We start from the raw sequence: 68,515 nt of genomic DNA on the forward strand, positions 1-68,515 counted from the left end.
AGTGAGACACCATATATACAACATAAAGCATTTAAACATCAAAATGTTTGCAGCATATGGTGGTTCAATAAGTATTTGTAATCAGAGCCAGGAATGGGCATTCCATTAACCCTCGAAGGTGGGACTATAACTGTGCATAGTGGAGCTGGCCAAAAATGTGCCAGAAAAGCAAATGTCTGTCAAATGCCCACATCATCCTACCCAGTCAGCCAATTCCTCCTGCTCCTCCTTCTGCTCCTGTTCCTCCTGCCCCTCCTCCTCCTTCACAGAGGACTAGAAGTTTATCTTCTGATACAGAAAGGACTCTGGGTTTCCGATTTTAGCAGATATGTCCTGCTGAACACAAAGAACCCAAGGAAAGCCATGCACTGACTGCTGAATCCTCAGTCATCTCCCCCAGTGATGATGGCCAAGCTTCTGGGGCCCAAACAGGCATCTAGAAAGTACATCTTTGGAGAAATCAAGTGAAAAGACGGCCTACTGATCCGCCACAAGTGATCTCATGCCAAATGATGGGATCCCTGCCCAGAAGCCCCACCTTACACAGGTAGCTTGCTCAGCGTTTCATTCCTAAGTGCAGAGAGAAAGCTAAGGACCACCAGACAGTAAAGGGGTCCAGAAAGGGACTCTGAGGAAGCAGGAGTCAACTTTAACCATAACTACTGTGTTAAGAACTACTAGGGAAGACTTAGCATATTCCTGACAGGATAGTGGGGTTTAAAACAACTCAACATAAGACAGATGGGATTCCATAATAGAAACAATAAAACCAACAGATAGATAAGCAAAGGCAGGTGACAATTAGAAGAAACAAAGGCATTACAAAGGAACTGTGTCACATTCATTTGTAACATCTTTGTTTCTTTGTTCCAACTTAGAACAACTTGTCTAAATTGCCATATTTTAAGGTTCCCTTGTCAAAAGCCTTACTACACTCCCACCTACAAAACTACCTTCCAAATTCTGAGGGAATTTTACTTTTTCATCCACAGTTCTCTTACAAAATTTCCAATAAAACAAGAGTTGAGTGAAGGCATTTTCAAATAGGAACGATCTCAAAATGTCTTCCTTAAATGTTCCTCTCAAAGACGTTACTGAATTAAGTATGGACACCAAGCACCAGGTGCAACGGGCATCTGAAGACTGCAGATATAAATAGTACTTCACTTCTCAAGACATATTGTTCTACATATTCATTAATAAGTCATCATACTTTGTATAGGCCAATAAATATTGTCATAAAAATTTAAGCATGTCATTTATATATAGGCTGGAAAGATGTTTCAGAAGTTAAGAACTTTGCTTCTCTTGCAGAGCACCCATGTTTAATACCTAGTACACAGTGGCTCACAAACATACCGTTACACTCTATAACTGCAGTTCCAGGGGATCTGATGTCTTCTGGCCTCTATGGACAGCAGATACACACATAGTACACACACACACACACACACACACACACACACACACACCACTTATACATCTAAAATAAAATAAAGTTTTAAATAAATCATTTATACAGATAAGGGGCCTACAAAAATATATTTGTTTGAGATCCAACATACCCTAAGAATAATCTTAGGCATAGTGACTTTTAACAAGGTTACCCAAAAATTAAAAATTAGTAAGGTTCCTATTACTTTGTATGTTGACCTAAAATTTTTTTTTAATTTAAAGATGAGTAACTTAGAAGTAAGCTTGGGAATAGATTTATTATAGTGACAAGACAAAGCAACACTGAAGAATCACAGACAGAATGAATGGTAAGAATCAAGCTCATGACACTGTCTAAGCTGTTCAACCTTTGTGTTGTAAGATTTTGACCGAATCCTTTCAGCCAATACCAGCCTCAGCTTGAAAAGAAATTCTGAGAGAAGGGATGTCTGGGATCAGTGAACCAAACAACTTGAAGTCAAACTGTGGGTTCAAGCTGATGGTTTATGCTCTACTTATGCCAGCTTTCCAGATTACATTCTTACATTCTCTCTCTCTCTCTCTCTCTCTCTCTCTCTCTCTCTCTCTCTCTCTCTGTGTGTGTGTGTGTGTGTGTGTGTGCATGAGAGAGAGAGAGAGCTCTCTGCTGGAGACAGTTTTTTCTTGTTATTCTCAAAACTCTCTGTATAGCTCACCTCTTGCAGATCAAAAGCCCAGTCTTTTATTTACATATTTACATATCAATTCAGTCATTACCCCAGGTTTCCTTTGATTATATCAAGAATCAGCATCCATGATCTCTTGATTCTTGGAAAGAGACAGCAAGCACAAGCGCAGACAATGAGATAGCTGGGTGGGACCCCTGGGACACCCTCCCCCCTTGAAATTACCATTCCTACCACATCTAGGCCTGGACCTAAACTCCCTCTGTCCCAGGCTGGCCTTGAACTCATGAATCTGCCTGCCTTTGTAAGCATAAACAAAATTAGCTGGGTTAGATCTTGCCAGTGATCACCACTCCCAAAATCTCTTTATTTCCTTCCTTGGTATCTTTCTAATAAGCTGGCTCATAGTGCAGCTGCCACTGTTCCTTTAGATCTGTGAAGTTTCTTATACAACTCATTTGCATCCTTATATTTTGCATAATTGAGAAATTATATATTTTTGAACTCATGTTTTCAGCGTTCTTTCCCACAGCCTTAAGGGCTGTCCTGTAGGTCACAGTATTCTAGGATTTTGCTGAGACACATCCTCGCCTCCCAGATTCATGCTGTCTCTGATTATCATGGATTCATTAACTTTGGCAGAGAGAACATTCTTCTTAAGGAGGAACATAAAGATATATAGATATATATATATATATATATATATATATATATATATGCATACACTTGCACACACACACAAGCCTTATGCCCACAGCAACTACTGACATTCATGAAGGCCTGCTGGCTCTGTTCCAGGGGCAGAAACCATGTCACACTGTCCCTGCCATGGATGATCAAACCTTGGCACCCCTCTTTGAGCTTCAGTGTCTAAGTATAAAGCTAGGATGATAATTATTTATCAGAAAATTGTAGGAGTAAATTAGACACATTAAATTTCTTAGCTCAAACACATTCTCAGTGTCCCTTGGAGAAGGCAGTATGTGGTTTTGTTTGCTTGTGTTTAAGACAGGTCTTGAGCCCAGGCTGGCCTTGAACTCCTAATCCTCCTTGTCTCTGCCTCTTGAATCCTGGGATTACAGATTTTCAGCACCATACCCTGCCTTGTTTAGTGTATAGACACTGGGAGAAAACAGTTATCATCAGGGAACTTCATTTTGGAAAATCATTGAGTTAGCTGTTAATGAGCTAAGTAGATGGCCATATGTAACTTACCTTGAAGACCACCTTGATTTTGGAAACACGGGGAGCAGGGCAGACCTTTACAAACAAATAAGACTTTAAAAGATAAGTTTTTTTAAACATAGTAAAATAATATTAGGGATTGGGTATAGTTCAGAGGTAGGATACATGCTTAGCATTCATGAGATTCTGGATTAGGTCCCCAGCACCCCCCACCCCCAAAGACTGTTAACTGCCTTCAGTATGCCATTACTGAGGAGAAGGTCTGAAAACAAACAAGAGAAGTAAAGTATTTTCAGGACAAGGCATCTATGGTGTGGGGGATGTGGGTGCAGCAGACCAAGCCAAACAAAGGGACATTTCTGATTATAGAAAGGGTTCAAACCATTCTAAGTATACAGAGGGTAGCCAGGCGTGGTGTCACTACCTTCCTGTCAATCTCACACAAAAAAAAAAAAAAAAAAAAACAAAACAAAACAAAAAAAAAAAACACACAAGCCACCAGATAGATTACAAGTGCCCATACCTAATTTCCTACCTACTGTGGCTCTTGGGTGTCCTTTTTTTCTCCAATCATGAGGGAGGAGGTGTCCCTGATACTTAGGGTTATATCTCTCCACCTTTCCTTTATTATTGCCCTGCTCTGGATGTCTGTAAGACATTATTTTCTAATTGCTACATGAGCTGCCTCATAAAAGTTTAATACTTTCATATACTTTTACATACTGTGCTCCTTGGGGGTGCCACAGCCTTTGGAATAGGTACGATGTTTGTGTCCTGTCCTCTTTGATGAGAATGCAGCATTGAGGACTGGTTCTTCCACATATTCTCACAATTTTCTCTTCTACACTAGGGGTTCTCAAGCTGTGGGTTGAGACCACTTTGGGGGGTCGAATGACCCATTCACAGGGGTCACCTAAGGCCATCGGAAAACACAGGTATTTACACTATGATTCAAAACGATAGCAAAATTACAATTATGAAATAGAAACAAAAATAATGTTATGGTTGTGGGTCACCACAGAATGAGGAACTGTATTAAAGGGTCGCAGCATTAGGAGGGCTGAGACCCGCTGCTCTACAGGGTCTTCCCTTCTCCAGCAGCCCAGGCTCTCTCTCTTGCTGGCCCTCCTGATTGCCCTCATCAGCTCCAGTCCTCCTTCTATCCATTATGTCCTTAATACCTGAAAGGACTCTGCTGAGCTGTGCTCCTCCATGCATGGAAGAGCTCAGTGCTCCCCTTCACCTGCACAGACGCGTTCACCTGTGCTCCCGGGTGAAAGAATGTTAGCTATGTTACCCAGGAGAAAGAAAATCGGGTGCTGGATGAAACTTTGCCCCTGCTCTGTGGAGGCGCGATGGAAAATTTAAAAGTGTAGGTTTTATAGCACATGTGATGGTTATGCATACATTGTGAAATTATCACTGTAATTAAACAATTAACATGTCAGGCTGGAGAGATGGCTCAGCAGTTAAGAGCACTGACTGCTGTTTCCAGAGGTCCTGAGTTCAATTCCCAGCAACCACAAGGTGGCTCATAACCATCTGTAATGGGCATCCGATGTCCTCTTCTGGTGTGTCTGAAGACAGCAACAGTGTACCCACATACATGAAATAACTACATCTTTAAAACAAACAAACAATTAACATGTCTACATCTCATCTAGTTATCATTTTATTCTATGTATACCTATTATTTATATTTATTATGATTATTGTATAATGGAAACTTCTTGGGGGGCGGTGTTCAAAACACAGCTTCTTTGTGTAGCCCTGCTGAAACTTGCTCTGCTGACCAGGCTGGCCTCGAACTCACAGAGATACAGCTCCCTCTGCCTCCCAAGTACTGGGATTAAAGGCATGAGCCACCATCACCTGGCATTATAATGAACATTTATTCGATATGAGAACACTTGAATTATCTTAGTAAATTTAGTATATACATTATTATGAACTGTGCTGTGTCCTTGATTCTCATCAGTGAGGTCTTGTATACTGTGACCAATACTTACCCTTTTCCTCCAGCTCCTCTAAATGATGGTTAGTCTTTGTCAGCATGCTAACAAGTAGAGTCATCTGGGAAGGGGAACTGCAGCTGAGTAATGACTTCCATCTGATTGCCCTGAGGGCACTTCTCTGAGGCTCTCTTCTCTTCTCTTTTGAGAAGGGTTTTCTCTGTATAACCCTGGCTATCCTGGAATTCACTCTATAGACCAAGCTGCCTTGAATTCATAGAGCTTCGCCTGCCTCTGAAGCACTTTCTTCATTGATGATTTGATGTGGGAATGTTCTTTCCTGCCTCTTCTCCTGTGTGAGTTCCTGACCTGACTCCCTTAAACATGTGAACCAACCATGCTCTCTAGGAAAACTTCAGGAAAACACACACATACACACACACACACACACACACACACACACACACACACACACATCCCACACAAAGTATAGAACAGGTTTGTTTCTTTAAAATAATTAAAATCAACCATTCTGAACAAACCTTCCTGGTTTCTTTTCTGAGACTTAAGTGCCCCCACCTTGCATACCCTTCAAAGGTAGAGGAAAAGGAGAGAATGGAGCCAATGGCGTTATTTTACATTGGTCAGTGTTAAATTCTCTCTGAAAGTCTGAGAAGGTCCCAGGAGAGGTCTGCATTAGGGAAAGAACATCCACGATCTCAAAGGAGAACCCTCCATGACCAGAACCCAATCCCAAGCCTAAGGGTACATGAGACTAAGGATGGCAGAGCCTTAGCACAGCCCCTTAGCACCACAGTCATGCTTGGAGACCTTATCCAAAATTGTGTGAACCCAGAGTTTGGGAGCACTAGTTTGTGTTGTTGCTGTGGCCTATACAAGGCATCTGGGAAGCATTAAAAAATGACTTACTAGATTTCACAGGACAGAGTTCCTCCTGTCACATCAGAAAACACCAGATAGCAATGACCACACTCAGAGAGGAAAGTCCTAGCCTTCCTGCAAGTAGAGACAAGTGGGTATCCAACTTACTAATTAGAAAAGTAAATGTTACATTATCTACCTTAAAATCATGTCCTATGATCACACACTTAAAATTACATGGCTGATAATGTAACGATAATTTCTTATGAGTAAATGCCTCAAGAAACTTATATGAGTCTCTATAGCCCTGTGCCATACACAAGCTCCAAAGCAGCACAGCAAAGACATTAGAGACATCATCCAAAAAGAAAAGAAAAAAGACAAAGAAGTGACTGCAAAGTGAGGTGTTTTAGCATGGGAGAAAGAAAAAGGATGGAATTGTTACATTGTTACATTTAGAAAACGTCTTAAGAAGCATCTTGGCTACAGTATAATGCAAGGGTCCCCGTGCTCTGTCCACATCCCCCGGGCATAACCCAGCAAGAAAAGCTTTGATCCAGAAGTTACAAGTTGAAGAGACAAGTTACAGAAGAGTGGGAGTTGGCTTCTGGCACAGATAGCAGGCACTGGACCTCTGGACCAACAGAGGTAGCTTTGAAGGTCCTAGACAAAGAGAAGGCACTGTTCCTTCTTGTATCATATGTAGGTAGATGATAGCATCAGAAGACAGATTTAAACTATAATGTTGAATTCTCTCTATTAAAGAGTCAGGAGAGGAGCTGGGCATGGTGGCGTGTGCCTTTAGTCCCAGCACTCCAGAAGCAGAGGCAGAGTCTGTGAATTCTAAGTCAGCCTGGCCTACATAGTAAAAACTCTCTCAGATAGATAGATAGATAGATAGATAGATAGATAGATAGATAGATAGATAGATAGAAGAGAGAGGGAGAGAAACATCTGAGAGAATGTGTGAGGAAACCTGTAAGTCCATATTTGTTTATTCGTAATGAAGCTGGCCCAAGGCTTGTATAGGTTTGTAGATAAACAAGTTCCTCAGAGACAGAAATGTGTTAGGCCTGAGTTCGATACTCAGCACTACAGAAAACAATTAAAAATTAAATGTATCTTCTCAATATACTACATTGCTTAAAAACTGAAAAATGAGGGGGGAGCAGGTCTGGGAAGTGAACATCCTGGTAGAAACTGAGGAAGCTGTGGATGATAGGGAACAGGAGAGGGATTCATGACATTCCATCATAAATAATAATACGTTAGTGCACAGAGGGCCATGTGCCAACCATTGTGCTAAGTGTTTGAACACATCACGTCATTGAGCATACATAGCAGTTCAGATTGCTTTTCTTAGTGCTCTCTCGCTCTCTCTTTCTCTCCTTCTCTCACATGTAACCTCACAGCACACCAAAGTGGCAAAAAAAAAAAAAAAAAAAGCTTGTCATAATGCATCAAAGAAGAAGTTTTGAATTAAGGAATCATTTAGTCGATACGTACCAAACTGTGGGAAGGCAAAACATGACCTATGGAATTGCATGTCATGCAGCCTGCTGTCAGGAACCAAGGGGAATGTATAGAAACGGGTGATCCAAGACACTGAAAGGAAGGGGGCTGTCACTTGACAGACTCCCAATCCAGAACACGGAACTTCTAGGCAGAAATGGGTCTGGAAAATTTGCAAGGTAATCCACTAAAGACCTGATGTGCCTCAGGGTTTTGGAGGCCTGAAGGTGTGACCTAGAAAGTCTTAAACTTTCCCTTCCCCGAAGCAGCAGCATCCTAGGTCCAGAAAACAGATCCTCCTGGCCCTGGCCTAGCTACCAAACTATAACATATTAGTTCTCAAAAACCTAGTTAGGGATTTGTACATGTGACAAAGTCTGAGTCCTGAACAAGTTTCCCACTATTCACAAAGTCCCTACCAAGCACAGTTCTTACTGCTGTTCATGACTTCCCTTTTCTGAGACCCAAGACCAGGAGATAACTTGGGAAGAAAATCAAACCTGGGATCCCCTAAAGAAAGGCTCACTCTCCTTACCTGGAAGAAATAAACTCATTCCTTTCCTGTTGGAACATAACTGATTCTATACTGCACCTTCAATACTCAGACTGGTACTCTGCACCCACCGTCTGGAGGAGGTTGGGCAAAAAGAGGCATTCACTGTCCTTGGCCTCCCTCAAGATGTGTGGCCTGTGACACTTTGTGTATTTGAAATCTTAAAGTCTGATGTTCAGGTGAGTGGGAGAGATGATGGGGGTGGGGCGAGAAGGAAGGGGGCAAGGCAGCCTGGGAATCCCTGGGGTTTATTGAAGGGGTGATTTCAAAAGCAGTACAGAGCAGGGACTTAGTTTTTGGGGACCACAGATGGTCTAGTAGCTAGGCATCTCCTAGGCCCTCCCAGGCTCACCTGCTACAAGCATTTCTCTCAGCCCAGAAGACACTTTTCCCTCCAACATTTGAAAAATGGTTTCAACCCCTTTGCAAGTTCTCCTAAAAGCCCAGAGATCTTGGGAAGGGCCCTAAGCCTAGCTCCGCCTAGCTCCTGCACGCGTCCCCTGCCATATCTAAGCTCTAAGCCTCCCCCTCCAATCCTCAACCCTCCAGCCAGGGTCCCTTTGGTTTCTCTCATATTGTAGCTGATCCAAAAGCACAACCCTTTCCCAAAGCCTGCTCTTGGGCTGGGCTAGCAGGTTCAGGCTAGTCTGGGGCGGGGACTTGGGAGTGCCTAGGAGTTGTGTGGGCGGGGACACAAATCCATCTTTTTAAAGCCTTGGACCTGGCCCTGAGGCGACGGTGGCCCTGGGCGGTCTTCGAATTAAACTTGATTTGGATCGCCTCCTGAGAGGCCAGAGGGCGCCATGGGCCGCTACCGCGTCCGCGTGGTCACCGGGGCCTGGCTCTTCTCGGGATCCCTCAACCTAGTGCGTCTGTGGCTGGTTGGGGCGCACCGGGAGGCGAAACTGGAGCTGCAGTTGCGGCCAGCGCGGGGCAAGGTCAGTGGGCAAGAGCTGGGGCCCTCCAGTGTCCGAGTTGGGAGTGGGAGGTTGTCAAGAGACGGGAGGCTAGGCACTGTGACAGCACGACCGCGATGGAGTTTTGTGGAGGTAGGACGCCAGGAGTGATCCTTTCCCAGACCCCGGCCCAGGCAGCCTCCGGGTCCTGCATTCATAGTCCCAGAGCTGATATAAATACAGGACTTGTGGTCAGTCGAAGCTCCTCCAAGTTCCAGTGTGGTGAGAGCTAAGTGGACAGGATAAGACAGGTGATGATCTTCATCATCTGCTCAAATCTCTTGTCAGCGCGGTAAACTCTGGTCTTCCCTCAGAAGTGGGACACCTTAGACCCACCAGACAGGTTAGGGGTGGAAGAGGGAAGGAGAGCAGGGGTGAGGTGTTCTTTGACGGCTGCGGTAAACTGAGGCTCCACAAGGGGAGACTTCTCCCAATCCCTTCTACTAAGTGTGGTCCCCGCAGGAGGAGGAGTTTGACTTCGACGTTCCCGAGGACTTGGGGCCACTGCAGTTTGTGAAACTGCACAAACAGCACACCGTTGTGGACGACGCCTGGTTTTGCAACCTCATCACGGTTCAGGGGCCTGGGACGAGTGCAGAGGCAGTGTTCCCTTGCTATCGCTGGGTGCAGGGAGAGGGAATCCTGAGCCTGCCCGAGGGGACAGGTGAGCAGGCAGAGTCCTACCCTGGGGAAGTGGACGGAGGTGGAAAGAGGAGTGCTGGCGGCGATGGAGTGAGGGAATAGGGCTAAAGAAGAGGGGAGGAAAAGAACATGGAGAAAGGATGGGCAGGCACCGGACAGAGTTTCCAGGGCACAAGTGAGGAAATGAGAAGTTAATTCCCCAAGTGTTTCCCGGAAATAAGTGATGTTGCAAATGAATTAAAGAGGGAGTAAGAGATCCGGAGACTCTGTTTTCCTAGATAAGAAGTAGGTCATGGAGCCGTGGACACAAACGGAGAATTCTGTGATTCAGAGTTAGGACAGGACAGGTGGAGGGATCACAGAACAAGAGCTATCCAATGAGCAACGGGCAGCGAGGACGGGCTGATGGGCAGCTAATTTGATTCGATAGTGGGGACCACCTGGGAGGAGAAGGCATGCAAAAGAGCTGTAAGACATCGCATTTTTACCATAGGAAACAAGAGAAAGAAATGCGCAGAGGCAAGTGAAAGCCAGGGTGGTAAGGGCGGGAACACTTGGAAACAGGTGGATCTCACTGAGGTGGCACTGGAGACAAGTCAGTAGCTGTAGAGTGGTGATCAGCTCCGGAGTCGAAACCAGGCAATGAAAGTACAGCATTTGGGGTGTGAGATTAGCCAAAGCAACAAGTAGCTATAGGTGTGGTGTCGGTGACGAAGATTTTATCACCTTAATTATCGTGACTCCCCCCGCCCCACACACACACCTATTTTAGATATTGATGAAATAGAGTCAGGTAGGAGATTTTATGAGCTGAAGGAACAGGGAAACATGGCAGATATGGGATTCTGGTCTGAAAGAGAAAGCTGTGGTTGAAGTAAGTGAAATTGTGAGCTCAAACTGACAGGAACCGGATGAATGTGTCCGGGGATCAGTCAATGGAGGAAAAGCCAGAGATAAAGACAACAGAGCCCAGCAGAAAACATGAACTCTGGCTACAGAGAGAGTAGGGGAAAGCGCAAGAGGGCTTAAAGCAGACAGATGTGTAGCTAATTGTAACTTTCCCAGCCCGCCTGGCAGCAGACAACGCCTTGGATGTCTTCCAGAAGCATCGAGAAAACGAACTGAAGGAAAGACAACAGACCTACTGGTAACCATTTACACACAGGCCTCCCAACTGTTCCCCGCCCCCCAGTCCCCACCCTGCACCCATCACTGATCTCAACACTTTCTCTGAAGTGTTGTCCCCAACTTGTAGCTGGGCCACCTGGAAGGAAGGCTTACCTCAGACAATAGCAGCGGACTGTAAGGATGACCTACCTCCAAATATGAGATTTCATGAGGAGAAGAGACTGGACTTTGAATGGACACTGAAGGCAGGGTAAGGAGGGCTGACGCTCATGGGATAGGGACTGGAAGATCCAAGCATGGAGGTACATAGTGAGGGGCTGAGGGTCAGGTGATGGGTTCATGTCTTAACACCCATCCTAGGGTTCTGGAAATGGGCCTCAAACGTGTTTATACCCTCCTGAGAAGCTGGAACCGTCTGGAAGACTTTGATCAGATCTTCTGGGGCCAGAAGAGTGCCTTGGCTGGTCAGTGGCTTCCCCAGATCGCCATTACCTCCTAGTGGCCCCTTTCCATCAGAATCCATGGTCCCCATAGATCCTTGCCAAATTATGATATATTATGCCTGATATTCTCACAGAGGCCTCAAAAATGACAAAAATAAAAATGGGCTGAGCATAGGCTAGTCTAAGTCCCCAAGGTTCAATGAGAAGAACAGAAACATCTAAGCTGTGGTAAATCTCCTCCTTTCTGTGCCCTCCACCCCCATCCCAGAGAAGGTTCACCAGTGTTGGCAGGATGATGAACTCTTTGGCTACCAGTTCCTCAATGGTGCCAACCCCATGCTGTTGAGACGCTCCACCTCTCTGCCCTCCAGACTGGTTCTGCCCTCTGGGACAGAGGAGCTTCAAGCTCAGTTGGAGAAAGAACTCAAGGTACCTTCCTCCCACCTGCCCAGCATTGTTCTCTTATTACTAGTGTGTAAGACCTCGTGAGGTTGAGACAATGGAGAAGGAGGCTTCCCTGGGTGAGTGCTGTAGTAAGAAAAAGCCCTGAACTGTGTGTGAAAGCTACAAGGAACTCCTGTATGAGTGGGGAAGGGTTGGGATTCCTCGGGCACAGGCTGGGTCCAGAGACTTTAGCTGGAACAATGACATTCTTGCAGAGGCTTTTTTTCTGGACTCCAGTGACCTTGGCAGATTAAAAGGAAAAGCCCGTGTCATGGCGCTGGGAGATACAGGAGGTTTTCTGGGAAATGTTTAGCGATGCGAGTTTGGGAAGTGGCCACCAGGAGGGTAACCCTGTGCACACTGTAGTCAGTGGTAGTGGCGGCTCGAGAGGTTCCATGGAGTATTCCTCAGGGTCGGTGAGATTCTTATAGAGCTCATGAGAGATGCTGAGGTGATGGAAGCTGAGAGCAGAGAGAGCACTTAGGAAGGATAAGATGGGGGACTGACCATCTGGACAGAGTCAGGTTGATAGTGCTTGTGGTGCAAACTGGATTGAGCAGGCCTATTCTGTACCCAGCTCTACAATGTATCCCCACACAAGGTAGCTACAAGATATCTCATTCTTTGACTTAAGATTGGAAGAACTGGACCAACAAGGTACAGTAGCTCTGCCGGGAGGAAGGACAGTAAAAGAAGCTGGAATCGATGTCTGTGAACACCTTAACCTTTGTCTTGGCCCCTCTGTGTGTGAACTTTGCACTCTAAGAATGGATGCATTCCTCTCTCCAGAATGGATCCCTGTTTGAAGCTGACTTTATCCTGCTGGACGGAATTCCAGCTAATGTGATCCAAGGAGAACAACAGTACCTGGCTGCCCCTCTTGTCATGCTGAGGATGGACCCCAGTGGGAAGCTGCTACCCATGGCTATCCAGGTAAGGCTTCCCAGGTATTTCATTCCTGATGCTGTTTTCTGTTACATAAACCTCTGCATCTAGAAACTCAATTTCTGGGTGCTTGGCTCCCAGGCCCTCTCTCTACTGAGTCCTAACCTCATTTCACAGTCCAGTCCCACTGACTCACCCAAATGAAAGTGCTTATTTGTGAGTCACAGAAGCAGCTGGGTGTGATGGTGCATACCCATAGTACCAATACTGTGGAGGCAAGAGGATCATGAGTTCAAGACTACCCAAGGATACATGACAAGTTCCAGGCCAGCCTGAGTGACATAGTAGGATCTTAAAACAAACAAAAAGCAAACGGCCTCTTGAGTCTTCATCCCATTATCTGCAGCTCTCAAATGTCACTGTGCTTCTGAATCACCTCACGTGCTTGTTAAAAACACAGGTTTCTGTGTTGGGGTGTAGCTTGGTGCACAGGGCCCTGAGTGGGGCAGAAGGGGGGAGGAAGTCCTACCCTAAGAATTTCTTGTTCAGTGTATCTGAAGTGGGATCTAAGAAAGTGCTTTCTTTATGTGTTCCAAATTAATGTGGAGACTTAGTAGCTGAGGGCCACAGAGGGAACCACATTTAATTCCTTGGTGTCCTCTGCTTCTAAACATCCACTGTCACCCACTGCTTTCATCAACCATTGACGAGTACCTCAATAGTCTTACACATCCATCATTGTTCTGTTTTTGTTGTTCTTCGAGGTAGGGTCTCACTGTGTGGCCTTGGCTGGCCTGGAATTCACCATGTAAACCAGGCTGGCCTTGAACCCACAGAGACCCACCTGCCTTGGCTTCCTGGGTGTTAGAGTTAAATCGTTGCACACCACACGGGCTCACATCCATCCAGCCTTTGCTTTCTCTTTCATCGCTTGATCTCGGAGCCCCACTACGTTTTCCCCACACCTCTCCTAGTACCTCCTTTCTGGACCCCTGCTTCCCATCTCCAGAACCCAGCCTGCCCACCATGGCATTATAGCTAGGGAAGTAGAGTCCCTTCTACTTGAGTGTAAGCCACTGGAAGGAAACAGTTTTGCTTAGTCATCAATTTCCCCAGGAATTGTGACTACGTGGACATACATACATGTGACATACACGGAGTGGGAGTTCAGTAACTACCCAATTTCTATGTCTCCCAGATTCAGCCTCCCAGTCCCAGCTCTCCAGCTCCAACATTGTTCCTGCCCTCAGATCCTCCACTTGCCTGGCTCTTGGCTAAGATCTGGGTCCGAAATTCAGACTTCCAGCTGCAGGAGCTCCAATTCCATTTGCTGAACACTCATCTGGTGGCTGAGGTCATTGCTGTTGCCACCATGAGGTGCCTCCCGGGACTGCACCCTATCTTCAAGGTACAGGCTTGACCCTCTCTGTCCTGTCTCCCTTAGTCCCAAATGAGCTATTTGGAGACAGTATCTAACTGGACCTGGAGCTCACCATTTTGTCTAGACTGGCTGGCCAGCAAGTCCCTGGAATCCACCTCTCTCCACCCCCCCACAACACAAAGGAGGGAGATACAGCATCAAAAATCCTCATAGCAATCTGTGAGTGAGAAGCTGGGGACAGAACTGTATCAACACCTTGGAATTTATTTTAATCAAGCTGAGTCCTTTAACGTTTCTTTGGGACTATTATAAGTGAGATCTCTGAAATTCTCAAATATCTGGCAGTCTCACAGCAGGCTTACAACATAGCCGAAATATTGTCAGATGGAAGTGGAGGGGGTTTTATCCCTACCTTAGAAGATTTAGTATTTACCCAGGAAGACAAGTGGCTAAGAACCACCCGAGGATGGAGGAGGTGGCTGGCGGATAAAATGCTTGCTGCACACATACAAGGACCTGAGTTAGGATCCCCAGCACCTGTGCAGAATCCAAATGTAGTGACACATCTCTAGCCCCTGCAGTGTGACGGAGGGAGGAGAGAGAGGAGAAAACCAGCATGGGCACCATGACACACACACGTCCACTCACACATACTCGCAAGCAAATAAAACAGTAATACAAATGAAAAGATCTGGAAAATCTTGATGACATTTCACACGACGTGAATATGCCAGAGAACACAAAATTGGTGTAAGCTTCTCAAAGAACATGGTTGTCAGAACTAGTTCAAGGGCCAAAGGAGGGGTCTGGTTTTAGTCACGTGGTGGGTAAAGTGTTGATGGGGTATCTAAGTGAGGTGTGTGGCAAGAACGATTAAATCACTCCAGCTGGATGCTTCTATCTGACCGCCCAGGCCTGGCCAGCTGTGACTCCTTTGGAATTATCCCTTTGGGTAACACAGTCTGAGTAGTAGTATCTTGGATTTTATTTACTGCATGAGGCCACCTGCATCTGTGTCTTCTAGTCGATGTGTATAGTTAAGGCCGCTATTCATACAGAAAATTTTCCTCTCTGGATCAGCCTTTGCTTGTCCCTACCCATCCTAACAACTACATCCCATGCCTCACACCACAGGTCACAGAGGAGGGCTAAATATTCGAGTGTCCCCAGGGCCTCATTAGTGTTCACTTTATGGACTCTATGATTGTTGAGTCTAAATTTCAAATCTTACCCTGATATTTTCCAAATGTCCACTTTTTTTTTTGGTTTTGTTTTGATTTTAGGACAGCGGGCTCATACAGCCCAGGCTGGCCTCAAACCAAAGATTTCCTTAAACTTCTCTGGTCTTCCTGTGTCCATCTTCCACATGCTTGGATTGGAGGTGTGCACCACCACACCCAGCTTATGGGGTGCTGGGAATGGAACCTGGAGGCTGTACATATGCTACCCAAGCATTTGCCAACTGGGCTCCATCTCCAGCCTAGATGTGCACATTTGTAAATGATGTCAGGTCTCTGGTAGGTTTGTTGAAGAATGAATGGCTTAAAGTACAATGTGACGAATACTATCCGAAAAGCTCCATCAATTGTTGTTAGGGGTTGGTTCCAGGCATCTTTTCTCCTCATGTGAACTTGGGGCAATCTATGTCATTCCAAGTCTTGTGTAAGTTTTTCAAGTTATCTCAGATCAATGTGAACTGCTTTGATATCTCAAAATCGGAGAGCGCACTGAGTCACTCCTATGGTTGGCATAAACAATTCAGATAAACACCAAGAGTAGATGAAGCATGAATATTCACTGTGTAAAAAAAGAAGACAGAGGAAGTATATGAGAATGAGGTGGTGTTTTTTAACTGCCAAGGAGAAGGAGAGGGGAGGCCAATAGTACCAACAAGGCTGGGGACAGGATGGGTGGCGACACCTCTGCTGTGTAAGCAGACAGCTTCATATACCCTCCCCTCCAGGCACTCCTGAAGAAACCCAAGAGTCAAATAACCAAAGACTGGCGGTACAGTTTTGGTAAGGAATATATAGGCTAATTTAAACTATGTGGATATAAATGATAGAATACAGGAAATATAAGGGAGGCCGAGAGTCCTTAAAAGACACCCCCACTCAAGGTGGAAGGGAATGAATAGCATCTATTAATGGGAATCCTTTCTGTGGACAAATACTTCACAGATCATCTACATAGTCACACACAGTGCTATGGCTCCCCTGATTAGAGCCTATTGTTGCCCCCTGTTGGCAGATGAGGATATTGCAGATTAGATGGTAATTATCTTGGCCAAGTGTCTGAGTGGTAAGGTATGGGTTGAAATCCTGGTCACTATTGGCTGCAGAGGACAACCCCTGAGGAGTTTAGAGAATACGAATGAGTGATCCAAGAAGCAAGAGACCAGCCTGTCTGAGTTCAGCCTGAGTGAAAGCACCCAGAGGACAGAAGGACATTACGCTTGGGTGTCACCTTGGTGTCAGGTCCCACAAGAAAGGTATTCAAGTACAGCCCCTTTAATCTCCACCCAGCTCCTAGTTCCCCACATCCGTTACACAATGGAAATTAACACACGAAGCCGGACCCAGCTCATCTCAGATGGAGGAATATTTGACCAGGTAAGGGAGGTATGGAGCTACCTAATCTCCCAGCTCCCATTGATAGTCTGAACATTTGGGGAAGCCAGACTAACGTCTATGAAAATCTCAAGCCTGGCCCTATGAGTCCTGTCCCTCCATGTACATTACTATAAACCTGGGAACTCCGCCTCTGAGCCCCCTGGAACCCTGGCTCTCTACTTCGCCTTCCATCCATCAAGACTTGTCAACTCTCTTGTCCCAGGTAGTGAGCACAGGTGGGGGCGGCCATGTTCAGTTGCTCACTCGGGCAATGGCTCAGCTGACTTATCGCTCCCTCTGTCCTCCTGATGACCTGGCTACCCGAGGCCTGCTGAGAATCCCAAGTGCTCTCTACGCTCGGGATGCTCTAGAGCTCTGGGAAGTCACTGCCAGGTGAGTGAGAGGGAAACGGTGACTCCAAGGACATGGGTGAAATCTGGTTGGGAGCAAAAAATATCTCCTCAGAGAGAGAAAGGACCAGGTGGAGTCAGTTGTAAGGTTTAAAAACAAAGAGACGAGAGTAGGGGTGGGACCCATATGAGGAGGGCTGTTGGAGTAGAGGCTGGGGGATCTGGAGGTGTCAGGGTTTGTTAGGAATGACTAGCAGGTGTAGATTCATAGAATTACTAACTTTTTTTTTTTTCGAGGCAGGGTTTCTCTGTATAGCCCTGGCTGTCCTGGAATTCACTCTGTAGACCAGGCTGGCCTTGAAATGAACTCAGAAATACACCTGCCTCTGTCTCCCAAGTGCTGGGATTAAAGGCATGCGCCACCACTGCCCGGCGAATTACTAACTTTTATTTCTTTTCCTACATCAATATACCTGAGCCCTGAGGTGTAAATCACAGGATGCTTGTTTAGTATGAGCAAGGCCTTTATTTTGATCCCAACACTGTAATAAACTAATTGAATCTTTAAATGAAAATTAAAACCTCAAAACACAAATCTGGTAGAATCTGGCCCAGGCACAGTGAGAGCCAGATGAGAGGCCACCATAGAAAAGGGGTGCAGAGGTGAGAGGCAGGAGCCTTCTGCCCTCAGCTCTGCTTCCTTCTCTGGGCAGGTATGTGAAGGGGATGGTCCATCTCTTCTACCAGACTGATGATATTGTGAGGGGCGACCCAGAGCTGCAGGCCTGGTGTCAGGAGATCACTGAGGTGGGGCTGTGCCATGCCCAGGACAGAGGTAAGATCTGTCCCAGAGACCCAGCAAGTGCCCCTCCCCAGATCTCAGGGACGGAACCCCCCAATCACATCCTCCTTCTATCCGTGAAAGCATTCTCCGTGCCTCCGGACAGCCAGGAGCATCCTATATGCCCAGGTTGTCCTCACAGAGAGACCCACCCATCACTCATACTCATGTCCTCAGTCATGTTCATAAATGCCATAGCATGAGGCTCACCCAGTCCAGAGCCACAGCCAGTGAGTTCTCCTCAGTCCCTGCTGAGGGTTATGTCCTGCACTCAGGGATCTCTGCCTGAAGACATAAATGGGAAAAATCTACCTCTAGAGCCCATCTGGTCCCACCATGGCTATCCATCTTCCTCCTGCCTGCTACCGTCCACACAGAGGCTTCTGGCATGCTACACGTCTGCCAGACTGCAAGGTCATTTCCAGGTGCCATCTCAACAATATCTGCATGCTCAAATCTGAATTCAAAGCCCTGATCCTTGGGGCTCAGGTTTCTCTGGCTAAATCTGGCCCTCGATCTCCACCTTCCCTACCAGCAGTGAGGATGCAACCTCTATTTCCAGTCAACTTCTATCTGTTTCCTCCTTTACCTACTGAGAGAACTAGCCCTTCATGGGTCATCTAAACATAGACTCTCCCCTTCTCTGGCTTTGAGGCCCCTTCCATACTCAAGACTACTGACTTAGGGTTTTACTTCTGTGAACAAACACCATGACCAAGGCAACACTTATAAGGACAGCATTTAATTGGAGCTGGCTTACAGGTTCCGAGGTTCAGTCCATTATCATCAAGGCTGGAACATGGCAGCATCCAGGCAGGCATGGTGCAGGAGGAGCTGAGAGTTCTACATCTTCTTCTGAAGGCTGCTAGCAGAATACTCACTTCTGGACAGCTAGGACTAGGGTATTAAAGCCCACACCCGAAGTGATATACCTATTCCAACAAGGCCACACCTCTTAAGAGAACCACTTCCTGGGCCAAGCATATACAAAACATCACAACTACCAGCCTGCATCCCATCCACTGCTTCTTTATGGCATGGAGGGACCATCATAGCCAGGCCCTGCAATGCAGGAACACCTGTACCCTGAAGAGACCATCTCCTTGAGAAAGCAAAGGGTTCACCACTCTGACCCTTCTGGGACTAAGATTTCTCTAGTGTTTCTTGGTCCTGCCCCTTAGACTTCATGTGTCCAAATAGACTCTTCTCCCTGGCTGTCTCCTTAAGCAGTATCTACATCCTGAAATTTACAATAACTATTCAGTGTCTTAGTCTGTTTGGACTGAAATAATGAAGTGAGACAGACAGGGTGGCTTAAGCGTCTGAGGCGTATTTCTCACTGTTCTAGAGACAGGAAGTCTGGGGTTAGGTACCAGCATGTTTGGGCCCTGGAGGACACTCTTCCAGGTTGCACAGGTGACTTTCATGGCACTACATCCTCTCTCATAAGGACACTGTCATTGCTCACGAGAGCTCCACCCTCATGACCTTATAATGTTCCAAGACTCCTCACATCCACACTAGTGGATGATTTCAAAATACTAACTTGGGGGTGGGAACACAAACACTCATTCCACATCATAAGTGTTGACTTCAATCCCCACAAATAATTTCTCGGCCCCTCCTTGCTCTGTTCTCTCTCAACTCTTGGAGCTCATTTTTGCCTAATTTTCCTGATGAAAATTAGAAAATCAGAGGAAATATGCTGAAATTAAAATGGGTAATGGAGTAGCAGCCAGGAACCTGAGTTCAAAGCCAGCCTCTGCTTTCCCTGCTCAGTGTAATCTTGACTAGCAGTTTAATCTCCCCGGTCTTTGGTTTTCTTATCTAGAAAACAGGTGTAATTAAAGCTCCCACGTGCACTGCAAAATAAAGTTCACCTGAGGTGCATTCAGGACTTTTAGACAGGGTCATTTTTAGACAGGGTCATTTAGCTTAGCTGGACCTCAAACTTACTATGTAGCAGAGACTGGCCCAGAACTCATGCTCTTCCTGCCTCAACCTCCCAAATGCTGGGGTCACAGGCATGGAACAGGATGTCTCTTGTTCTTTGTTTTATAACATAGAGACTGTCTAGAAATAGAAAGAATCATGAAATTCTTCACCGAATAGGCATAACTGATCACCCAGCCCCTAATCCTTCCATAATAACAATATCTATATTTCCTGAGCTATTACTATTTAAACTTTTTGATGTCTTTTTATTTTTAAAGACAAGCCCTCACTATGTGGCCCCAGACAATGGTGCAGGTGGGCTGGCCAGGAGCTCACACTCCTCCTGCCTGAGCTGGGGCTACAAGCACGCAGCACTACATCCACTGTGCAGATGGAAACTGGAACGTGGAGAGGTTAGGTAACCGGTCTGAAGTCACCAAGATGTAAGTGATGAGGCCAGTATTGAAATCCATATCTGATACAAATACATCTACATAAACAAACAAATACACATCTGTTCTAAAATACACATCTTTTTTTTCACATCTTTTTTTTTTTTTTTTTTTTTTTTTTTTTTTTTTTTTTTTTTTTTTTTGGCTTTTCGAGACAGGGTTTCTCTGTGTAGCCCTGGCTGTCCTGGAACTCACTCTGTAGACCAGGCTGGCCTTGAACTCAGAAATCCACCTGCCTCTGCCTCCCAAGTGCTGGGATTAAAGGCGTGCGCCACCACCGCCCGGCTCTGTTCTAAAATACAGACCTACCAAACTATCTTTATTTTTTTCCTCTTTAAAACCTGTTCTTTTCCTGCCCAGGATTCCCTGTCTCCTTCCAGTCCCGGGCTCAGCTCTGCCATTTCCTCACCATGTGCATCTTCACCTGCACTTCCCAGCATGCTGCCATCAACCAGGGCCAGGTACAGACAGCTGAAGACCCAGGCCCCAGAAAGCAAGCGTCTGGGCCTTGGGAAACCCAAGGGAGAGGTGGGGATTCAAATCCTAACACCTGGGATCTAAAGCCTCGGCTTCCTTCTGCAGCTGGACTGGTATGGTTGGGTACCCAATGCTCCATGCACAATGAGGATGCCTCCACCTACCAGCAAGGATGATGTGACCATGGAGACCGTGATGGGGTCGCTACCTGATATTCAGAAGTCCTGTCTTCAGATGACCATCACGTGGCATCTGGGTCGCCTCCAGCCAGACATGGTGAGTAATGGCCAAGGAGTGGGAAGTGACAACTGGGGGAAATGTGTCAGCACAGGGGGCTGGGTGTGAGGAGCTCTGTCTTCCAGCTGAAGCCTGAATGGTCCTTTCTGTCCTCAGGTACCTCTAGGACACCACAAAGAAAAATATTTCTCAGACCCAAGGACCAAAGCTGTGCTCAGCCAATTTCAAGCAGATTTGGAAAATTTGGAGAAAGAGATTACGGCCCGGAATGAACAACTTGAGCTGCCCTATGAATACCTCAAGCCCAGCCGCATAGAGAACAGTATCACCATCTGAGGCAGAGCTGCTGGGACCCAAAAGACTTCATCAGCTCTAGGACTGCCACTGCCCACTTGATTCTGTGCCTTCTTATGTCTGCTGCCAAGACTCTAAGTCCTCTCCTGACTAAACACTCCACATCAATATTCTACTACAGGGCACTAAATGTTCTGCTGTTAAGAGGAACAGTTTAATCTTTGGAGGGCCACCCACTTTCTACCACACATACTTAGCTCTCTCACTCTGCCACTAGTGTGTGACTATGTTCCAGTAAAACGTTAGGTGTGGACACTAAGATATGAACTTCACGTGTCTTTGTTTAACCATTTAAAAACAAAAACAAAGCCACGTGTCGTGGTGCATTCCTTTAATCTCAGCACCTTTAATCTCGGGAGGCAGAGGCAGCAGATCTCTGGGTTCAAGGCCTGCCTGGTTTACAGAGTGAGCTCCAGGACAGTCAGGGAGCTGCCCCCAACAAACAAACAAACAAACAAAACCAACAAACAAAAACCAACAAAACCAGATACAAAAACAAAAGTGCTTTGCATGATTTCAGGTTAGATTTGGTCTAACCTCATATAAGCCTCAAGCCCCAAACCCCATTTTCAAAACATCCAAGTGCCAGGGCCGAGGGGAGGAAGGTTGTATTTCTGGATGAAATCAACTACTTCAGCTAATTCTCCTTTGCCAGGAACCAGCCCTCATGCTTGATGGCCAACCACATGTAAATTCCAGACTCTCTTCCCCTCCGCCCCTACTTTTCCATTTTGAACACGCACCCTGAAGAGCTATAAATAAAGGTGTAACTGGCCCCAAATAAAAACCATTTCACCAAATTTCTTCCTTCTCTAGCAGTCACGAACGAGAGAGGCAGGAAACCCTTGTTTTGAGCCTGCGCTTCCAGGCTCACTTATACCCTGTAACAACCATGTGCTTCACAAGTTCTCTTCCCCAACCCCAAGCACTTTAAGAACAATATCTACAAAATAAACAGAATAAATGACATGAGATTCCACTCCATGACCCTGTTCCTGTTTGGTGCCTGGGTCTTGAGATTAATATTGTTAATTGTTCTGTGGCTGCCGTCCTTACTAGGATGGGCACACCAATCTCAGTGCAAAATTCTTTTTCACCACTGGCCCTAAGCTGGAACCCCAGCCCTAGAGGGGAGGGAATGTTCTTTAAACATTTCTAATTGTCCCAAATACTTACTACAAATGTTTCTTATTAGTGGACTTACCACATTTCTCTGTTGGAGAGGAAGGCCTAGTCTTATTTTTACATTTTGTGGGGCTTTGAATGAGAATGGCCCCACAGAATTGTGTAGGTGAATGCTTGGTCAACAGGGGTGGAACCCTTTGAAAGGATTACAAGGGCTAGGAAGTGTGGCCTTGTTGAAGGAAGTGTGTCACTAGGGGTGGGCTTTGAGGTTTCAAAAACCCATGCCAGTCAGTCCTGCCCCCTACCCCCAAATCAGGATTTAGCCCTCAGCTACTGTTCCAGGCCATGCCATGTATGCTGCCACGCTCCCCCCACCATGATAATGGACTACATTTCTGAAACTTTAAGCAAGCCCCCAGTTAAATCCTTTGTTTTGTAAGAGTTGCCATGATCATGGTGTTTCCTTACAGCACTGGAACAGTGGCCAAGTCACAGCTTGTGCCTTGTCTTACTCAAAGTAGAGGCAGCTTCTTTTGTGGAGAAAGAAGCAGAAGGAATATTTCTGTTCATTTTCTCTTTTCTCCTGTACACTTAGCAAGGCTGCTTCCCTTCATGTATCCAATGCATCTGGTCCCTTATTTTTCCTGCTTGTAGCATTTATAACGATACTGCATTGCAACTGAAGCATTTCCAGGATCAAGAAGTCAGTTTTTAAAAAGCGTCCCTCAAAGCAGGATGCTCAGCCTCAGGAGGGAACTCTTCCTTTTTCTTTTCAAAGTGTCAACGCATCTTTCAAAAGGGAGACCTGGATAGAAGCGATAGGCCGGCACATCGAATCTCCGGTACTCGGTAGTTTTTCCCATCACAGAAGACCACCCAAGACTAAGAAGGTATGTGAGGATCCAGACGACCCCAAGCTTCTCGTCCTGACATAACAATCCTAACAGTTTTGTGGACTCTTTCCTGACACCAGGTTACAGCTGGTTCCTGGTCATGTGATCTGCCAAAGTCGGTCACGTGAGAATCCTGCTCCTTCCATTCCAAGCCGGGGTAGGCGACGAGCGGGAACCCTCTGGCCCTAGTTCCTGCACCACTCACGCCTCTGCCACCCGGCTCAAGGAGGACTTGTAGGGTTTCTGCCTCGGTTTCCGACACCGTGTTCCCTATCCCCAGGCTTGGCCTACCACGCGTCACAGCGTTCTCCTCTGAAAGTCACCCCTCAGAGTGGTCCGCGCCCAAGGCCACGCCCCCCGTCGCTCTGCGCCGCGCAAGTCCCCAAATATCCAGTTCCCGTCCCAGCGACTCCAGGGTTCCCTCTCCCTGCTTCTGCGCAGCGCTCCGCTCAGTCTGTAGCGAGCTCTCCCTCCCTCCTCCATGGCGTCGCTCCTGTGCTGTGGGCCTAAGCTGGCCGCCTGTGGCATCGTCCTCAGCGCCTGGGGAGTGATCATGTTGGTGAGGGGACTAACCCGCGAGAATCGGAGCGGGTCAGAGGGGTTCTGGGGTTGAAGGGCTGGGACACAAGGAACCTGCAGGCCTTAGGAAGCAGCAGACTGATTAAGGGGCTAGCTAAATAGCCGCTGGAAAACGAGACGGAACTCAGATCCAAACAACTGGAGCGAAAGGGTGCTGAGGCAGGACCCTGGGAATGGGAGTCAGCTCTGGCAAATTTGTGGACCCCTCAAGGTAAACAAGAGCTAGGTCCCTGAGACCTGCGTGAGTTGAATGGAGGCGAGGGGGAAGTGTGCTTGCCCCGGACAACAGTAGCCGAAGCCATGCTTCCCCAGGTCACTAACGGCCGCCACTTACAGAAATATGAAGTGTTGTGTTTCCCTCATCTCTTCTGTCTGCTCCCATGATAATGACGCGTCTTGGAGAGGTGTTTGCTATATACCTCCTTATACCCAGTTACTCTTCCCAGTATCCTTCCTCACGCCCTGTTCCAGATGGCTGAACCCGAATCCAGATTCAACCACCCTGCTCTTAGCTCTTTCTGGTTAATCTCTGGCGCAAGTGTTGGGCCAACATTAGAAATGGGAGGAGCCTAGGGAGCGACCAAAGAACGAGGGTAAGAATTTGATAACCTATTTCCTTACCCTTCCAGATAATGCTCGGGATATTTTTCAATGTCCATTCTGCCGTGTTAATTGAGGACGTTCCCTTCACAGAGAAAGATTTTGAGTAAGTGGTCGGGTACTTGGACGAGTTGGGCGTAGATGAAGTAACATGGTTTGGGTTTATGTGGAGGACACTTCTGAAGACTGGACATTTATGGTCCTAGGTTGGGGACTTCAAGAAGAGGTCTGCTGTCATGCAGGGTCCTAGTTTCAATCCCCAGCACGAGAGAGTGGGGTGAGGGAGGTGTATACTTGGGAGCAGTCTTGCAAGCCAGGTTTCCGTGGCCACCTCAAGCCCACCGGCTTAGATGTGGCCTCTTCCAACATTTTGCCTTCCTGATCCTTAGTCTACCTCTGTAAAATGGATACCACGATAGAATTCATCTGGTATGATTCTCGGGGAGACTAATGGAAGTTAAAGTGCTTTAGCATGGTGTCTGATACATAGAACTTGCGTATTGGATGCTCTGAAATGGCTGACATATCCCTGCTTACTCGCCACCTTCAGGAACGGCCCTCAGAACATATACAACCTGTACGAGCAAGTCAGCTACAACTGTTTCATCGCCGCGGGCCTCTACCTCCTCCTCGGAGGCTTCTCCTTCTGCCAAGTTCGTCTCAACAAGCGCAAGGAATACATGGTGCGCTAGAGCGCAGTCCGACTCTCCCTCCCCATTCCCCTCCTCTATTTAAAGACTCCTCAGACCGTCTGTCCCGCTCATCTGGAGTCCCTTGGGACTGTTACCCTGGCGAGCTGTCATCCCTGGCCCTGCAAAACTGCTGCCTAACCCCTGGAGGGGACCGGGGGTGACCGCGCCCTGTTCTGAACTACAATAAAAAGAAGAGGTTCTCCTAAGCTTGGTGTCTGTGCTTTCGGGGAGGGGGCGGGCCTGGACTTGAAAGACAGAGACCGGCCTCAACAAGGAGTCCGAACCCTCCGACGGAAGTGGAATGAAGCCAGCCGGAAGTGGAGCGACGTCTTCCATCTCGTCTTCCTCCGCGCAGCTAGGCAACTTGAGTGATTGGGGTGAGGCCGGGTCTCAGCCAATCAGCTGCAAGAAGGGCGGGACTTCCTGCGCGGGAGCCAGAGCGGCCGGCTGCCGGGCTCTCCGTGGTTTCCAGCTCGCGTGGTGGCGGCGGCGGAGCGTCTCCGTGAGGAGGTGCGCGGGGCCATGACGTCAGCGTCCACCAAGGTTCGACCTCCCTCGCGGACTGCGCTCCCTGGCGGCCACGGGAGGGTGGGCCCCCTGCCTGGCTCCCGGCTAGTGCGCGCTGGGCGGGGGGCGGGCGGATCCGAGGCTGGGTGGGACGGCGCGCTGCCGGCCCCCCGTAATGCTGCTCCGCCCCCAGGTTGGAGAGATCTTCTCCGCGGCCGGCGCCGCCTTCACGAAGCTCGGGGAGTTGACGATGCAGCTGCATCCAGTATCGGACTCTTCCCCTGCCGGGTACGTGAGACCAGCCTAGGACCTGGACGCCGAGAGCGGACGCTTGGACTCAGTCACAGACACGACCCTCTCTAGAGCAGGGAGCTATATTAATTCCTCTGTGCCTGGCCCGGCGCAGTGTAGGTGGTGGTGTTGAATTAATGAATGACAGGTAAAGATACTACCGAGTCCACAGCTCTCCGCTGCAAACCGACATACTGTCTGCCACCTGTCATAAGCTTTGTAGACTCCCTCAAACTGCTGCTACACATCTTTCAAGGGTTCTGTTTGTAAGGCCCCTACTTGTTGCATTGGTTTCCGTGGGTTGTTTACGGAAGCAGTTACATGATGAAGAGACATTTTCAAGTGGCCCAGGATGCAGTTTCATGTGGCTAGCGGTTTGTCCCCAGGGCTTTTTTTTTTTAAGGAGGTCCTTTTATGAATCTTTGAAAGGTGCCCCTAGAGACCAGGGGGAAGAGGCTGCTGGCTGTGGACGAAATAGCCTGTGGGCTGGTTCCACACATTTCCTCTTCCATTTTTGCTATCACCCTTCTCCCCTTCCGACAGTGCCAAGTGGACGGAGACGGAGATAGAGATGCTGAGGGCTGCTGTGAAGCGATTTGGGGACGATCTTAATCACATCAGCTGTGTCATCAAGGAACGGACAGTGTGAGGGAGGGTGGCTGGCCGAGAACGGGGAGGGTGGGCAACTTTCTTCCTCCTTACCCATTGTTCTTTCTCAGAACTCCCAGCTCAGCATCTTTCCTACTTCGTTCCTAGTTTTGTTAGCATTTCCTTGAAGACTGAAAGACCATAATTGTGGCAGTTGGTCGTAAGTTCAGGAAATGCAGTGGTCACTAGGACCTGCAGAGAATTTTATTTTCATGGTGCCCAGATGCTCAGTGAGTGTGTTTGATGATAAGAGTTCCCTGGCTGTTTATATAAATCCTTTGAGACTAGCATGCCCAGGGATGCATTTGGAACTAATTAGTTGGTCAGGTTCTATGACAAAATCTCAGTCTACCTTTATGTCACCACAACATACCTGGTGGCCCTACAAATCCATCCATCTCTCCCAGAGGATCATGAAAAGGATCTTTCAGGCCATTTGGTTCAGGGACTCCATTCCTCATAATCCATTAGCACTAAGTGGATGCAAAAGTTCTGAAGGTGTGTGTGGGAGGAGGACCCTCATTACATATGAATTAGGGCCTTGACCTGCATATTTACAAAGGAACTCTTAGAATTTCTTCAGATTGGCCCATTATTCCCTCCCCTGGCTCTTCCCTTAGCTTCTCTGATGACACCCTAATCTGCTCTCTCTCGTCTTCAGGGCTCAGATAAAGACCACTGTGAAGCGAAAAGTGTATGAAGACTCTGGCACTCCCCTCCCAGCTGAGTCACCCAAGAAAGGACCCAAGAAGATGACATCCAGTGTCCTCTCACCTCCAAATGCCCCCCCACCCAGCAGCTCCAGTGTCCCTGAAGCTGGGGGTCCTCCCATAAAGAAACAGAAGGCTGGTGAGGGCTGTGGAGTTGCTGCCTAGGGTAGGGGTTAAAGGTCGTATCTGAGATTCAATAGAGAGTTGGGCCTGGGTCAAAGAAGGAGAGACCTCTCTTCTGTACTCTGGTGATTCCAAAGCGGGTAGAGGGTTGTGTAGAGCATGAAACTTTGGCAAACTGGGAGGAGGGAAAGAACACAGTCAGGGAAACCTAGAACTTAGCCTATGCCCCCTCCCAGATGTGACACTCAGTGCTCTGAACGACTCCGACGCCAACAGTGACCTGGTGGATGTCGAAGGGCTAGGAGAAACTCCTCCAGCCAAGAAACTCAACTTTGACCAGGGTAGGAGTCCTCCTCCTCCCACACTGGCTGGGGTGGGGAAAGTACTCACCTGGATGGTAGGGGAGGGTCCCAGCAGAAGCCCCTTTCTGGTGCAGGAGCCTCAGAAGGAAGATTCAGTGCAGGGGATCGGGTCAGTTAGTAATACGACAATTGAGGAGGTGAGGGTTTTCTTGGAAGACTCCGTGCTTGCTCCATCTCTGTCTGTTTTACTTCCTGTTCCAGACAGCCTGACCCTGGACTCTGGCCTTCTCTCCACCTCTGCTGATGCTCCTCTACTGTCCTGCTGAGCCTTCCACCTCTGACCCTCATTGTTCACCCTGGACCTGTGGATCACCTGGGACTCTAAGCAAGGACTGCATGAGAGAGGGTCAGAGAGCTGCTGGAGCCGTCCACCTTGTTCCTGATAACCATGTGCCCTCACCCTTTGACTTCTGTCTGATGGACATTTTTATACAGAAAATTATAATTAAAAAAAAAAAAATTCTCTCAGCACGGTGCTGCCAGCTGCTGTTCCCTCTCCTCTCCTTCACCCTCGGGGGTGCGGCCTCTTCTCGGTAGCTTGAACCACCCTGCCTGGAGCAGCCCAGCCAATATTGGCAGACTCACTTCCCCATGCCAATATTTCTGTGCTGCTAGAGCCAGGAGAGTTGGGTGTGGGCAACAAAGACTCTACTTTGCTCTGTGGGCCCAGAACTCATTCCCAGTGTTCCTGACAACTAGTATCAGCCTACCTGGGGATTTTAGAGGGGTTCTTTCCAGTGCCTCCTGCCCCACCTTGCAAGAACTTTATCACAATACCCTAGATTGTGTGTGTGTGTGTGTGTGTTTCGCTTCTCCAGGGTGGCCTCCCAAGGCCAGGCCTCAGCGGTGCCTCCCATACCCTCGCTCTAACACCACAGTGTGGTTTGGACGTGGCCACAATGCCGTACAAACCACAGTGTGCTGCTGGGGCGGGAGCAGGACTGGGGTGTGTCGAGAGGAAGACAGCACCATGAAGGCCCCCACCAAGAGTGAGATGGAGGTGTAAAGGCAAACATGGTCCCCCAAAACACTGGGGGGAAAAAATCAGGAACCAGCAAAAGTAGTTTAGCAGGCAACAGGGGGATAGGGCCCTGGAAGATGAGTTCAATGTGATAAGCTTGGAACATTCTTTACTTCCGTAGGAATTCAGCTCTGGGGATCCTTAGGATAGTGGCAGAGGAAATAGGGGATGACTGGGGAAGACCAACAAACTGCCTCCCGACAAAGGCAGGGACCTAAGGCTTCCTGTGTCCATTCCTCCCTCCCTAGGTCAGAACCCAAGAGAAATGCTAGAAGAGACAGGGCCAAGGACAGCAGGGTTGGGAGTTGGCAGTCCAGAGGTGGTGGGGCTGGAACACGGTTGAGAGAGGGGGGCCGGAAGTCGCCCTGGGCCCTGGGCCTGCCACAAGATGGAGGCCAAAGGCAGGAAATGGAGGCCAGGAAGAAAGGAGAGCAGCAGAGCCCAGCAAGAGGCTCATCTCGACCAGAGGGCAAAGTATTCAACCCCAAGAGCTGCTTCCATTCCCCATGGCCCCCCAAGACCCGCGCCCACCCACACAGCAACACTCATTAGCCCATTCACCAGGCCCAGGCAGGCAGGCCCACCCCTGAGAGCCACGTTTAAGCAAAGACAAACATGCCTTTCCCCACCCCCAACCCTAGGCCTTCCCTTAGCCCTTTCCTCCTGTCCAAGACTTGATTTTAAAAAGAACCTCCCAGAAGGCAAAAGTTTCTTCTGGAAATTTCAAAACAAAACAAAACTCTGTAAAACCCAGATATTAACCTCCCGCATATCATCCCACCTTTTAGCACCACCAAGCTTCCGACACACCCCCCAAAACTCTCAGCAATCCAAAGGTCTAAGATGGTGTGTGTAAGCAATCTTTTTAGGCCCCCTAGTATACCAGACCCTGTCCAAGACTACCAAGTCTCCTATATCAAGCCCTGCCAAGGCCTCCTGCTCCTTGCACCCTCCAGGGCCTCCAGAAACAACTGCTGCCCCCAGCTCCCATCCCAGTAAAGCTTTTGTGGGGGTGTAAAAAAAAAAATCAAACACTATCTTAATGTCTGGGGATATTGGGGGGTTCTCGAGTCTCAAGCTTTGGTTTCAATATGAGGTCCTACATCTTAGGGGTACAAGAGAAAGCTTCTCTGGTCATCCCCCCAATTCTAAGAGTTACAAGGCGCAACCCCACCCCACCACGCACCTCCAAACCTCCCCCCAACCGCCACGTCTCTCCTGAAAACAGGGGACACTTTCCTCCCCACTTACCTCAGCTACTCTCCCCTGAGATCCTGGTCCCCTATTTTGAAAGGAGCAAATTTTGGGGTGCATCCCTCACATTTGGGGTGCAGGAGAAAAGAGACGCCCCAGTCGCATCGCTGGCCTCCTTCCTCTCAGCTGGCTCAAGGACTGGGGAGTGCCCTGGGGAGGGGGACCCCCACAAGAGAGCTCTGGAGGGGTTCCTCCACTCCCAGTCAGAACTGGGGACACCCCCCCAAAACCCGTCCCAGCCCATCCGTCTCCAACTCGGCGGGAGAGGCAGCTGCATTGCCCCAGTCAGATTCCCCCAACACTACATTCCTCACCCCATCTAGAGAGGTCCCGGGGCCCCCAAAAAATCCCAAAAAAATCTAGGATGTTGGGAAGACGGTCCTGAACTAGCTACCCAAATTTGGGGTCCTTAGATACCCCCGTTTTTTCAGGAAAATTCTGTCTTTCTCCTGCCTCCCGCCAGCCCTGCTCTGTCCCGATGCCAATTTTGGAAGTCACTCCCTCCTTCCTCCTCCCCGTTTCTCCAGGCCCCCCCCGCTTGGGGGCTAGGGTCCAGGACACCTGGCTTCCAGACCGGGGGACACTCTTTAGAGGGCTAGGGGCCAAGAGGTCAAGCTCATTGCCCCTGTCTCAAGGAAGCAGGAGAGCCCGATCCTCCCCTCCCCTCCCCTCCCCCCTGGCTGGTCTCGGTGGTGGTTTAGGAAAGCCTGGAGGACTGGAATCTGCCATTGCTATTGCACAGGCAGTTTTTTTTTCCTTGAGTTGGGGGGGTGGGCGGTGGGAGGGAGAGAGGGGAGGAGAGCCGAAGAGAACAGGGACCTAGGCGGGAATATCTGGCCTGGCTTACCCTCTAGCCCCTGCTGCCGCTGGGAACCCCTCCCCCTTCAGTTCACCCTCATTCCCAATCCTCTGTCTGCTTTCTCTTTGGGGCTCTTATCCTAAAAAATCAGGGTGCAAGATTCACCCCCTTGTAGACCACCACAGCCCCTCCTTGCCAGTTTCAGCAGCACTGTGTTAGTCAGAAAGCACCCACTTTAACAAGAGACACCCCATCTCCTCCAAACGGATTTTTTCTTCCATAAGAAACTGGGTTCAGAGTATGAAACCACTTTCCCCCCCTCAGCTCAATAGGCCATATACTAATAAATCTATGATGGAACATACTGCTTTTTCCAGGCTTTGTCCTTCAAATTCTGGCTTTATTTGGGGGTTCACTAATTTTTTTTTTTTAACAATCTGGGGCAAGAGGGGACTATCAGCAAAAGATAACCTAAATCAGAAGTGTGCTCTAGAATAGGTGAGCCTCCAAATTGATTTCAATTTATGATCCATCGCTCAGCTTCACCAAATGTGGCCAGAAATTGGACACCCCCAAACTATTCTTCTACCCTGGGGAGGGGGGAGGCTTCTCACAGTTTCTCCTCTGGAGGAGTTTCACACCTAAACATGTACACAGGAATATCCTACCCTCAAAATTAGTTTCCACAAGATTCAAATATAAAACTTTGCCCCCCAACAAGCCCTCAACTACAGAAAGCCTTCAAATTCCCTCCTAGCTTCCCGCTCTGCCTCCAACTCAAGGTAACTGTGCCTTCTAAAAAGCCCCAAAGTGACCTTTATGCCCCCAAACAACCTCATCCAAACCTTGAAACCACACTATATCCCCCAAATTAGTACACATGCTCTCCCAGTAGACCAAAGTAACAGAGATGGACAGACTCAAATGTGAGCTCCAGATCCCCCCGACCCGCCCCCAACCTCAATTAAGACAACTTTAAAACCAGCCCTGTACTTCCAATTTGCTATCAGCTCTCGAGACTAAAACCAGGCCTTATTGACTATAATAACTTCTATGGCAGGTGACACCCCCAGACTCCGAAAAGCTAACTCTGTCCTGACATCAAAGGGAGCCCTTCCTGTTTTCACCTCAAAGTTGGAGATGAAAATTGGAGAGCAAATAATCTTCACAAAGTAAAGCCACCTTGTCATCCAGAGTCCCTAGCTATGCCCAGTCCCCACCTGGTCTGCAGTTTTGTTTGCTGTGTTTCTGCTTTAAAAAAAAAAAAAAAAAAAAAAAAAAAAAACATCAAAACCAGTAAAATAAACAAATGTACCCCACCCCCAAGAACAGAAGGAAGAGGCCTCAGGCCTAGATATGAAGGTCCATTCTTGCTCAACTTCTATGGTCCTAACCCCATACTCAAAGAGAGCCTGCTTCATACCTGGGCTCAGCTCTGCCCCTCTTCTTTAAAGGAACCTTGTCCTCTTATCCCAAGGCTCCCCAAACAAAATCTAAGGGTGTGGTTCCTGCCTAGCTTCTGGATTGAGTTCTTAGTTACCAGGTTCCTCCTGCCCTTTCTCCTCTGTCCTCTCTGTTTACCCCGACCAACGTTCATATTAATGTTCATTGGAAATTCATGTCTACAGACATCTGGGTAGCAGTATCTATCAAATTAGAAAATAAAACAACCCAAAATTCTGTGTTCCCAGGCTTAAGGACCCCACCTCATCCTAATCACTATATTCATTCCAAAGTCTTCCATAAGAGTTCTAGCCTGAGTTTCCTGCGGAGACCCTAACTTTTCTGTCTTCTACCTACTGCCTTACTAAGAGACAGAGGTGCAGAAGAAACTATCAGAAAGAAGGCAGCTAAAGGTTTCCTGTAGCCTGGACTGAATGCATCCTGCTAGCTGGTCTGAGCACATCTCCAGCTGGGAAGAGACCTAGGGTGAAGCGAGGCTGGTGCTCGTCCGCCCTCTCGTGGAAGGATGCAAACATTGCCGAGTTTTGCCTACTTGCCGCGCTGGACCCCGGCGTCCCGCCAGACTCTAAGCGCAGCCGACGGGCGGGTGCTCGAAGCCCTAGTGAGCTAGGACTGATGGAGAGCGTCAGGGCTTTAGGCGGGAGTCTGTCTCTCTGGATCCCTATAAGGGTTGAGAGAGAGTCGAGAGTAAGAGGCCGGACGCCTAGGTCTCCCGAGCGTCTCTCGGTCCCCACCCGGGGTTTTCCCCACCTCCTCGAGGGGAAGCAGCTGCAGGAGCCGTCCGGTCTCAGGACAATGGAAGGAAACGAACTAGAAATCATATCCGCCCTCTCCTTACCCAGCCTGGTCAGAGCCCCACCTCCCCTTTTTCTGGACCCTGCCTTTCAATTACTACTCCTTTTCCCACTATCTGAGACCCCACGGGAGCCCACTAATGCCTCCCCAAACCTGATACCATTTGGATTGTCTATTTTCTTCCTGAATCCAATACATTGGAAAGAGAAGTTTTAGGATATTTCCTTTCTCCCTCAACTAGCTGTTGTCACCCGCCTCCAAAACCTAACACTCCAGTTCTCGATGTCCCAGGTCCTCCGACAACACAAGGCTCCCATGTTACAACCCTCCGTATCACTAACTTCCTCCCCAATTCTAATATTCTCATCCTCGGGTGCTTATTTAATGAACCAAAGCCACCCACGATACGATCACCCCGAGATTCTGAGATACAGTTTGAGACAGAGACCCCGCCCCGGGTTCACCATCTGGAGAGCCACAGAGGAAGGAAGGATACGGACTCACGGGTTCACCCCACCTCTACCCCCGCCCCCGCCATCCCGGCCGAATAAAGGAGCAGAGACCGAAAGAGGAGAGAGACCCCGCCCCCCTCGAGAGGAGAAGCTGCAGCCCCTGCAGGACAGGGGTAAGAACCAGACCTTGAGGGTATCAGACTTCTGAGTGTCCTATGAGGGCTTGGGGTTAGTTGGTGGTAATACGACTTGAATACCAGGAATTGTGCTAAAAAGAGATGGGGAATATTGGGTCTAGCGATAGGAGTCGTGTAGACGGGCGTGGGCTACAGATCACATTTGGTCCCCAGGTAAGATCTGGTACCTGTGACCCAGGCGCCCGGGAAGCAGAGAAAAGGAAGGTAGTGGATGAGTTAACTAGAGTCGAACCAACGGCGCACGGGAGTGCGGGGTTCCTCACGCTCGCCCTCCAGACGGAGGTACGAGAATTTCTAACTTGCTCCAAGATCTCTGAGATCCAGCAAAGGGAAGGAAGCGATCGTTTAGGGCAGGATGAACGAGAGGAATTAAGTGGAGCAGGTGATGCTGGGCCCGCTATCTGATGGCGTTGGCTCTAGGGGTACCCCAGGAAGAAACCATCAGAGAAGAAGGGAATCTGTTTTAGTAATGCCTGGATCCACTAACATTTTCAGTGCCTGGCGCAGGCCTGGGTCGCTATGGGTTCCACAGCGGCCCCAGAGGGAGCTCTGGGCTACGTCCGAGAGTTCACCCGCCACTCCTCCGACGTGCTTAGCAATCTGAATGAGCTGCGCCTGCGCGGGATCCTCACTGACGTCACGCTGCTGGTTGGCGGGCAACCCCTAAGAGCGCACAAGGCAGTTCTTATCGCTTGCAGGTTCGAGGGGGTAGGGCTCCAGGGTTCTAACTGGGTAAAGAACAGTGTAACTTGGCCGTTGAGAGGTAATCCTAAGCATGGGGGAAGCGGGGAATAGTGGTCCACACCTGCAATCCCAGAAATGGAGTGTCCGAAGTGGGGAGGGGAAGGGTGGAAAGAGAAGCTTAGGAGAGCATCCAAAAATTGGAGCAGCAGTGCTAGTGGGGAGGCAAGACCCTCCTTTGGTCTCCCAGCTTCTAACATGACCCATGTGTCCTCTCTCCAGTGGCTTCTTCTATTCAATTTTCCGGGGCCGAGCGGGAGTCGGAGTGGATGTACTCTCTCTGCCTGGGGGGCCAGAAGCCAGAGGCTTTGCTCCTCTTCTGGACTTTATGTATACTTCAAGGCTTCGCCTCTCTCCAGCCACCGCGCCAGCTGTCCTTGCAGCTGCCACCTATTTGCAGATGGAACACGTCGTCCAGGCATGTCATCGTTTCATCCAGGCCAGGTGAAGGAACCATGGTTTTGTGTTCTCCCTAGAAGTAGTTCCCGGGATGAGGGCAAAGGCAACCATTAGGAAAAGGTGTTAATGATCATGGTAATTTTTCTAGCTATGAACCTCTAGGCATCTCCTTACGACCCATGGAGGCAGAACCCCCAAGACCCCCAACAGTCCCTCCACCGGGCAGTCCCAGGCGCTCAGAAGGACACCCAGACCCACCTACTGAGTCTCGAAGCTGCAGTCAAGGTTCCCCAAGTCCAGCCAGTCCGGACCCCAAGGCCTGCAACTGGAAGAAGTATAAATTTATTGTGCTAAATTCTCAGACCTCACAAGCAGGAAGCCTGGTTGGGGAGAGTTCTGGTCAACCTTGCCCCCAAGCCAGGCTTCCTAGTGGAGATGAAGCCTGCAGCAGCAGCAGCAGTGAAGAAGGAGCCACACCTGGTCTCCAGAGCAGGTACAGAATCTATAACTCCCAAGAGTTTTAGAGTCCGGACTACTCTAAGAAGCAGAGCCATTGAGTGGACATTGTGCCACCATCTGGGCCAGGTTTCAGAGATACTAACCCACCTTAGGGAGTTGGCCAAAGGCTGGAGTGGGGTGGGACTTAATGATCAATATTAGCTCACTTCCACAAGATAGGCCTTGAAGTCTGTATTTTCCAGAAAGGGGGTGGGGGAAGCCAATGCCCCACCTCCAATCCCTAACCTTTTCTATGGCTCTTACCATCTGCCTAGACTTTCTCTAGCTAATACCACTGCACGATTCAAATGTGGAACTCCAGCAAATAACTCCTACCTCTTCACACCCCGGGCTCAAGAGTCTTCTCTGCCAACTTCTAAGCAGGCTCATCCACCACCAGGTAAGAGGCTTCTCTTCTGCCTTCTCTCCTGTAGCTGATCCAGGTCGATCTGGACCAAAAGGCCTCAGAATAGACCTATTTTATAGTTCCCAAAGTTGACTGCAATCAGACCCCTTCTGAAAAACTTTCACCTCATCAGTCAGAATGTCTGAAAGTGAGCACCAATCATAAATATTTTTTAAGCTCTCCATGTACTTCCAAAAAGCAGCACAGTTTGGGAATTTCTGGCCTAGCCCAATCCAGGACTGAACGATCTGCCCAGAGTTTGGCAGGGCCTCTCTGGCAGGCTGTCACCCGGAGTGAGACAAGAAAGGAGAGAAACAGAAACCTCCACCCACTTGTAAGAACCTCCACATACTGTCACACCATTGAAATTAGAAGGACGATACTAAATCAGACGTAGCTTACTGACTGTATGGTCGTGTGCAAGCCAAATGATCTCCAGTAGCCTCCGCAATAATTGAGGGGTTAAAAAAGGCCAACAGACCCTACTAGTGTACTGTTGTAGATTTATGGGCTCCAGGGGAGTCCCCAGTAAATAACTAAGATTGTCACTGTTCCTTCTTAGGAAGTGAGTTTTTCAGCTGTCAGAACTGTGAGACTGTGTCTGGGTGCTCATCAGGGCTGGAGCCCTTAGCTCCAGGGGACGAGGACAAGCCCTATAAATGCCAGCTGTGCCGATCTGCCTTCCGTTATAAGGGCAACCTGGCTAGTCACCGCGCGGTGCACACAGGTAGGAGGGGGTCTTGGTCTTCGTGCCCACCGCTCTCCATGGGGCGATCTGACTGGCTTCCTACTTGCAGGGGAAAAGCCCTACCGCTGCTCCATCTGCGGAGCACGTTTTAACCGACCTGCTAACCTAAAAACACACAGCCGCATCCATTCTGGAGAGAAGCCGTACAAGTGTGAGACCTGCGGCTCGCGTTTTGTTCAGGTAAGGAGAGGGACTGGAAGGCGAGTGGGAGGAGCGAAGAGGGTTCCGCCCCTCCCAGAGGCGATCTCAATGCTCTGCCCCTCAGGTGGCACACCTACGCGCACATGTGCTCATCCACACCGGAGAGAAGCCTTATCCGTGTCCCACCTGCGGAACCCGCTTCCGCCATCTGCAGACCCTCAAAAGCCACGTTCGCATCCACACCGGGGAGAAGCCATACCACGTGGGTACCCTACACAGCCTAATCATGGAATTATCCCTCGTATATTCTGGGGCGAGTCTTGCCAGAGATGCTAGGTTTCTTGGAAATGAACGACAGCCTAAAGAGTTCTAATGAATCAGAGGCTTGCACCCGGGAGAGGGGTGGGAGTAATTATGTACCTTGACTAGGTGCTGTTGTTCCAAGGACCTAACAGGTGTTGATGCTTTTGTTAAGTAAGGCAAGGCCCATCTCCCTGGCGCCCCCCAGAGGAAATAGAAGGGCCTGAATGCCAAAAGGCTGATTGTCAGAGGAGAGCTGGACAGTTCCCCTTCCTGTCCCTAAACGGTGGTTGTGGAAGGGTTGGGACCTGACAGACCTGTCCTCCCACAGTGTGACCCCTGCGGCCTACATTTCCGGCACAAGAGTCAACTGCGGCTGCATCTCCGTCAGAAACACGGAGCTGCTACCAACACTAAAGTGCGCTACCACATCCTCGGGGGACCGTAGCTGAGTCCCCCCATCTAAACTCCATTCGCTCCCTAGGGGCTGTGAAAGCTGTAGGCTCAGCTTGGTTTCCCTGATGGTCTTGATATGGGGGTGTGCCGGGCCACCCTGGTATCAAAAAGTGCTGACTCTTTAATTTCGTACTGGGGGAGAGCGGGGGTGGCAGATCCTGGCTAGATCTGCCTCTGTTTTGCTGGTCAAAACCTCTTCCTCACAATCCAGATTGGGTAGCTAGGGTCTGGGGGGAAAGGAGAGACACAAGGGACTTGCTCTCTTTAAGGGAGCTTTCCCCTCCATTTCAAATGGTTTATCTGTAAATATAATTTATTGAGGCCTGTGGTTGGTACCAGGGCCTTTATTCTGTTTGCATTTCCAACTTTTCTCTTCCACAAGTATGATCAAAAGAGACTGGAAACAGGGCACCACTCTGCTGGCAGAGGCACCTAGTGCTTGGTTCTTGCCTTTGGCTTTAGTGTCTTAAGTTGTTTTTTGTTTTTTGGTTTTTTTTCCTTTTCTTTTTTAACTTTCTGGAATTGTCCTTTCTTTTCCTCTCTTTGTTTGCTTGGTGGTTTATCCCTCCAGTTCTAGAACTGGAACCTTTAGTTTTCCTGGGCTAAGCCCGAGAACATGTAAGGTTAGGAATCCTCTGGTATTTTGGATGGTGCAAGTCCTGTAGCAGGCCAGACATGGAAAGAAACCTTTCAGCTCTTTGAGGGTGATGGGAACCTTTTTTGATGAACCCAAAATAATAAATTCCCCCTGAAGGCTGGGAAGGTGGGGGCTGGACTCCTCCTGCAAGAAGGCCCAGCATCAACAGCTCCATTGATCTATTCGCCTGGGTTCGAATGCACCATGTCCATCCATCAGACTAAGCCTGCCTAAGGGTTTGCCCTGAACCCATATAATCCTCTCATGGGGACTGATTTAGTATCTCCATGGGGAAAGACCTGAAGATCCTTACTAGAGATTATGGGACATTTTCTTATCTGTCTGGTTTCTGAGAATGCTATGACCTAGAGAGAATTAATGACATTCCTTGACTATGAGTCTAAGGAATTCTTTACTGCAAGAGCAGCTGGGGTTGACTGTCCCTTGGGACACAATATGCCCATCTTCTTTGAACGTGTTTGTTTTGTGTTGGGACAGCTTCTGGCAAGTGTCCAGATTCCAAGAACTTCATCTTTTATGGGTGCTTGGTAGCTTTCTTACCTTAGAAAACCTGAGTCTGAGACTCAGGCTGCCCATTGTTACATTCCTGTCTGGGACTGGTGAATGTACCAGGACTTGACACGGGAAGGAAAGGGGCTGCCTTTGTTGTCATTGGGGATTATTGCTGGAATTACATACTTAAAAGCCTTCAAAGCCTGGCTGATGGATTGGCCAAAGGCCCCTTCCACTTGAACAAGTTACCAGATAGTGTTACAAGGTTGGTTGAGGGCTGCAGTTTCTGGTGTAGAACATGTAGATAACGATGTTAGGGATGGAACCCATGGTTAGATGGGGTGTCTGGGATGTTAGTATTTGGGAGCCTTGATTTACAGTCCTGCTCCTGTTGCCCTGGGACCTATTTGATTATAGTACTTGGGTAGATGGTAAAACAACTTGAATTTGTAGGGCAGAGACTCCTGAATTAAGTCAGTCCTGTGGCCAGCAGCTGAGGACAGGCAAGAAAGCCATTCATTTTTCCTGTTCCCATTTAACTCCCTATGCAGACTTGAACTGTGTGTATTGGGGGGCGGGGGCGCCGACAGAGGAGAGATTGAGAAGGTGGTTTCTGTTTAGCAGATTGGATGGGCACATGGGAAGTGCCAGGAGTGAGACGTTAGATCCTGGAAGATCAGATCCTGGAATAAAGAAGCTCTTCTTTGTGCCATCTGTTGTGTCCTAGGTGTGTGTGTGTGTGTGTGTGTGTGTGTGTGTGTGTTGTGGGGTGGGGGGTACCCAGGGACCTGGAAAGAGGTTCTGGAGACTAATAACTCAGACTCTGTGTTCATTGCACTGTTGCATCCCACTAGTCCTCAGTGGTCCTTGCTCTCCCTTTCCTGCCCCAGCCTTCCGGCTCATTGTGTAGGAACCAGTGACTTCATGAAGTTTATCCGGAGCCACCTGCATCCTGCCGGTCTGAAGTCACTTCCTGATTGAGGTGGGGAGTCTTCGAGGAGAAAGTAGGAAAGAACCTGGGAAGTGCATCTGTGCTAGCTCAGGTTCTTAATGCTTGTGACCAAGCCACCTACACTTCCTCATAAACAACCAGCACCAAAGAGGATGGGTAGGACCTGGGTCCCATAAGAACAACAGAAGCTGCTATAGCAGCCCCAAGGGGAAGGCTGATCGTTAGTGCCTGTGTGTCTGCTCCATCTCCAGTTTGTAGTATCTTGGAGTCTAACATCCAATACATGTGTCTTTTCCAATGGCTATGTGTCCAGGATGCACAAATGTGTTCCAGCCCAAGGCCAAAAGTCACTAAGTCTAATGTTCCCTCCCTCTGGACTTTCCTCAGATGTCATAAAGACAAAGTCGATCTCTGAAGCACCCTCACCAACTACAGGCTGTGGTTGTGTTTTTATTTCAGTCTAATGCTCTCCCTGGTAATCTTATTTTAGTGGCTGCTTGTATTTCTTCATTTTTTTACAAGTCTATAACCTAGGTTATTTTAAAAAACAAAAACAAAAGCAGCAAAATACGGAAACTAAACAAGTTTCTGTCACCTTCCGTTACAGCTTAGCCCCTATCAAAAATAAGACCAGCTATTATTACTTACCACATGTTAAATGTACATACAGACTTACTAGTTTAACCCCTGGCAGCTCTAAAAAGTAGGGAGTGTTCTCCCCAGTTCACAGATGACACCAATTGAGAAGTTAAGTATCTTGACCATGTAAAAAGTGGAAAAATCAAGATTGGGACTGTGATCTGATTCTAAAGATCTAAAAACTGGGCTCTTTTAAGATTCAACTATTTCCTATACCGTTGCCATATCCCTATTATGAGTCTATAACAAAACTGTAGACCCAAAGCATTTCAGCATTTTATTTTCCATATATGCAACTGAGAAACGTAGCATGGTTTGGTTTTGCTTGGTGCAAGGGATTGAACCCTGGAACTTCCATGAGAGGCCAAAACCCAGGTTTAGGGAGGGGGCTTTCCATTTTATAAATCTAATTAATTTCTTTCTTTTTTTTTTTTTTTTTTTTTTTTTTTTTTTTTTTTGGTTTTTTGAGACAGGGTTTCTCTGTGTAGTCCTGGCTGTCCTGGAACTCACTCTGTAGACCAGGCTGGCCTCGAACTCAGAAATCCGCCTGCCTCTGCCTCCCAAGTGCTGGGATTAAAGGCGTGCGCCACCACTGCCTGGCTAATTAATTTATTATTGTGCATGCATGTGTGGTACTTTTGTGTGCACACACCATAGCGTGTGTACGTGTGGAGGTTAGAGGACAACTTTGTGGAGTCAGTTCTCTCCTTCCACATTCCTGTGAGTTTCATCAGGGATTGAACTCAGTCATCAGGTTCTCAAAGCAAGCACTTGACCCGCTACACCCTCTCTCTAGCCCCTCCTTGGGCTTTTGAGGCAGTCTTTATGTAGTTCAGGCTGGTTTTAAACTTGACTCTGCCTCCTAAACACTGGAGTAACAGGAGCAAGGCAACACAGCCAAGTTCACTGTTTATTTCCTTAAGATAGGATCGCACTAAATTGCCCAGGCTGGCTTTTACCTCAGTCTGTAGTCCCAGCATGCCTTGAGCTTGCCACCCTCTTACCTCAGTCTCCTAAACAGCTGGGGTTGCAGACAGGCCTGTGCAATCAAACTTGGTTTATATATTTACGTTTATGTGTAGCGGTTTGCCTACATGTATTTAAGTGACCCACATGAATACAGTGCCTGTAGAGGCTAGAAGAGGGCGTCAGATCCCCCCCCCCCCCCGAACAGACTACAGTGTTGACCAGTGTGGGAGCTGACAAGACCTGAACTTCGTTCCTCTGAAAGAACGGCAAGTGCTCTTTAACTGCTGAGCTGTCTCTCCAGCCCCTACATATGTTTTCTTAAAAGCATAGCTTCTAATTCCATCCCTCTTGTTGGCCTTCTTCCCTACTGGTCTGTGTATGAGCCCAAGGTCTCAAGGTCAGAGTCCTGGGGAGCCGGAGGTATAATAAAAGAGAGAGAGAGAGAGAGAGAGAGAGAGAGAGAGAGAGAGAGAGAGAGAGAGAGAGAGAGAGAGAGAGAGAGAGAGAGAGACCCAAGTTATTGCTCTCACGAGGTGAGGAGGCAGTGCGGGCTATAGCCCTGGTTAGATAAGAGGCTTGATTGCTCCCGTGACCAGGGTCATAGCTTGTCTCTCTTAAGTAGTTCAGCATAAGATTAAAAAAAAAAAACCCACAAAAAACAAAACAAAATAACTAGTTAGAAGGCTAAGAGAAAGCTTCCAGCATCGCTGAAAAAGTAGGTGGTAATGGGGGACTCAGATGGTGTGACTGCCGCCCTTCCTCTCCCCAGTTATTTTTGGTCTCGGTGACCTGCAAGTTTCCTGATAGAGGGGTCAGAAACGGCAGGAAAAAAATTCCTCATTACAGAAACGAATGCCAAGACTCCTAACACGTCACCCATCCTCGTTCTCCGTTCCCCGCCTCCCCTCTTTATAACAGCAATACTGAGAATTGAACCAGGACCTACTGTTGAATAGGGCCTGTAAACCCCCTTTTAATTATTTTTTTTAAGTTGAGACAGGGTCTAGCTAAATTGCCCACGTTGACCATGAGCTTGTCTCCGCAGCAGCTAGAATCACAGTCTGCGCTTTCCTATCTTCCCTCTTCCTCCGTAGCCCTCGACTCCGCAGTCTAGAATTTTCAAAAGGGCTTTTCTAGTCGCCCCAGGTGCTCTATTAGTTTGACTCTTACCTCATAACCTATCCCTTAGTACTCACGCTGCCTGGTAAGTCTTGGATCCCTCACTAAGCAAGTTGAGTTTCTGCCTGGCCAGGACCAGTTTATCCACAACCAGCCCTTTGATGTAAATCTGGAAATGTGATTGACCCAACACCCGCAGAACCCTCGCGGTAGGTCCCTTGTCACGTGGGACCGATCTTTCTCATGCCCCTCCCTACGCATGCGCCCCTCTCTCACTGCAGGTCTTGAACAAAGCTGTAAACCCCGCCCAACCCCTCCGGGTCCACCCCCTGCTCTGGTGACCTGCATCCTAATTGGCGAGCCAAGTGTTGGATATTGTCCCACTTAGGCAGGTGTTGAATCCTCAAAGATAACATAATTCACAACCAGATTACCTCTCGTTAGGGTTGTGGCCCCAACCTGGTTTTGTTTTCTGTCCTCTAAAGAAATCATCTGGCTGGAGTCTGGGTCTCAGCTGCGGGCTAACCCCGCTCTGTGTCGGTGGCTGGTCCGGGTTCATAGGCCTCCCTCCTCTTGGGGAAAGGCGCAGGCGCCACATGCTTTATCAGTAACTTCCTAGCGACCAGCCCCAGCTTGGCGCTAAGCGTCCTGCAGGGTGGATGGGACGGCCAAAGCGAGTGGTTTAAAGCCCAGATCAGGCAGGGGCTCTTAGGAGCTGCCCCTTTGTTCCTTCCGGAATGGTGCGCAGGGCTGAGCCCCCCGACGGGGGCTGGGGATGGATGGTGGTGCTCTCAGCGTTCTTCCAGTCGGCGCTCGTGTTTGGGGTGCTCCGTTCCTTCGGTGTCTTCTTCGTGGAATTTGTGGCGGCGTTTGAGGAGCAGGCAGCCAGAGTCTCTTGGATCGCTTCCATAGGGATCGCGGTGCAGCAGTTTGGGAGTGAGTGCTGTGTCCGGGTGCTGTGGCCTGCCACCCTCGGAGAAAAGAGGGAATTTGGGGACCAGAAACGGGAAAGGGTCGGGAGGATGCTGAGGGAAGATGGCGGGGACCACCTCGCAGAACCCATTCCAATTCCCCAGGCCCAATAGGTAGTGCCCTGAGCACGAAGTTGGGGCCCAGGCCTGTGGTGATGACTGGGGGCATCTTGGCTGCGCTGGGAATGCTGCTTGCTTCATTTGCTACCTCCTTGACTCACCTGTACCTGAGTATTGGGCTGCTGTCAGGTGAGACCCTGGGTAAGGGCAGAAGTCCAAGACCTGGATCTTAAGCCTCTGAGTTTTCACCTCCTTCCACCTCTTTCCAGAAGGGCGTAGGGAGAACCTATGCCCTGAAGGGAATTCTTAAACTGAATGACTAAATCTGAGAAAATCCAGAGAACACAAGCCCAAACCCATCCGACTGGAGTGAAGAAGGGAGATTTTCTTTAAGACTGTGCTAGGTAGCGACCGAAATAGATATCGTTGCCTACTTAAAAAAATAATAATGAAGCTTTCAGTGTTCATCGATGCTTACACACCTGGGCAAAGGAAGATTAATGTAGCCAGAAACAGTAGAGATGGGGCTCTAATTCCAAAGTTCTGTGTTAGTTACCTTAGGAACACTATCTCCTGTCTTCCCAGTTCCCATAGAGCAGCGGTTCTCAACATGTAGGTAGCGGTCCCTTTGGAAGAGTCGAACGATCCTTTCATGGGGCTCATATAGCAGACACCCTGACATCAGATATTTACATTAAGATTCATAACAGTAGCAAAAAAGACAGTTAGGAAGTAGTAATAAAAATAATCATGGGGCCGGGCGGTGGTGGTGGCGCACGCCTTTAATCCCAGCACTCGGGAGGCAGAGGCAGGCGGATTTCTGAGTTCGAGGCCAGCCTGGTCTACAGAGTGAGTTCCAGGACAGCCAGGACTACACAGAGAAACCCTGTCTCAGGGAAAAAAAAAAAAAGAAAATAATCATATGGTTGGGGGGGGGGTGGTCACCACAATATGAGGAACTATATTGAAGAGTCAAAACAATTAGAAAGGTCAGGAACCACTGCCATAAAGTGTGTTAACCCCATTTTGCAAATGAGGTGGTTGAGCCTGGGAGAGTAAGCAGAACACACAAAGTCACACATCTAGAGAGTGCTACAGCCAGCACTATGAATACCCAGGTCTGTGGGAGTCCAAAACAGGGCCTAGTCTGCTACAAGGTAGTGTTGGGATTGCTGGGTGTTCTAAGGACTTCCAAAGCCCACAGCCTCCTGCCTTGTTTTCCTTTTGACAGGCTCTGGCTGGGCCCTGACCTTCACTCCGACCCTGGCCTGCCTTTCCCGTTACTTCTCTCATCGTCGATCTCTGGCCATGGGGCTGGCCCTGACGGGAGTGGGCATCTCCTCTTTTGCATTTGCCCCCCTCTTCCAGTGGCTGATTAATGCCTATGCTTGGAGGGGAGCCCTCTTGCTAGTGTCTGCCCTCTCCTTACATCTGATGGCCTGTGGTGCTCTCCTCCGCCCACTCTCCCTGACTGAAGACACTGCTGTGGGTGGCCCTGGGGCCCAGATCACCTCCCTCCTCTGTCATGGTCCCTTCCTCCGGTACACCATTGCCCTCACCCTGATCAACACTGGCTACTTCATTCCCTACGTCCATTTGGTGGCCCATCTGCAGGACCTGGGTTGGGACCCACTGCCTGCTGCCTTCCTACTTTCAGTGGCTGCTATTTCTGACCTGGTGGGACGTGTGGCATCTGGTTGGCTGGGAGATGCAGTCCCAGGACCTGTGGCAAGACTTCTGATGCTCTGGACCACCCTGACTGGGGTGTCACTAGCTCTGTTCCCTGTTGCTCAGGCTTCTACAACCCTGGTGGTTCTAGCTGTGGCATATGGCTTCACATCAGGAGCTTTGACCCCAGTGGCCTTCTCCGTGCTTCCTGAGCTGGTGGGGACTGGAAGGATTTACTGTGGTCTGGGCCTGTTGCAGATGCTAGAGAGTGTCGGTGGGCTACTGGGGGCTCCTCTATCAGGTAAGAGAATGGGGTTTCAAACTGGGCCAGGATGTCATGTTGTATAGTTGGAAGGAACTGTTTCCACGACGATGGCATATGTTAATAGTGTCCTCTAGTATGTAAACAGTGTACATACTGCATAGCCAATCATAACAGTCCTGAAGTGGGTTCACAGGACAGAACTTGGGTCTAAGAAGGTCTGAGTGGGAAGACAACAGTGAACTTACAGGCTTGGTTTTCAGAAGACCTGGCCTGGCCTTGGTCAGTGTCTTTTCTTTTCCTTTGTCCCAGTGACCCTCTGCCCCAATGTCTGAAACATCTGGTTAAAGTTCTCCGTGCTCAGGATGCCAGAACCTTCTGATCTTTAACATCTTCCTCTTAACTATTAACTGAAGGCTTAAAAGGGCCACTGTTGCCAGAACAAAACACACAGATATGCTTGACTTAATATGGCTCACCAACACCTACAGACTGGTTTGGAAATCCTTTCTGCAGGGAGGGTGGCAGCCAAAATGACCTTTTGAGGCTGTATAAGAAACTCTAGTCTCGTATTCATCCAGTCCTACCTTGGAAGTTCCATCTCTTCCAAGACAGTGGGTTTTCCTTTGCCCACAAATGGGTCTAGGCCATTAGCCCCAGTGTGCAGATCACCCATGTATGTTTCGTTTCTTTTTCTCTCTTGGACCCAGGCTACCTCCGGGATATGACGGGCAACTACACGGCTTCTTTTGTGGTGGCTGGGGCCTTCCTACTCGCAGGAAGTGGAGTTCTTATCACCCTGCCACATTTCTTCTCCTGCATCTCAGTTTCTACCTCCAGACCCCAGGACCTTGTGATAGAGGCACCAGATACCAAAATTCCCCTGCCCAAGGAGGAGGGGCGGGAAGAGGACTAAACTCCACCGGAGAACAGTTGCCATGGAAACTAGAGCTTGACAGTGCCAGGTCTCTAGCCTCATCAAGGCATTCACAAAAGCACAGTGCCTTAGGATTCTTGATTCATCTCCTCTAGAGCAGGCCCAGGGTCCCTACAATTTATGTGCCAACCGTTTGTATTTTGTTGAGGACTCACCTGTCGCCGTCTTTGCTCTCCCAAGCTTTTCGGAAGGCTCCAGGAAATCTAACTCCACTGAGTTCTGAATCAAATTTGAAAGTCAAAGGCCAAGAGTCTTCTCATGTTTTATATGTGATATCTGGTGTCCTTTGTTTATGAAACAAATAAGGAAACTGGACAATAATTGTAACCTCAAAAAGAGCTGGGGACCTTGTGTTTGGGACAGCTAATAAGACCATGACTGAGCAAAGGCGTGGAGATGTCCACGAACTCTGGTGACCCAGAGTTCTTCCCTCCCGTCCACTTATCTCCCTCTTCTCCGATATTCCTGTGACACAGGGGTGGGTGGGGGTATATTTTTAAGAGAAAGGCATATGTATGGAAGAAGGTAGCTTGTGAGCAGAGACTGGATGGAACTGACGAAGCTAATAAACCCAAGAGCCTTGTACTTTTGTACAGAGCCTCACCATGTAGCCCCGGCTGATCTTGAACTTGAGAACTGGCCTCCTCCCAAGCAGTAGGATCACAGGTGCACACAACCATACCCAGATGCCGTTTTGTCCCTCCTAGGCTAACAAAGGCAGATCAAAATGCAAGAAAACAGTAAGGCGGTCTGAGAGCCAGGAAGAAAGCTCAGCAGTTCAGAGTACTTCCTGCTCTTCCAGTGTGCCAGAGCACCCACACTAAGTGGTTCACAACCACCTGTAATCCAGAGGATCCGATAGCCTCTCCTGGAATCCATGGGCAACCACACACATGGTATACATTCACACAAACACACACATAGAAGGAATAAAAATCCTCTTAAAGGTGGGTCTGAAGACGCTCAGCAGCTAAGAGCACTTGCTGCTCTTTCTGCTCATCTGTTTGGCTCCTGGTGCCTACACCCAGCAGTTCACGGCTGCCTGTAAGTCCAGTCCCAAGAGATTTGTCCTCCACAAACACAAATAAAAGTCATTTTTAGAAGTTAAAGTATGAGGTTTAGGTATGCCCTTAACAAACTGGAGCTGACTAGCTGGCCGTTTTTCAAAGATCCTCTTAAGGCAAGGATTTCGATAAATAAAACTGGACGGACATCATTCCTCACCGCCAGGGCTGCTGGGACCCTGTCGCTTTCAGCTAGGAGAATATATATATATATATATATATATATATATATATATATATATAATCTTAAAGTAGAGATTTTTGGGGTCGTGGATTGGCTAATGGAGCTCTCAAGAAGCAAAGATAAAAAATATTTATTAGGGAAGGGGTCAACCAAGAAAATGATCAACAAGTGGTATCCCGGATGGAGCCAGCGCCCCCTGCGGAGAGCAGAGAGACTTGTGGAACTGGGAGTAGCTCCCCCCTCTCAGGTGGAGGGGTAGCTGGAGGTGAGGCTGGACGGCAGGAGGGGAGGGCTCTGGGCAGCCCCATATAGATGAAGCTGCCGGAGAGGATGAAAGAGCTGCACACCAGGAAAGAGGCACTGAAGTCTCCTGTCTTATCTCTTAGGAAGCCTGAGAAGAGGGCAAAGGAATTTAGAAGCCTGGCATCCCAGGGGCAGAAGAAGACAGTCTTGAGCGAATTTGCGGGCTCAGCCCTTACCTGACAGAGGAGGGCCCAGGAGTCCCCCGAGGCTCATCAACATCATGACCAGTCCTGTGGCCTGCACCACACCTCCAATGCCCACCAGCCCCGGGAGCACACCGAAAACCAGTGGTGCATAACTCCCGGCGCTCAGGCCATAGGCCCCAGCAGCGGCTAGCAGAGGAGCCCCCCAACCCTCCTCCGTCCCCACAGTGGGCACCAGTCCCACTGCCAGTACCCCTAATCCAGTCAGAGACCCAAACACCACCAGAAGCCGCGGAAGGGGCACCCAGCCCTGGTCTGCCAGCCATCCGCTGACCAATCGGGCACAGGCATCTCCCACTGCAGCGACAGCCACCACCAACGCTGCCCCGTAACCACCCATGCCCTGATCTAAAGCGTGCGGACCCAAATGAACGTAGGGGACAAAGTATCCTCCTCCGATCAAGGCAGTGCCCAAAGCAAAGACCGAAAAGGCCCGGCGCTTGAACAGACCTAGGCCGAGGGCAGCTAGGGGGGTGCGAGGTGGGGCCAGCGGGTCACCAGAGAGAGCTAAAGGTCGTAGCAAGGCGCCACAGGGTGTGAGGTGAAGGGTGACAGCGCCCAGAAGGAGCAAGGCACCCCGCCAGCCGAAAGTATCAAGGAGGAACTGCAAGGCAGGTGCCAGGAGCAGCGAGGATGCCCCATTACCAGTGAGCGCCAACCCTACCGCCAAGACTCGACGGCGGGAGAAGTACCGAGAGAGGGTACCCAGGGCTGGGGCGAACACCAGGGCCCAGCCAGAGCCTGCAAATGGACAGGATGAGGGTATAGTTGTGGCTTTGCTAGTAGCATTCCTTAGCTCAGTTTCTCCCCTGCACGCGCGGACACGGACATTCATATTTCTCTCTCTCTCTCTCTCTCTCTCTCTCTCTCTCTCTCTCTCTCTCTCTCTCTCTCTCTCTCTCTCTCTCTCCTCTCTCTCTCTCTCTCCCACCCCCCGCCTTGTACAGTCCTCTACCCTATAAGGAGTTCCTGTCCCTATTATCTATTATCACCCCTTAAGCATACGGGCACCTCATTCTTCTTACCAGCGAGAAGGCCCAGGCCGAGGTAGAGGTGCAGGAGGCTTCGGGCGAAAGCCGAGAAGACCAAGCCAAGCGAGGTTAGGACTCCCCCAACCATCACCACGGGGCGTGCCCCCCAGCGAGTGCTCAGGGCGCTGCCCACTGGGCCTAGAAGGGGGCGGAGTCAACGAAGACATGCCCCGGGACCCCCAAACTATCCGCAGCATTTCTCATCGGCTGTTTTGCCTGGCCTGGCAACTCCTCCCTTTGACCTCAAGACCCACTCTTCTAGAACTTGGTTCCACCAGTAGCTCTCAGGTTGTCTGGTAATCAAGTCTGCTGTCTCCCATCACTACATCCACGGCCTCTCCACCCGGTGCCCGCCTCCCACCTCGGGGGACCCCCCCTCACTGGCTGCCTGCTGCACGGCCAAGGCCAGGGCGCTGACCCACGCAGTGTCCTGGGCGCTTCGTTCAAAGTGCTCCGCGAGGTCGGGGAGGGCAAGGCCCAGGGAGCGTAAGAGCCCGTAGGAGAGCCCGTTCACGGCGAATGCTGCGGCCGCCACCACCCAGCCCCAGCCCCCGTCCGGGGGTCCGGCCGGCTTGGGGGTCATCGCCGTCTGCTGGGGTGGGGAAACACCTGTGAATGAAGTCTCCACGCCTGGGCCTCCGCTAGGGAGCTGACGTCCCTGAGATCCAGCCTCGGGCTGCTCGCCCAGGGTGGGCACGTCGCCCGGAGCATGGGCGCGGGAACCAGGCCTAGGGATAGAAGTCCTGGGTGCGCGTGAGGTCCTGGGATGGGGGGCAGCAGAATCCCCCAGGCCAGGGGCTCATCCTTCCCAAACCCTCTTTCTCTTACCCGACCTCTCCCGGCGTTGGGGGGAGGGAAAGGGCGAAGGTGGGCTCGGCCGGATTTTCTCCGCGCTTTCCGGCAGGCAGGGCTCTGCCTAGCAGCTAGCCAGTGCAGAGATGGAGCCCAACTTGGACCGCGCTCTCCGGTAAACAGAGATCACCACAGGGGCCCGAGCCACCTGGGACACGGGGTGGGGGTGGGGGTGAGTACCGAGGGCGGGGGAAAGAGAGACAGCCAATCCACCCAGGCCTGGCCGAGGCCTGACGCCGAGTCCCACGAGGATTGAATTATCCACACACAACCCCCCCCAGCCCTGCATGGGGAACCGCGAGGAGGAATGAGTTTGCCTGGTGGCCGCGCCCCGCCTCTCCCCGCGCGGGGCTCACACCCACGCACCTGCCGACGGCTGCGCACGCAAGAAGAGCCCAGTTGCAAGCCTTGCCCGGCCGGCTGCCCACGCATGAAAATAGCGGTGGTCTCCAAAACCTAAATGAGCTCTTGGATTCTCGGAATTGTTGCTGAGGATCCTGTAAAACTCCGACATCAAATCGCTGGCCTCCAATGGACAATAACAGCATGCTCTCCCTGGGAAGGAAGGCGACTTCTCAGTACCAAGACCTGCGATGTTCCAGGCAGTCTTTACATACTTTGTCATTTCATCTTTACAATATCCCTATGAAGACGGCACTGTCTCCATTTTAACAAATGGAATAGCTAATTCTTAAAGAGGTTAGGTGTTCTACCCCAAACCGTTCAGCTTTCAATAAATAAATAAATAAATAGTGGAAATATTTGAATTTAGGTTTATCCAATCGTGGGAGGATGCAGGGAGAACAGACCTAGGCGTGACACAGAAACTGGTACAGTTGAGGGAAATAGCCTGGAGACAGATTAATGTGAACTGTTGTGGAAAGGGCAGAATCCATGCAGAGCCACAGTGCATAGGATTCTAAACCAAGGGTGGCTGGAATAGCTGAGCTCTTTGCCACCAGACTCGCTAAAGACTTAGGCTAGATTTTTTTTTTTAAGCAAAGAAAGAATTCAGAGAAATAAACGCGGGTGTTTGTCTTGAAGAGTTTACCGAGCATCCTTCTTTAGTAGTCGCTATTGCTTCACTTCAGCCATTCGACTCATTCGGTTTAATCATTAAACAATGTCATTGAAATTTCAGCGATTTGCAGGTTGGCGCTTATATCAACCTGTAGCCACAGGGTGGCAGTGTTTCCTAATTGATGAGAAGGTATCTCCCTAGAAAGGGAAGAAGCATGAAGCATAGCTCAGAAGTCAGTTGTCGTGTAGACAGACTTTCAGCAGCACACCGTTGTGTGTGGGTAAGTTCTCACAAACATTAAAGGTGAGCCAGGCTACCTTCCCGTGACACTCTCCCACCCCAGGGAATCAGCTTCCTGCCGTCTCCGAAAGTCCACTTACAGAGACGGGTACAGAGACTGGTACTGGCAAGTTCCTTTTTCAGTTCTAGGTTTTAGCATAAATGGTGTTTCTGCTGAAATATCCTAGAACAGAAGACCATGAAGGTTTGAAGCCCTGCCACATACACCTTAGGAAAGTGGCCTCACTGGGTTCACCAGCCAGGAGCTGCCTATGAAAGCCACTGGAGTGGTGATGCCTGCAGGTACTCTCAGACACCAGGGAGGCAAGGAATGACCGGTTGGTTTCTTGAGAAGGTCAGTAAGGAAGGACTCTGCTCTCTGTAAGTGGAACCCAGCCAGCTGAAAGGAATGGCTGTCTCTGTGGTGAAATAGAAATACAGCCAGAGAGGAGACTATTTCTGGGTTGTACCCAATAATGCTGTGTACTTTGGCAGAATGCAAAATCTCGAGCCTAGGGTGATTGGTTGTGAAAGGGCATGTTCCTCTTCTCCCTCGTGCTCTTAGCCAGAGTTGACATGTGTTGTTCATGGAGGTAATGAATATTGGAAAAATGGACCCCCAACGAGACTTATCAAGCTTGACTTTCGCTTAGCTGAGCACAAACAAGTGTCCATTTCCTTGTTTTTAAAAATGGTTATAATAATAGTTACCTGATAGGGTTGTTGTAAGGATTAAATTTGTCATGGTGTATGCATGTGTAAGTAAGAGACTTAGAACAGTGTCTGAATAGGATACGTAATTGCCCCCACGGTCACCACTGTAGCTCAGGGCAACTCAACTTGACTCTCCAGCATTGCTTCCCTTTGCCAGGTGGCCACTTCAGATGAGTACACTCAAGGCCAAGAAACCATAGCAATCCAGTGAGGTTTTGTAGAATCACATGTGTTATAAACTATGAATGTTTTTAAGAAAATTAAGTGGAAAATGTGACTCCTTTTCTCTTTGGGGTGTGGGAAGGATGGGGCTCATGAAACCCAGGCTGACCCCAAGTTCACTGTGTAGCTAAGGATGACTTTGATCATATGCTACCTCCCAGGTGCTGGGATTAAAGGTAATTCCCAGTATGTAATCCCACGTCTGGCCGTTTCTCCTTCCAATCTAATTGTACAACTACGTGTATTGTCAGAAGTTCTATCTACTGTGAAGATTTCCCTTCACCTGTGCCCTTTAAGGTTCCCTAGTCCCAGACAGAGACTGGAATGCTGCAGATGTCCACTTTCAGGTGGTGCCTCACAGCATGCAGAACATCTGTAAACAAGGGTCTAGTCTTTTCTTCCTTAGTCAGCAAACCATAAAGCACACCCCATGAAGCTGTAGGTGTGTGTGTGTGAGAGTGTGAGTGTGTGTGTGTGTGTGTGTGTGTGTGTGTGTGTGTGCTGGGAACAGAAAGCATTGTAGAAGGAGTAGGAACCAGAGGCATTTGAGCAATTTCTTCGTGTCACTTGCTTGTGCCTTCAGGACCTGCTCGGGCCCAAACACGTCTATACCATTTCTGTTCAGTAATGCATTGAGCTGTGCATGTCCAGCTTTATGGCTTGGTGGGTCAGATAGCACCCAGCTCATGATGGGCAGTTCATGTCCCATGGTAGCCTGGTTAATCCATCGTCAAATGTCAAATGTTTAGTTTCCACTAAGGCCCAGTAGCAAGCCAATGGCTGTCTGCAGATGATGACGAGCCACGTGTCCACTGTGATTCACCCACAGGAGTCTGACAGAGAGCGTCTCTATCCTGCATCGACACCTCAAGTACCATCAGGTCTGCTGCATTTCATGGTCCAAGTGGTAGAGCACTGAAGAGCCTTCTGCTGAAGAGCCTTCTCCTGTTCCAGGCTCCACACAAAGCTAGCAGCTGTCTGAGTCACTCAGTATATGGGCTGGTGTAACACACCCAAGCGAGGAATGTGTTGTCTCCAGGATCCAAATAGACCCACTGAACATTGTGCTTCTTTCTTGGTAGTAGGAGGGGCCAGATACAAAAACTTATCCTTCACCTTAGAAGGAATATCTTTGCATGCCCCACACCACTGGACTACTGAAAATTTCACTGAGGTAGAAGACCCTTGACTTTTGGTTGGATTTCTTTCCCATCCTCTGATTTGCATATGCATTACCAATGAGTTCAAGTGGTTGTTACTTCCTGCTAACTTTGTTTAGTTAGCACAATGTTGTCAATAGAGTGGACTGCTGTGATATTTTATGGAAGAAAAAAAAATGTGATCAAGCTCACTTCAAATTAAGTTACCATACAAGGCTGGAGAATCAATTTACCTTTGAGATATAACGGTAAAGGCGTATTACTGGACTTGTTAGGTGAAAGCGACTTGTTTCTGGTGGTCCTTGTATATATATGCTAAGAAAAAAGCAACTCCTAAGCCAGTGGCTGCATACCAGGTTCCAGGAGGTGTGTTACTATGCTCAGATAAGGGCACCACATCTGACAGCAATTAAAATTGGAATCCCTATTTGATAAGGTTTGTGACATTCAACTGTCATTCTTCTTGACCTGTCTGTCTTCTGCACAAAATAGAAGAGGGATAATAATAGAGGTATCACAGGTTCAAGGCCAGCCTGAGCTATATAAATAGCTGCAGGTCAGCAGTACTGTTGTGGAACTAAGTCCTTCAGGGATGATGAGGACATTGCCATCTTGACACCAAAGCAGCTGTGGCTACCTGTGTGAGATGTTCACTAACATTCCTTTATGGAAGTTGGGGGAGAGACTCACAAAGTTCCTGTGGAGACACTTGGGGAAATTACCTGGAGGCACTCAGGTGGTCTACGTGGTACCCAAAGGCCTCATCACTTCCTGAGAATATGCAAGTGTTGAGTAATTGCTGTAGAGAAAGATTCTTCTTTACTTGTCTAGATGTCAGGAAGTCACCCTGTCATCCCTTCAGGGATATGCTACTGGATTTGGTTTGGTTTCACGGGGATGAGGATGAAGCCCTCATTCTTAAATTCTTCCTCAGCCATGCTTTTGTAAGTAGCCCCAACTAAACTTATTGATTCACCAAGCTAGATTTCAGTAACACTTTTTTTTTGGAGGAGGGAGGTTGACAACAGGGTCTTAACATGTGACTCTGGATAGCTCTAGATAGCCTGAAACTTGCTACATGACAGACTAAGCTGGCCCTAAACTCTCAGAGCTTTGCCTGAGGATGAAACTGTGGATAAGGTACTGGGTTAGAGGTGTTCACAGCCATGCCTAGTTGAAGGCATTTCTTCTGACTGTCTTCAGTGCGCTAGCCGGAGTGAACAGACTCTTCTTTTTAAAACATCTGTCCAAGAAAATTATGTACCAGTTGGCACCCAGACAACCACACAGTGGAACCCAGCTGCTTTGGGAGAAGCAGCTGCCTTGTCTCCCACTATGGGTGGGTGGTAAGATATGCATGAAGATAAACTGAAGGTGGAGAATCTTCAGAGGCAATTCTGATGTAAGCATCCTTCCCTGCATAGTATATCATGCTTTCTTTCTTGCTGTAGTAGCAGTTGAATTGTTGCTGTTATGCATCCGAGGCTGTGTCATCCCAAGGTAGAATGTCTGTGGAAGGGATCCTAGTGTGGCCACCCTCCTCTATGTGGTACAGAATAACACACCTCCTTGGTGAAAGGCATCTGCCCCATAAGTATGAGAATCCTTTCCCAACCCAACCAAATGGCTGAAAGAGTGGAGAATGCATGACAATCCCCTGACGCCACATATCTGGGACAAGGTCATAAGAAAACTTTGGTAGAAGTTGTGTGACCTTTGCTATGATAGTAAGGCTTGAGGGTTCTGAAAGATGGCTCAGTGGGTAAAGACACTTGTCATGACCTGTGATGACTTGAGATTGATTTTCTACACCCACATGGTAGAAGGAGAGAATCGACTCCCACAGCTCTCTTCTGACGACACATGTACACTCGTTTGCACACACATGACATATAACTGTGGCTCAACTGTCTCCTGAGGGGGGAGGGGATAAACTTGCTTATATAAGGGAGGAATTGGAACATTGAAAAGATGTTTGGTTTCTATCTTTTTTGATAGCCTCTTAATTGACAGGAAATGTGGAAGGAAGAAGGTATTGACTTGCAGTTTCTTAAGGTGGGGCATATAAGGCATATAAGAGAAGAATCCAAATTAAATCTGTGTTAAACAGCCTCTCCTGAGATCCAAAAACTTGGAACCCATGGGATAGTGAATCTGGCAGTGGGGGGGTTGGTGGGGGGGGGAATAAAACTTTAATAATTGTCCAGTGCAGAAAACCACGATAATCAAAGACCCACTTCCATGTTTCTGGAAAAGACTTAGTATGGGACGTGGAGGTGGGTGGAGTCAGTCTGAGTGCTGTGGAATCGGAGAAACTCAGTAACGCAGCTATTACTTCATTCTTGACTCAAATCGGTGTATCTGACACAATAAGAGAGAAATCAGTCCCGTTGAGGACATTTGGTTATTACTGGCTGAGGTCCCTGAGAGGATCAGGGTCTGGAAGATAACAGAGGAAGAAAGCATTACTGAGGGAGTTGGGCGTAGGAGAGGCGGTGTTGGTGGTGAAGTTCCCTGACCTGATAGGGCTGTGTGCACAGGAGAGATAGAAAAGAAGTTAATGCAGCCAGAACCTCAGGGCCTTAGTGATTTTGCTGAGCTCTACAGTGGGCGATTTTCTTAGATAGAAGTGCTGGTGGATCTGAGTGACTGTTGCTGGCATGTAAATCATGTCCGTAAACTGCTAAAGCAAGCAATACAGGATGCAAATAAAGAAAAAGCAGACATCGGGCTTTCCCAGGTCACTTGAAAGGAAGTGTGGCAAGATTTTTGTGGAATTGGAGTCCCTGGTGGGGAAGCTGTCAGGAAGCCAAAGCCAGTGCTTGTGAGCCTTCTGGGGGATAAAAGAGTGAATGACAGAACTGTAAATGTGAGACAGAAGATGTTGTTCCCAGGAGTCGGTGAACACCTCACCACAGGATGCTGCATACAGTTCTTCTCCAAGGATGAAGGCTGCTCACCGAGCCCTGGGCCCTTTGGCAGGCAGATGTGACCATTAGAACGGCAGCATCCAATGTAGAACCCATGAAATCCAGGCAGCCGGAACCTGTGTAGCAAGCAGTAGTACATACAGCCCTGCTCCTGGTTGCCTCATACAAAATAGAATAGTGTGAGCCAGACTCATTGAGCCCTTCTGATGTGAGGAGATGCAGGGAGACACTGCACCAACTCCCAAGGCGAGGAAATGGAATGACTATGGAGAATGGGCCTGGGATATAGAAACCTAAACAGGCCGTGCCCCTCATCCGTGATGCCAGAGCCAGAATTGACCTCTAGAAGAAACAACGGATGCAAGGCAACAGAATAGCTTCATGCTGTCTTGGACTTCATTGACATTATTTTCTAGCATCCCTTTAGCTACTGAATCCCAAGATCAACTGGCATTTGCTTGAAATGTTTGGCGATGGTACCTCCTGCCCACCATTTGCAGTGAGGTGTAATTATATGATGGCAGCCTGGGAATGTTTTACAGGTTTAGAGAGTGCGTGTTTGAGACTGCCATGAACACGCCTGAAGAAGCAAGGTGGGAAGGCCATGAGAGGGTCAGGAGAGTGCTGGTACTTGGGAGGGTCATGGTTGCCTAAGGTATAAGTGATGCCCAAGAAGATCGATAAGGATCTCAGAGCAGTGAATGCCTCTAAGTTAAGACACTGGTTAAAGACTTTGAATGGGAATAGGTATTCCTAGATGCTGTAGGGTTATTGAATGAAAACCTCAGTGTCAGAAATGGGCCTCCATCTTATGAAATGTTGGTCAGAGATGTCCCGGGGGGCCCCTTACACAAGACTGGCTATCGCCACTGTCTTGGTTCATTCCAGCACTTGCCTTTGAGATGCTATTGCTGAAGACATCACACACTTTAGTTACAGGCCATGGAGGAATCAGATTGGAACAGAACTCAGAGCTCCTTCCCTTCTCGGTGGCGTCTGCCGGGCCTGAGGTGCCATGCGGATTGCTGAAGGAGAATTGTCATCCACAGTCTTGTTTGGTTAAGGACCCTGCGTGCTATACTATGACAAGCCAGGCAAGACGCACCCACGGGCACAATAGTGGCACAGCTCTTCTGAGTGCAACCAACTGCTTTCTGGTTGGATTTAAGGCCCAGTCTCCAGGAAAGGACACATATTTGGTGTTATAAGACAAAAATAACTAGCAGAGAAGTTACTGCTTCTGTTTCCTGAAATGGATATGATGTCCTGTCAAAATTGCCTTCTAAACATTTATGTTTATACCCCTAGGTAATTGCTCTTGTTGGTCTTGGCTAGGGAAGCTTTTTTTGTAGAGTGGGTGGAAGTTACATTTATACTGTCGAAAGTATACATGGTTATTACTGCAGTATAATGGGTCAATGATCTAGCTGGGCAGTGGTGGCGCATGCCTTTAATCCCAGCACTTGGGAGGCAGAGGCAGGCGGATTTCTGAGTTCGAGGCCAGCCTGGTCTACCGAGTGAGTTCCAGGACAGCCAAGACTATACAGAGAAACCCTGTCTCAAAAAACAAAAACAAAAAACAAAAACAAAACAAAACAAAACAAAATGGGTCAATGATCAGCCTTAAGTGGGAAAATAATCATGCATTTATATCATCTCCTCCAAGGCTCGGACAACATGGCAGAAGAGAGAGTGGAAAGAATGAAGAGCTGGAGAAGAGGGTATACTGTTGTGGAGCTGTCTACTCTGGACATGACAGGGCTGCTTCTGTCTTGGAATCATGTGGTCATGAGGCACTCACATGACTGGGCCCACTAACATCCCCATGTGAAGGTGGAAGACCTCACAAGGTTGCATGAGTGCGGTCTGGGGGGCTCATGGGATGTCTCATGCACCCATCCTTCCTTGAGGATACGTAAGTGGATAATAATTGCTGGGAAGGGAGACTTTTCTCCCTCGCTGTCATCCATAGCTTGCCTGTGCTCCTGTAAGTAACCCAACTGCTGTTTAACTAAGCTAGGGTGTTTCTTCTTTGTTCAGTCACCATTGCATTGTCTGCAGGTTCACATTTCCCCAGGAAAAGTCATACAGACTATAACTATATATAGAAAGCCCTGCCTGAAAGAAAACTAACTCTCTCTCTCTCTCTCTCTCTCTCTCTCTCTCTCTCTCTCTCTCGTGTGTGTGTGTGTGTGTGTGTGTGTGTGTGTGTGTGTGTATCTATCATGTCCATCACTAGCCTTAGGAATAAGGATACATGCATGAATAATATATGTCTTTCCTCTCCTAGCTCCCACAAATCAGAGAAATAGTCACAGAAAAGAAATCTCAGCACAAGAACAAAGAAAAACACCCTGTGAGTGGCCCATGGGAAGATCGGGCTTGGGCTGCTTGGAGGTTCCACAGAAGAGCATCCCTTAAGCCAGGCCTTGAAGGATCAGTAGGAGTTTGCCAGATGAATGTGGCAGGTAGGGGGCATTCCAGGCAAATGGCACTTGTTGAAAGCTTGGCACATTGTTTCTTGTTTGCAGAGCTGTAAAAAGTTACTGTGTAGGGCAATGATGTAGCAGAGTCTTGAGGCAGGGTCCTGCCTGAAAGGCCTTGAGGCCAAGCAAAAGAATGTAAATGTTTTCCAGGAGACTTTCCCCTTAGTTTCCATGGAAGGAGGTGTCACTAAAATGCGCAGCTGGACACTAGAAGGAGGAGTCACGCCACAAAGAGGTAAGGACAATATGGAGAATAGACTTTTCCACCTGAGAAAGTTCTCAGCGTTGTCTTTAACTTCAAAATTCAGTGGGAGTTTTACATTTTACTTTGATGAATAGTTACAGGAAACTAGTGTTTACACATTGTCTCCTCATTTCAAGAAAAAGAAAACACTCCAGGAAGAGGCACACAACTGTTCCAAGCTTTCCTTTGCCCTGGCACACTGCCATCGAGGGTGACAAACCCACAGACGGAGCTGGAGGACTCCTCCAGGAAGTCTCCCCAGACCACACCTACACCAAATCTGCTTATGGCAGTGGCTCTCAACTTTCCTATGGCTGTGACCCGTTAATACACTTCCTCCTGTTGGGTTGATCCCCCACCATAAAATTATTTTTGTTGCTACTTCATAACTGTAATTCTGTTACTGTTATGAGTTGTAATGTAAATAGCTGTGTTTTCCAATGATTTTAGGTAATCCCTATGAAAAAGTCATTCATCCCCAAAGTGGTTGAGATTCATATGTTAAAAACCTCTGACCTACTCTATGTGTTTGCTTGAGGTTAGGTCTTGTTATGTAACTGAGGCTGCTCTGAAACTCACTATGTAACTCAGGCTGGCCTCAAACTCGTGATTCTCCTGCCTCAACCTCCCATGTGTTGGGATTGCTGGGATCATCAGCAGAACTGGCTTAGTCGGCCTATGTTAGCCTCCTTCCGAATTCTCTAGCTTGCCAGGAAATTGTCTGCTTTTCTTTGGCTCCCCAACCCCTTACACTACGTTGTTCCTACACCATGAGGCCTTGGAAATTGGACCTCAAAATTTTAATCTCTGGGGCTTTCACATCCGAAGATGGTAAAGGTGAGTGATGAGTTGCTGAAGGAGACACATACCTGAGACAGAATGTCTGAGTGAGCAGTCAGTGCCTGAAGCACCACAGCATGGTGCCTGACATGCTTCCCCATGTGGAGAAGACACAGAGGTAGGTGAGGAGCCAGAGAAGGGCTTTAGTTAAGAAAGCCGTAGGGAAGATGGAGGACTGTGTAGACAGTATTTATTTTGGGGACACAGGATCTAGGAGTATGGCTACAATAGTGAACTCTAGTGGCTTTTATAGGAGCCTTGTACATCCTTAAGGCCTTTGGCCGGCAACCTCTGTGAAGACTTGTGCTCCCCCCTTCCCCTGTGCATGTGTATCGGGGGGAGCTGTCTGCAAAGATGGCTAGGACTGAAGAGCAAGAGATGCACGTCATCCACAAGAAACATTACTGTTTGAGGAACTCAAAAGCAAGAGTCTTTCTAGTATCAGCTTAGTTAATCTTGGGCTTCCAAAACTTATCAGATGCGCCTCCCACCCCTCCCTCCCCAATGCTCCCCCCCTCCCCAGCTCACCCAGTGACCTTCCCCAGCTCACCCAGTGACCAGGTCACAGGAAGTCAGAGTTCAGATGCACAGCCTGCAAAAGAACACTACCTGGGAAGGAGGTAAGGAGGTATCGGCCCAAGTTTGAGGTTCAGGGCCAGAGGAACACTGCTGAGACAGGTAACGATGCTGGAAGGTTGTGAGGCCCACTGTGCACAGGAACAAGTCTGCTTGATGACCTCATGAACTGACTGGATAGAAAGCCATATTGAGAGTGGTGCGTGGTGGTACATGCCTTTAACCCTAGCACTTGGGAGGCAGAAACAAGTGGATCTCTGTGAGTCTGAGGTCAGCCTGGACTATGGAGTGAGTTCCAAGACAGCCAGGGCTATCTTGAAACCCTGTCTCAAAACAAACAAACAAACAAACAAAAAACAACAGAAGAAGAAGGAGGAGGAAGAGAAGGAAGAGGAAGAAGAGGAGGAGGAGGAAGGAGAGGAGGAGGAAGAGGAAGAAGGGAAAGAAAGAAAGCCAGACTGAGCCCCAAGTGTGTGTGTGTGTGTGTGTGTGTGTGTGTGTGTGTGAGTTGAGGGTATTGTTGATTGAATTAACCAAAGCCTATGCTGGGACTGGAGTCCTACCCCACATGAACACCCTTTCAGCTCCTCTACCAAATCTGTTATCACAGCCTCTTCCAATCCAGCCGCCATCCTTCCCTTCTCTCACCTGCTCTCCCCTTTTCATCCCTGTGACCATGCTCAGTCTATATGCAGGAGCTGTGTCCTGACTTCCCCATGAGAGCAGTCTCTGCCCCAGCTTTCCTTATTTGAAATATTTTGGTTTTAGTTTAGCTTCTTTGGCCACAGTCAGTGTTAGAGTTTAAAATCTGTGTCAGATTGTTAAAAACCCACGAGCAGGGCTGGAGAGACGCTCAGTGCCCTTGCAGAGGACAGGCTCCCAGCACCCACATCAAGCAGCTCACAACCAAATGGAACTCCAATTCCAGGAGATCAGACGCCCTCTTCTGGCCTCTCCAGGCATCTGCATGCATGCAGTGTCCATAAACTCACACGGGCACTCACACACACACATATAATAAGTCTTTTTAAAAACTCAGAGATATAAACTCTAGTACAGTTAAGGAAGGAAATGACTGGTTACATGACAGTGTGAAGCTCACAAATTCACAAAGAAGGCTACAGAAATAAGTTTGACAGGACAGGATTGCCACAAGCCTAAGTGGGTTGATCAGGCCACCGCTAGGACGCTAGGTGTCGCTGCTGGCAGCCCTCTGCAAGCATTGGGTCCAGTGACCTTTGCTACTCTTCAGAAATGTTCTCTGTTTCTTGGCACAGGAGCTTCCAAATTCAAGTTCAAGTCATGGTCATGGCATCCTTCGTTCTGCATTCCTCTTCCTTGCTTGACTGAGCCCCAGAAAAGCAAACACCTGGTGTTTTCAGTGTCTGCAGATAGACAAGTTCTGCCTCCTATCAAAAATAATACAGTAGCCGGGCGGTGGTGGTGGCGCATGCCTTTAATCCCAGCACTTCCGGAGGCAGAGGCAGGCGGATTTCTGAGTTCGAGGCCAGCCTGGTCTACAGAGTGAGTTCCAGGACAGCCAGGGCTACACAGAGAAACCCTGTCTCGAAAAACAAAACAAAAAAAAACAATAATAATAATAATAATAATAATAATAATAATAATAATAATAATAATACTACAGTAAACCCACATCCAGAAGTGCACACCTGTTATCTCTGCTATTCTTACAGTTAAGGGGGGAGAACGGGTTAAATTCAAAGTTTAGGGCCACGGTAAGCAACACAACAAGACATTTTATCTGAAAAATAAGTGAATTAAAAACAAACAAACAAGCCAAGTAAAGGCAGGAGGATCTCTGAGAGTTCAAGGTCAGCCTAATCTTTAGCGCTAGTTCCAGGATAACCAGTGCACGGCTACACAGAGAAACTTGGCTTTGAAAAACTGAACGAACAACCAACCAAACAACCAACCAGCCAAAAAACCAACCCAAAAAACCTTGTGAGGCAGTGGGTGACTGTGATCCCAGGACTCAGGAGGCTGAGACTGAGAGTTCCCAAGGCCATCCTGGGCTACATAGCAAGATCATATCTTAAAAATAATACACAAACAAATGAATAATAAGGTGGGGGATTTCTAAAAGGAAGGGGTCCCAGCTCAAGGCAGCTCACAATGTCTTTTAACTGTTTTAGTCCCAGTAAACAAATTGTGTCAACCTAAATGGAATCTGAGTCATGACAATGGTGTTATGTGCTTCGTGGTAACTGGGGCCTGGTGACTTATGAAAAGCATTTGTTCCAGACACTACTGTTCTTAGGCATCTGTAAAAGAAGGTTAATATTCTTTTTTTTTTTTTTTTACCATTTAAGAAATTATAACTTCATCTTGATAATAATTATACAGATTTCTACCAATAGGTTATGGCTATGCAATAAGTCCTAGCTAATCCCCCCTGTTCCAACAAAACCACTACTTTTCCCTAGAAAGACAGACCATTATTAACCACATTAGTCCCCAAGCTCAGGGAATAGGGGCGCTGACTCTTCTTTAACTTCTTCAAGCTGATTAAGGGCGTTGAGATTTTAGAAGAGGGGTGGGGGGAAGAGTAAGTTGATAAGCCTCTGATGCTGTGTCTTCACTGAATCTAGATGGAATTCCAGGACATCGGAGGTTTGGGCAGGTCTGCTCAGTATGCTTGATGAGTAGGTGAAGGTTAATATTCTTAAGCCAGGATTATGTGGCCGTCAGCGAATGGAAACCTGTAAGAGACCCATCACAAGTCAGGGCATATTAAAAGCAGGTTCCTTAATGGCTACTATGGGCATCACCGCTGCTTTTCAGTTCATCTTCATTCCTGCCCCACCTGTTTTCACCCAGTCCTCTCCACTCCATACTCGCTCTGCTCCAGGCTTGGGTGATTCTCCTGTTTGATCTTGTTTGATTTGATCAGGCAGATCAAAGAGGCCAAGAGGGAATCGGTCCTTTTCCTCTCCACTCTGCTCATCTTTATGCCTCCACTGACTATTCTGTGTCTATCTACCTTTCCAGTCCTAAACTGGTGCCCAGCATGCAGCTTACGTGGTCTCTTAGAAGATATATCTAGATAAACCCTAGATAACCCCATTGGGCTACAATGGTTTGGCCTGGCCAGTATCTCTACTTAGCTGAGTCATGTGGGCCTAAAAGCCAGAAGTGGGAGGAGACTGGAGTTGGATAACAGGTTTCCCTGCAGCTGTGGGAATGTACACTAGACACCCTGTGGGCACCACCAAACCAGAGTGCACAGGAGGTCAGCACTGCGGGGAACAATGATGCTCCAGGCAAAAACATACCTTGTGCAACACTCCTACCAAGGTGGTCTTCTGGACCAAGGAAACAGAGGGGCCTGCTTTCAAGATCAAGGCAGATACCTGGGTGAAGTTGGGTGAGGACTGGTGAGGTCTGGGAAAGTTCCCAGTCTGAAGGTTTCCTGGCCTGGCGACTGTGACACACACCCTCTTCTTGGTTTAGATCTTTTTTTTTTTTCCTCCCTTTCAGTGCATTTGCTCTGAACTGAGCTCCTCTTGTCTGACACAAATCTCCTTTGCCCTTGTCCAACCCAGTGTCATTTCCTCTGAAAGCTTTCTCCTGCCCCTGTTTTGCAACCTTAAACACACACACACACACACACACACACACACACACACACACACACGCACGGGCACGGGCACACACAGGCAGACACACATGCACACGCACACACATACATGCACATGCACACGCACACGCACACACCTGGCAGCCTCTCTCCCTGGGGATTTCTGTTCTCTACCGAATTCAGACAAATAGGTTTACAGAGCTTTATGTAACTGAATTTCAAACTCTCAAAGGACCTCCCCTTTCCTTGATCCATAACCAGGAGTCTTTTGCAGGGAGACTGCCCTTCATTCAAAATGTATTTAGGAGGGCAGTGTTATGATCTCACCTGCAGGTGACTGGAGACATCCTGATTAATAGGGAATGAGCTTATACCTCACTGGATCCAGGGGTTTGGGAGATAAAAAAGTTGGTGCCAAAGGCTTTAAAGCAGATGTTTTAGGACTGGAGCCAGTGAGTGCTTGGAGCACGGAGCCCCGCAGAGCTAAGATTCCACAGTGAATCCCACAATATATAAGGCCGGCCTGGCTCTCTCTTCTTCTTCTTTCTTCTCTTCTCTCTCTTTCTCCCTCCCTCTTTTCCTTCCTCTTCCTTCTATTCCTTCTTCCTATTGGAAGGGAGGTCTCTCTGTGTTGCCCAAGCTGACCTTGACTTCTGGGCTGAACAGATCCTCTCACTTAAACATCATGGGTAGCAGGAACCCACAAATATGTGCCACCTCTCCTGGCTTCTTGGTGGCTCTTAAGAGACTTGTGGTTTCTGAGTTTATTTCCTTGTTTTCTTTAGGCAGAGGTGACTTGTCTTGGGGTAAGCAGGCTTAAACTAACCCTTCCCGAGTGTTTCTATAAGTGCTTAAGAGGTGAACAATTTTATGAACTCTAAAACACAGGAAGCAAGATTCTAAAATAAGGAACACTTAGATACGTGTCTACAAAACATAACACTAGCCAGTCAACCACTTTGTTTGCCTCTGTGATCCTGAAGCATTGTTATATTAGAAAACAATTCCAAGATTGATTTTCTTCTCTCACTGCTGAAGACTTCATTTCATTATGATTCATAATAATTGACGAGCAATCAATTAACACTAAACTCATTGGGGTTCAGGAATCGCCAGTCAAACCATACAAACTCTGATCTCAGCTAGTGAGAATAGTTTATTGAATGCACACCTTAATACTGAATGCAAAGGACCTCGAGAAGGACTCAGAAGCCTATTTGTGGTACTAGCCTGGTCTCAGGGTAGGCTTTTTACGGGGAAAAAACAGGTACCAGGTTCCAAAGTTTAAAGGGCAAGGAGGGAAGCAGTTGGTTTCCTTGGCAAAGTATTATCAGCTAGCCTTTAAACTGATTGGGTGATGGATGGGTGAACAGGGAATTTCAGAACACTGAGATAACAGAGCATGAGCATTACAATAATAATGTTTGGCTTATTAGTAGCATTCTTCAGTGTCAGCCGCAAAAACCACAGTGAGCTCACAGATAGGTGAAGGAAGGGCTGCCCAGTGGTCAGCTCTGACTCAAGATATTTTAGACATAACAATTCATTGTGACCGTTGACTAGAGAGGTCCCATGCAAAGCTCTGTGGTATTTCTTAAGATTACCAAACATCATACATAACATTCATACAGAACAAAACAGGGTATGTGGCCAGCATGTCCTTGAGCTAAGTCACTTCTCTGTGCCAGTGACTGGCAGGCATGTTACAGCAACAATATGAAATAGCTGGCAGGCAGGGAACAAAATGGCTCCAGCTATGCTGGGGTGGGTGTCAGAGCATAACGGACTCAGCGAGCTCTTTGTAGATGAATACATTTTAAAAATACATGTCCTTTCAGAAAATTAAGTCACTGAGCCTGGAAGTTCAGGCCAATTAGTCTAATTCCTTTAGAGCCCGAGGCAGGGAAATTGAACATTTAAGACTTGCCTGGGCTATAGAGATCAAGGCTAGCCTGGGCAAGTTAGTAAGACTTTGTCCTGAAATAAAAGGTGAAAAGAGCCAGACATGATGGTGCAGGCCTTTAATCTTGGCCTTCTGGAGATTGTATTGGATGACAGTCTAGTCTACAAACTGCATTCCAGGCCAGCCAAGGCTACAGAGTGAGACGCTGTCTCAAAGAAAGAAAGAAAGAAAGAAAGAAAGAAAGAAAGAAAGAAAGAAAGAAAGAAAGAAGCCAAACAAACAAAACCAAACAAAAGTAAAAAGTCCAGAGAGATGGGCTGGAGAGATGGCTCAGCAGTTAAGAGCACTAACTGCTCTTCCAGAGGTCCCAAGTTCAATTCCCAGCAACCACATGGTGGCTTACAATCATCTGTAATGGGATCTGATGCCCTCTTCTGGTGTGTCTGAAGACTGTGACAGTGTGCTCATATGAATAAAATAAATAAATCTTAAAAAAAAAGCTCAGAGAGATAGCTTGGCAGCAGAGTATATGTTTAAGATGTATGAGGCTCTGTGTACCATAGAAAATGTATTAACAGTAAAAATGTTATATTCAGCTAGGAATATGAGTGTTTTAAAACACAAAGACTCGAGAGGTTCTGATGAATGGTAGTTAGAATATGAATCCAGAAAGGAGGCCAGCTACCTTCTAGTTCTGCCTTAGGGACCGTGTGAATGAGATGTAACAATTATGTAACGATTCCCTAATTCATAGAAAAGATGACGATAAGTCCTATGGTCTGAATGTTTATATCCACCCAGAGTCCACATGTTGAGATCTAATCTCCATCGCAATAGTATCAGGAGGTGGGACCTCATGAGGCTATTAAGTGAAGCCCTTGTGAATGAGATCAGGGTCTTTGTAAAACTCCCTTCTGCCATTTGAGTCCTCAGCTAGACAGTACCATCTGTTGGCTCTTAGGTGACACTGACTCTGTGGGCTTACCAGCCTCCATATATCCCAGGTTGGGATCCTCTGAAAAGATCAAAATTGGCCCAGGACACATCAAAACCAAGTTCTCAGTACAAAGGAAATTTATTTGCCCCCAAAGGACAAAGAGCAGGCAACAAGAGACAGAAGACAAGAGAGAAAAGGGGCAAAGGAGAGAGGAAAAGGATATTTGCCAGTGAAGGACAAAGGACCGCTTCTGAATAGAGAGAAGATAGATGTGACCCAGGAGGAAATAGCAGTTTATAAAGGAGGTGGGGGAACACTGTCCCCCAACCCCTCACCCTCTCCACCCCCACTCTCCACCCCCTGTTAGAATACATTGGATGGCCAGGCACTGGTGGCGCACGCCTTTAATCCCAGCACTTGGGAGGCAGAGGCAGGCAGATTTCTGAGTTCAAAGCCAGCCTGGTCTACAGAGTGAGTTCCAGGACAGCCAGGGCTACACAGAGAAACCTTGTCTCAAAAAAACCAAAACAAACAAACAAACAAGCAAACAAAAGAATAAGTTGGTTTGTTTTGATTGGGCATGTTAATTAGGTGAGCTGAAAGGGGGGCTGTTGATTGCTAGACTTCAATACTTTGATAGCTGGGCCTTTGTAGTCAGCCTCAGGGGACAAAGTGGCCGAATAAGGGACTAGACCTTGGTGTCCAGCATTGGGAATATAATCTAACATTTTATAGCAAGGCTTGCCAGAACCATGTTCACCATGCTTGGGGCTGCCTAGGATCCTTCCCTCTCCAATTCACTATGTAGCTGAGCATGGCCTTGAACTTCTGATTCTCCTGATTGCCTCTGAAGGCTGAAATTATAGCCTTGCACCACCATGCCCAGCTTTATGTAGCTCTGGGAATCAAACCCAGATCTTCCTAAGTGCTAGGCAACTGATCTACATGCTCAGTGCAGGAAGATGTATTTCTAACTCTCCTAGGCTCTAAATATCCATTTGTACTCTGCCTCTTGAGCTTGTCACAGTCTCTGGTCCTAGGTTACTGATGCTCCACTCTAAACGGATACCTTCTCATTAGCCAGCTTCCGATCTGTTCTTACTATTGTATGTCTGTCTCCATCTCCACTAAGACCAACCCATATCAAGAGGGGCTCCATGCCCAAAATATTAAGAAGGATGGTTTAGATATTATGGCCTCCAAGGGCTGATTTGTCAGAGAGCGGGGTCCTATGTATGGTGATGTTGAGGTGAGATGACCTAGCTGGAAGTCATTAAGTCAATTGTTAGCTAGCTCTCAGGGTGGCCTGTGGGGCCCCCAACTTTCTGATTGCCTGTTAAACAATATAATCTCTCCCTGTTGTTCATGTCCTCTGTTACATCACCAGAACCATGCATTGGATCCCTAGGACCGTGAGCTAAATGAACTTCTCTACTTCACAAAGTTAGTTTGGCTTGGATGTTGCTTACAGTAATATATATAAAAAAAAGAAGACTGGATTAATACAAAGGCATTAGCATCAAATCACACACTTTCAGGAAAGCACAAGCAAGGGCTGGAGAGATGGCTCAGCCATTATGCTCTTCAGAGGACCCGGGTTTGGTTCTCAGCTGCCTGTAACTCCTACTTCAGGAGGTCCGGCGCCCTCTTCTGGTCTCTACAGGCAACTATATTTGAGTGCACACAGGCGTAAACACACACATAATTAAAAATAGAAATA

The 68,515-nt window shown here is 48.2% G+C and overlaps 6 protein-coding genes across 12 annotated transcripts; 5 read left to right on the forward strand and 1 right to left on the reverse strand.

Annotated features, from left to right (window-relative positions):
- The first annotated feature begins 8,911 nt into the window (after positions 1-8,911).
- On the forward strand, positions 8,912-21,527 carry Alox12 (arachidonate 12-lipoxygenase, 12S type). 2 transcript variants are annotated; one of them, XM_034506138.2, is made up of 14 exons: positions 8,912-9,121; positions 9,602-9,803; positions 10,847-10,928; positions 11,037-11,159; positions 11,270-11,373; positions 11,621-11,781; positions 12,586-12,729; positions 13,880-14,089; positions 16,588-16,674; positions 16,898-17,067; positions 17,738-17,859; positions 20,613-20,713; positions 20,835-21,005; positions 21,123-21,527. In XM_034506138.2, exons 1-14 carry the CDS (start codon positions 8,987-8,989, stop codon positions 21,300-21,302), a joined length of 1,992 nt encoding a protein of 663 aa, XP_034362029.1. In that variant the 5' UTR covers positions 8,912-8,986; the 3' UTR covers positions 21,303-21,527. The 2 variants fall into 2 exon arrangements, with proteins under 2 accessions (XP_034362029.1, XP_076792564.1); XM_076936449.1 differs by lacking the exons at positions 8,912-9,121; positions 9,602-9,803 and having other exon boundaries at positions 11,018-11,159.
- A 2,181-nt stretch (positions 21,528-23,708) lies between these two features.
- Positions 23,709-25,415, forward strand: Rnasek (ribonuclease K). Its single transcript, XM_034507116.2, has 3 exons — positions 23,709-23,897; positions 24,547-24,623; positions 25,068-25,415. Exons 1-3 carry the CDS (start codon positions 23,820-23,822, stop codon positions 25,207-25,209), a joined length of 297 nt encoding a protein of 98 aa, XP_034363007.1. The 5' UTR covers positions 23,709-23,819; the 3' UTR covers positions 25,210-25,415.
- Positions 25,416-25,457: 42 nt separating this feature from the next.
- Bacc1 (BPTF associated chromatin complex component 1) lies at positions 25,458-28,319 on the forward strand. Of its 6 annotated transcripts, none has more exons than XM_034507108.2 (6): positions 25,555-25,752; positions 25,910-26,004; positions 26,551-26,652; positions 27,317-27,504; positions 27,725-27,829; positions 28,052-28,319. In XM_034507108.2, the coding sequence occupies exons 1-6, from the start codon at positions 25,732-25,734 to the stop codon at positions 28,114-28,116; spliced, it is 576 nt and encodes a 191-aa protein (XP_034362999.1). In that variant the 5' UTR covers positions 25,555-25,731; the 3' UTR covers positions 28,117-28,319. The 6 variants fall into 6 exon arrangements, with proteins under 6 accessions (XP_034363006.1, XP_034363002.1, XP_034363005.1 ...); XM_034507110.2 differs by having other exon boundaries at positions 28,056-28,319; XM_034507111.2 differs by lacking the exon at positions 26,551-26,652 and having other exon boundaries at positions 25,463-25,752.
- Positions 28,320-33,653: 5,334 nt separating this feature from the next.
- Bcl6b (BCL6B transcription repressor) lies at positions 33,654-40,022 on the forward strand. The gene is made up of 9 exons (XM_076936450.1): positions 33,654-33,808; positions 34,328-34,530; positions 34,796-35,017; positions 35,121-35,465; positions 35,746-35,870; positions 36,439-36,603; positions 36,674-36,804; positions 36,890-37,027; positions 37,397-40,022. Exons 2-9 carry the CDS (start codon positions 34,352-34,354, stop codon positions 37,511-37,513), a joined length of 1,422 nt encoding a protein of 473 aa, XP_076792565.1. The 5' UTR covers positions 33,654-33,808; positions 34,328-34,351; the 3' UTR covers positions 37,514-40,022.
- Positions 40,023-42,698: 2,676 nt separating this feature from the next.
- On the forward strand, positions 42,699-46,851 carry Slc16a13 (solute carrier family 16 member 13). The gene is made up of 4 exons (XM_034504310.2): positions 42,699-43,286; positions 43,427-43,570; positions 44,613-45,350; positions 46,022-46,851. The coding sequence occupies exons 1-4, from the start codon at positions 43,088-43,090 to the stop codon at positions 46,225-46,227; spliced, it is 1,287 nt and encodes a 428-aa protein (XP_034360201.1). The 5' UTR covers positions 42,699-43,087; the 3' UTR covers positions 46,228-46,851.
- A 759-nt stretch (positions 46,852-47,610) lies between these two features.
- On the reverse strand, positions 47,611-50,387 carry Slc16a11 (solute carrier family 16 member 11). Its single transcript, XM_034508061.2, is given in 7 exon segments — positions 47,611-47,887; positions 47,976-48,743; positions 49,028-49,171; positions 49,415-49,761; positions 49,862-49,931; positions 49,934-50,033; positions 50,252-50,387. Coding segments are annotated over 7 exon segments (1,725 nt in total). The 5' UTR covers positions 50,318-50,387; the 3' UTR covers positions 47,611-47,657.
- Between the last annotated feature and the right edge of the window lie 18,128 nt (positions 50,388-68,515).

Source organism: Arvicanthis niloticus, chromosome 6 (assembly GCF_011762505.2).
Source record: "Arvicanthis niloticus isolate mArvNil1 chromosome 6, mArvNil1.pat.X, whole genome shotgun sequence".
Classification (NCBI taxonomy): domain Eukaryota; kingdom Metazoa; phylum Chordata; class Mammalia; order Rodentia; family Muridae; genus Arvicanthis; species Arvicanthis niloticus.

Excerpts from the sequence above, each read along its gene's own strand:
- Bacc1 (XM_034507108.2), top strand. The coding sequence starts at position 25,732 with ATGACGTCAGCGTCCACCAAG. Across the intron at positions 26,653-27,316 it reads GTCATCAAGGAACGGACAGT|GGCTCAGATAAAGACCACTG; the intron begins GTGAGGGAGGGT and ends TCTCGTCTTCAG. Across the intron at positions 27,505-27,724 it reads CATAAAGAAACAGAAGGCTG|ATGTGACACTCAGTGCTCTG; the intron begins GTGAGGGCTGTG and ends GCCCCCTCCCAG.
- Alox12 (XM_034506138.2), top strand. The coding sequence starts at position 8,987 with ATGGGCCGCTACCGCGTCCGCGTGGTCACCGGGGCCTGGCTCTTCTCG. Across the intron at positions 14,090-16,587 it reads GACTGCACCCTATCTTCAAG|CTCCTAGTTCCCCACATCCG; the intron begins GTACAGGCTTGA and ends ATCTCCACCCAG. Across the intron at positions 17,860-20,612 it reads GTGCCATGCCCAGGACAGAG|GATTCCCTGTCTCCTTCCAG; the intron begins GTAAGATCTGTC and ends TTTCCTGCCCAG.
- Slc16a13 (XM_034504310.2), top strand. The coding sequence starts at position 43,088 with ATGGTGCGCAGGGCTGAGCCCCCCGACGGGGGCTGGGGATGGATGGTG. Across the intron at positions 43,287-43,426 it reads CGCGGTGCAGCAGTTTGGGA|GCCCAATAGGTAGTGCCCTG; the intron begins GTGAGTGCTGTG and ends CCAATTCCCCAG. Across the intron at positions 43,571-44,612 it reads GAGTATTGGGCTGCTGTCAG|GCTCTGGCTGGGCCCTGACC; the intron begins GTGAGACCCTGG and ends TCCTTTTGACAG.
- Bcl6b (XM_076936450.1), top strand. The coding sequence starts at position 34,352 with ATGGGTTCCACAGCGGCCCCAGAGGGAGCTCTGGGCTACGTCCGAGAG. Across the intron at positions 35,018-35,120 it reads CATCGTTTCATCCAGGCCAG|CTATGAACCTCTAGGCATCT; the intron begins GTGAAGGAACCA and ends TAATTTTTCTAG. Across the intron at positions 37,028-37,396 it reads CCGGGGAGAAGCCATACCAC|TGTGACCCCTGCGGCCTACA; the intron begins GTGGGTACCCTA and ends GTCCTCCCACAG.
- Rnasek (XM_034507116.2), top strand. The coding sequence starts at position 23,820 with ATGGCGTCGCTCCTGTGCTGTGGGCCTAAGCTGGCCGCCTGTGGCATC. Across the intron at positions 23,898-24,546 it reads CCTGGGGAGTGATCATGTTG|ATAATGCTCGGGATATTTTT; the intron begins GTGAGGGGACTA and ends TTACCCTTCCAG. Across the intron at positions 24,624-25,067 it reads TTCACAGAGAAAGATTTTGA|GAACGGCCCTCAGAACATAT; the intron begins GTAAGTGGTCGG and ends CGCCACCTTCAG.